This window comes from Caretta caretta, chromosome 18, assembly GCF_965140235.1.
Source record: "Caretta caretta isolate rCarCar2 chromosome 18, rCarCar1.hap1, whole genome shotgun sequence".
Lineage (NCBI taxonomy): Eukaryota > Metazoa > Chordata > Testudines > Cheloniidae > Caretta > Caretta caretta.
In genome coordinates, this window is record NC_134223.1 from 2069252 (window position 1) to 2140367 (window position 71116).

General features: G+C 53.3%; 1 protein-coding gene across 2 annotated transcripts; it reads right to left on the reverse strand.

Annotated features, from left to right (window-relative positions):
* Nucleotides 1–3826: 3826 nt before the first annotated feature.
* On the reverse strand, nt 3827–54238 carry TRIM62 (tripartite motif containing 62). 2 transcript variants are annotated; one of them, XM_048824967.2, is made up of 5 exons: nt 53734–54238; nt 34389–34484; nt 14177–14433; nt 13511–13626; nt 3827–10073 (listed from the first exon to the last, which is right to left on the reverse strand). In XM_048824967.2, the coding sequence occupies exons 1-5, from the start codon at nt 54139–54141 to the stop codon at nt 9523–9525; spliced, it is 1428 nt and encodes a 475-aa protein (XP_048680924.1). In that variant the 5' UTR covers nt 54142–54238; the 3' UTR covers nt 3827–9522. The 2 variants fall into 2 exon arrangements, with proteins under 2 accessions (XP_048680924.1, XP_048680925.1); XM_048824968.2 differs by lacking the exon at nt 53734–54238 and adding an exon at nt 51982–53727.
* Nucleotides 54239–71116: the final 16878 nt, after the last annotated feature.

Sequence of the window (71116 nt, forward strand, 5' to 3'; positions counted from 1 at the left end):
GCAGATATCATTTTTGTATTTAAAGTTATAAGTATTGACTCTATACTGTCTGTATATCAAACTTGTGCTATGCTTCTGGGTGACACCCCAGACATTGTGACATCAGCACTGCCTAGCCTGCTTGAGGGCCCATTAAGGACCATCAGCTACACAACTGACCCACTGAGGGAAGGCAGACATGCCTTAGGACTCAGCAAGGTGTGCAGGGACCTGCCTAGGGACAGAACTCTGAGGTGTTTCCAGGCCATGGGATGGACAGCGTGTCTTTGGGACAAAGAAAGACAGACCACATGGCAAGAGGCTATAAAAAGCTGCTGCAGCTCCTCCATCTGGTCTTCAACCCTGCTTCCTGCCTCTGGAGGGACTTTGCTACACTGAAGCTCTGAACAAAGGACTGAACGACCCATCCCAGCTGGGGATGTTCTCCAGAGACTTGATTTAAGCCAGCAGTTTGTTCCATCTCTGCTACAAGCCTGAACCAAGAACTGTGCCATCGCTGTATGTCATTGATTCCATCTAACCAGTTTTAGCTCTCATCTATATTTCTTTCCTTTTATGAATAAACCTTTAGATTTTAGATTCTAAAGGATTGGCAACAGCGTGATTTGTGGGTAAGATCTGACTTGACCTGGGTCTGGGGCTTGGTCCTTTGGGATCGAGAGAACCTTTTTTCTTGTACTGGGGTATTGTTTTTCATAGCCATTTATCCCCATAACGAGGGGCACTGGTGGTGATACAAGGGAGCTGGAGTGTCTGAGGGAATTGCTTGTGTGACTTCTGGTTAGCCAGTGGGGTAAAACCGAAGTCCTCTCTGTCTGGCTGCTTTGGTTGTGCCTTAGTAATAAAGGACACTCAACTTTGGGCTGTGACTGCCCTGGTCTCAGCAATTTGTCCTGAACTGATACTCTCAGTTGTGTCCCGCCAGAGGCCGCATCGTTTCAGGTGGGAGAGCAGCAACCTGCTGAATGCCTGGGGGTGACGGCAGAAAGGGCGGGTTCTGTTGCTTCAAGGGGAACAGAAATGTAGGGCCGCCTCTCCGACTGGTGCAAGCCCATTGACGTCACTGGAAGCAGGCCTGATTTTCACCAGATCGAGCCCACAGTTGGTGCATTAGTGCTGCTGCAAAGCTTTTGGGCTGCGGGCTCTCGGGACGACAGCTCTGCTCTGCCCAGCACTGGCAGCTGCCACAAAGCACCACCAGCACCGACTCCCGGTAAGGCCCAGAAAGGCAGCCAAGTGGCCCCCATGGCCCTTGGTCTTGCTTCAAGGTGGCTAATTAGAGGAGTAATTAGGAGAGTAATAAACTCTCTCCACAGGTGTATCTCAGACCAGTCCAGCTTGTACCGAGAGACTCTTTGGCAGTAGAGAAGCGCTGCAAATCCTCCTCGCGGAGACGCAGAGCGCTGTGCTGGTGGCTCTCGCAGCCGTTCCCCCCGCAAACTAAGCTGTCCCAGCAAAAGCCCTCCTCTGCCAGTGTACCTGTGTCGACGCAAGGCCTTTGCCAGATAGACGTGTTGCTAAAATTCGAATCACACCCCTAGGGAGAACTGGACGGGAATGTGTTGTTAAAAAATACTAATTAATTGCGGGTGTGTAAGCATGGGCTTCCCACATCCCCGCTGAATGCCCAGCCCACCAGCTGGACTCTTCCAGGCTAGAGTCACATGGAACACATGGAAAGACTCTGCTTCAGCCCAATGGGATGTCGGACCTTTTTTTTTTTTGAAACGCTCAAAGTTTTTGCTGGACAGGAAAGCAGTTCCCTGCCCATCGCTCCCTGTAGCCCACATTGCTAAACTGGCACCAGCTTCCAGTGCAGCACTGGCCTTCGTCTGGGCTCTCGGGGCCTGATTCTGCTCCACAGCAGCCGGCTGAGCCAGTCAAAGAGCCCCAATTATCTTTTGCAGGAAATTTCTTTTGTCTCTTTCTTTTAAATTTTTACGGGAAAACTTAATGACCCCCCCCCCCCCCCGGCGATTTTTTCAGTAACAATTTTTGGGTTTTCATTTTCAAAAAAATCTTGGCTTTTGTAAAGCAACAAATGTAAATTTTTAAACCCCCAAATGAAAACTTTAGCTGAAACTGTTTACTGTGGAGTCCCTTTGGCTTTGCCCCATTTGATAACTGAGGGCAGAATCTGCATTTGTGGCTCCACTTGGTCTGTGCAAATCCTTTGTTCCTTATTTTCCCAGAATCTATTTTCTCCCTCGCTTGTTTGCAAGTGCACAAGGAGGCTCTGCCCCCTCCCGAGCCGGCTTGAGAGTCAGCACTGACAGCAGCTTTGCAATTCAATTGGCGCCTCTGAATGCAGGCCCAGGCGTGGCCATGCTGAGCTGACAGATGACATCCTTAAGTGCAGATGGCACTGCCAAGGCTCCCTCTGGAGAAAGTCCTAGTCGTGGTACAGAATTGGCTCGCTGCAGCTCACCCATTAGGAAGAGGAGTTGGTAAGAGAGCTCATTTTGTCAGCAGAGATGGGGGTGGGGGGCGCTTAGCTAGTCCTGCATTTTCTGTAATCCTGGATGGCTGGAAGAGCCAGGCCAATGATGCATAATACCCAGGAGACTCCATCCAGCTCCTCTCCCCCAACCTTCATCTAACACAGATGGAATTGTCTTAGCGAAACAGCAGCAGAGAGGGAATCAAGGTCCCTGTCACTGACTAGCTCTGAGACCTTGGGCAAGTCACTATCTTGGCACAAATATGGCCATCATTGCAGTATCAGGGCATTCCCGGTGCCTCAGTTTACCTGTGCATCTTGAGTTGTCTGGCTGTGCCTTAGGGCTGGCTGGCTCTTTGTTGCTGTGATGGGGTGCTGGGCAATAAGGGGTTAAGGGATTATTTTGGGCTCAGCCAGCCCCACCCCGCCACACCTGCAGCAAATACTCCATCTACTGAGGGAATTAAAAGGCCAGGAATTAGCTCATTTGCGTGGCAGAGCTGGAGGTGAGCAGATCTGCAGCCAGCTCCAGCAGCGCAGAGGGAAGCCTAACGGCTCTGACACAGCTGCCCAAAGGGGCTCTACCTGAGGGAAAGGAGGACCCACCCCAGAGACAACCAGAGAGGGAAGGATCCAGTGGACATGGGTCTCCTTGTGGTTTGGATCTCCCCATGAGGGGAAAGCCTTGGACTGAGCTGACCCCAGGGGGGTGGATGAGAGGAAGAGGCCCAGGGTGGACAGCCTTGGTTGCCAGACTTCCAGTAGCCCAAAGGGCCCTGGATCAGAGCTCAGTGGAGTAGGAGCGCCCGGGCTCCCCTCCCACAATCCCCTTGAATGTCAGGAGTTGCAGCCATGACCACACGGCCGCGCTCCCCAAGAGAGGAGCATTATAGTTGCCAACAGCAGTATTTTGTAACTGAGAGGAGGATCAGGTCCCATGGCTACAATGGTGTAAAACCCAGTGTGGTGTGACTCCACTGAGTCAGGCCTGTGGTGTTGCGATCTCGTGGTAGGGCCTGATTCCTGTGGCACATAGGTAAAGGACCCAATCTGTTCTCATAGTTATCCATGAGTGGTCACTTGATTCAGGTTAATAGAATTGCACCAGTGAGAAGAGAATCGGGGCCAAGAACTGTGTATAATGCCTGCTACCTTGGTGGGGGTGTGTGTGTGTGTGCGGTAGGAATGTTATGAGCCAATGGAGATCCATTCGGCAGAACAATAGCATGCAAATGGCAGCCTTTCTGCAGGTCTGGCTGCCAGCTGCATTGTTGTCCTTTGTCTGTGTTTGCATGCAATCCGCGGGGCGTCTGCAAGGAGATGGGCCAGGAGGGGAAGGCAGGAGCTCCGGGGGCGGCTGCATTGCAGAAACAAGTTTCCATTCCTCTTTTTTAGAAAGTTGCCTTTATTGCAGCAGTCAGAGACTACGTGCTACGGAACTAGGAATAAATACAGAATCCATCAGCTTCTGCAAAAGGAAAAACCACAGCACTGGCGGAGCACGCAGGCAGGTGGTGGAGGTGGAAGTGCACCCAGCAGTCACTGGAGTCACTTGGATGGTGAAGCCAGGAAGGGCCGACTCATGCCAGGCACTGAGCTTGCCTTGCAGGATCACAGCCCGTGGGTGCATTATCCTGCAACACTCCATCCTGCCAGGCTACAGAGGGATGCTGTCCCCCCACCACACCAGCTCTCTCCCTGCAGCTCCTGTCCATACCACGGGATTTCTCAGTGATGTCAACAGAGCAGCCTCCTTGCCAAGAGGCTGAACCTGCTCAGACGAGTAAACTCATGGGGCTACACCCCATAGGACTCCCTACACACAGAAGGAGTTTTCAGGATTCATCCCCAAAGTGGGATGGGGCTGAGTTTCAGCACCTCCCTCCAAATAGCGTCCTCAGTCTGGTCTGCAAGCTGGACCTGTTTTCCCAGAAAGAACTGGGCCAGGATGGGGGAGACACCACATGTCACCAGTGATGTTGGGTTTTGCTCCCCTACATCCACCGGGCTGTGTGCAAGTACTCAGAGAGGGGAGTAGCTCTCCAGGTGGGGGAGTCTGCAGCCAGGCACTCAGCACAGAATAGCCAGCTGGTGCCTTGGAGGGCAGAAAACCCAACTCCTGGTAGGAGGAAGTGTTGCTCATCAGCTACCTCCAGTGGAAGCCGTAAAATGGGGGAGCATTATTCTTCCCCTCTCTGTCACCAAGTGAGCAGCCAGGCCAGGCTGCAGAGCAGCAATTAGCGTTGGCCATTCACTGAACAGAAAGTCTCCAGGGAGCCTGGTGGCTGACAAGACATGGACCCGAAGGGGCAAGAAGCAAACCACACTGCATGTGATCCAGCTCACAGGGGTAGGAGGACAGGAGGGCCTGAGTCCAGTCACAACATCTAGTGTCCTCTGGATCTTGAGTCCTTATGGTGGGCGGCTCATGTCTCAGCTGGATCTCTGGAAGGGGAGAACGGGCTCTTCGTACAACCAGAGCAATCCCTGTCCACGCCCTTCTCCCCTCAGTGCACGGAGCAGATGTGCCCAAGGCAGCGATGTACCAGGCTGCTGCGCACACTTGTACAGAGAGTGAGCACAGCTGGCTGCTCCCCCTTGCTCAGACCAGAGACCCTGACATGTCCCAAGTTCGTTCATTTACAAAGCAACATGATCAGCCTGGAGTCCCTGAGCCAAGAAATAGCAGTGGGGAACACCCCCTTTGCCTCTCCAAACACCTGCAGACAGCGGCTCCTTGGTGCTCACAAAACCTGGACTTAGCAAGTCTGTTGCCACGTGAAATTCACCACATGCCAGCTGCCATGGGCTGGGCTGGAGCCACACATGTGTGGGGCTGCCACCCTACACGGCTTGTTGCCACATTGTCTCTGCACCCATTGCCCGTGGGACCTCCTGGCTGCCATTCAGACACTCCTGCCATGGCGCTATTGCCCACAAAGGCACCGCAGCAAGCCCAAGGTCCCTGTGCTTCCACTGACCTCCTGGTGCAGTGAGGGGGAGGGTTTGGTGACATCCATCACCAGCAATGGACTTCTCCCCTTGGGGCACCTAGCCAAGCCCAGCCTGGGTCTGGGGGAGGTGACAGGGCCCAGAACCAGGAATCTGCTGTTGGTATCAGTCCCAGAGCTGCGTGGGACTCTGGCCAAGTGCCTTCCCCTCTCTGTGCCTCAGTTTCCCCAGCTGTAACTGCAAATCGTGATGCTCTTGCTCTGTTGTCTGATGCGTTGAGATCAGTGACCGTAGAGTGGAAAGTCTCATCAGCCTCCTGCCCTTCTCAAAGCCCTGGTGACTCCGTGGGGATCTATTTCCCTGCCTCAGGGTTCTCACCATTATGGAACTGATTCCCGGGGCCTGTCACAAACACACTCCTGCTGAAGGCACAGAGCCTTTGACCTGAGACGGGAGTAAGGGCATCAGGCCAGCACCAGATGGGCTCCAGGCAGCCTCAAGAGAACTACCTCAATGTTCAGCTTTGTGCCTGCTCCCCACCATTGTGCATAGCTCCCTGCTGCCCCTTGAGGATCTCCACAGACAGGGCCCGGCTTTGACGTCTCCTGTCCAGATCTGTCCTTCAACCGCTTGCCACAGCCCCAAGGCAAATCTGCAGGCTCCACGCCTCCCGGTGGCAGGACTTCCCCCAGCTAGCCTCCCTGCTGCTCTGGGTGCAGACCAGTGGCCCTGGCTCCTGGGCCAGCTATGGGCTTCGTGCCAATTGGGCTAGGTGCTACCACTAACTGGCTACAATGTGAGGCCTATGTCTTCAGTCATAGCAGCTGCTTTTGGGTGCCTGTTGTGAGCCCCTTTTGGCCTGTTCTTCCAGGCTCTAGCTGGTGTTGATGGGCACTGGTGTTGTTCACTCAGTGCCCCTGGATATCAGGCCCAAGGGGCCCCCCAAAACAGAAGCCCCTGTTAGGAAAGTCTAGGTCTCAGCCTCTCTATTGTTAGCTACTCGATCCAGATTCCTGGCCAAGGTCCCTACCTGTATGCACTGGAGCGCTTCCCGTCCCCCTTGGCTGCTGGGCCGGCTGGAGCTGATCACACTGACTACTCACTGTGTGTTGGCCACCCGGGTCACGTGCTCTAACTCCTGCCCCATGTGGAGGAGATGCTATGATGGGATAACATGGTTTTGGTAATCAAATATTCATGGTAAATAGGTCCAATGGCCTGTGATGGGATGTTAGATGGGGTGGGAGCTGAGTTACCCAGGAAAGAATTTTCTGTAGTTTCTGGCTGGTGAATCTTGCCCATATGCTCAGGGTTCAGCTGATCGCCATATTTGGGGTGGGGAAGGAATTTTCCTCCAGAGCAGATTGGAAGAGGCCCGGGAGGTTTTTCGCCTTCCTCTGTAGCATGGGGCACAGGTCACTTGCTGGAGGATTCTCTGCTCCTTGAAGTCTTTAAACCACGATTTGAAGACTTCAGTAGCACAAATATAGGTGTGAGGTCTTTTGCAGGAGCGGTGGGTGAGATTCTGTGGCCTGCGTTGTGCAGGAGGTCGGACTAGATGATCATGATGGTCCCTTCTGACCTAAATATCTACGAATCGTTAACAAGGAGCCCAGCCCGTCATGCTTCCTGGTATGGGCCTTTGGAGGACACAACGTCTGGAGCCTGTGAAAGTGCCAGTTGCTCCGGGGAGACCCAGTCGGGCTAGGCGATCCCAGCCCCTCCCATGGCAAGGGTACTTGCCAAGGCTGCCGCCTTCGGGCTGCCTCGGTACCACTAGCAGCGCCTGGCAAAATGCCATTGCCCAGGGAGTGTGTGAGCGCGTCCCTCCCGGGTGAGGCGTAGCGCCTGACAGGCCGCACTGGGCTGAGCACTGTCCCATCACCTGCCTGCCCCACCGTGCACGGGGAGAGGCCATGGCACAAAGAACCAGGAGCTGCTGGTTCCTGGGGCTCTGCTCAGGCTGCCCCAGCTGGAGAGAGGAAATTGGACTCCTTGCTTATTGGCTGTCACCCGCCTCACACGCTCCTATCCTATCCTGACACACCTTGCCTATCCCCACCCTTTACTCTGATATCCCCCTCTCGCATCCCTTGTTCCTCTCCTCCAGCCCCCTTGCCCACTGCACAGCTCAGGCGTTTGCCCGAGTCCAGGCAGCTGCAGGCATTCCCCCGAGAGGTGACCTCCACCCGGGAGAGGGTGCGGGGAAACCTGAAGCACACCTCGCTCGCTGACAAGAGCCAAGGCACTTGTTCCAGAGCGAGGTGGAGGGAGGAACATATGCCTCCGGAGCCGGGTACACGGTCACAGTCACAGATCTGTCCTGGCAACCCGCAGGTCAACACTCCACTCCGTAGGAAACAAGCTGCGCCAAGGGGCGCTGCCCACACTGCACGTGCACCGTGCTCAGTAACTGGCACTCACCTGATCCACCTGCAGCACCAGGGAGCTGTGCTCTGCTACCTATGTGTTGGGAGCAGTGCATTCTGGGAAAACCTGAGTTGCTATCCCACCACGCTTGAGCGGGGCAGAGCCCCGGGGGCATGCACACAGAGCAGCACCAGCAACGTGTTCCGCAGTGTCACGCTACCCGTGACGCCAGGAGGACCAGCCAGCCTGGTTACATAGGTGCAGTGACTGTTCTGTCCACACAGGGCTCTGGGCAGGGAAGACCACAGGCAGCTGCCACAGGACCAAGCCATGATCACGGCTGACCATTATTCCCTGGTGCCAAACTGGCTTCAACAAGGACTGTGGCATACAGTGCCGGAGCAGGCTCCACCGGTGCTGGGCTGAGGGTCATGCACCTCAGCTGGCCTCTACCCATGGCAGATCTGGGGCCAGGCACCAGCCATGTCTGCCCCTAAGGCAGCCATCAGGGTGCTGAGCCAGGCTGGCTCCCGGGGTACTCCAATCCAGGCTCCTCTTGGCAGATTTTGCCCAAGCCAACAAACCTGGTGAAGGGGACAGCTGGGGGAGAGGGCCTCACACAAGAGGGAACTGGCCTGGGGGAGGGTGGCCCTCGTTGGGGTCATGCGCACACCCCATCCCTGCTCAGACACCCATGCCCTGTGCTGGGATCAGCTGAGGGAGCAGTTCTGCTGCCTTCTGCAGTGTGTGCGTCACTTGCCAGGGTTACCTGGGTGTACCTCAGTCATTTCCGTGCCATCAGCCCCTCCTGTGCTCTGCCTGGGGCACTGCCAACCCAGGCTCCTGTGGACTGCGCACCTTTGGTCTCATTTCAGTTGCTGGATTCAGGCTCGGGTGCGGGATGGTGCTGGTGCTGGTGCCGGTGACATGCAGGCGGTCAGGCTTGATGACCTGGTGGCTCTATGACTTTACCTCTGGCAATCTGAGCCCTCTGCTCTCAGGGAGGCACAGGGCAAGGCTGCCTCAGCCTCCAGCTGCTGCTAAAAGGAACTGCAAGCCCAGCTGGCAAGCCCAGACTGCAGCCCACTATGCAAACATGCTCATCTAACCCTCCCCCTTGTCCTTCCCCACCCTCTCCCCCTTAGTTGCACCTTGTCATAAACCTAGACTGCAGCTCTCTGGGGAAGAGGCTGCCACCCACTTCTTTGCAGAGGGCCTAGCAGCACGGGATCCTGACCCCTTGGTGCCAGGGGCCCCTGAGTGCCAATGTAACACATACGAAGTGCAGATGCTGCCAGGTCACTAGCCCTGTGCAGGATGGTTCATGCTCTGTCCGTAGGAGCAAACCCAGCTAGGAGCTCACAGGTGAGCTGAGATACCAAGCAGTGGTTCAGCAGCAGCTCTGCATCCATCCTGGCAGAGTGCCCATGGCAATGCCAGGGTCATGCCAGGGATAGCTAGCTGGATGTCCACACTCAGCCCGAATCCTTGGGTTAGTCTGGAAACTGACGCAGACAGGGAGGCAGGAATGCTGCCTCCTCTCACACTGAAATACCAACAGTTCCATGGCCTCCCTCCATCCCCACAACCCCCCAGCCCCAGCCCTGCACCCGGATAATGCCAGGAGGTCAGAGCTAGGAATGGCACAGCCCTGGAGCCTGCAGAAAGGAGTAGGTGGGAACTGTCTTAGCAGGGACTCTGGACTCAGCCTGCCGGCCAGGAGGCTCTATACAGCTCCAGGCTCCCTTCTCTGCTCCCTCCTAGATCCGGACGGTGTTAATGCGGAGTGGCTGCACATTCTTGCCATTGGCATGGCTCTGGCCAGGACTAAAGTATGAGCAGAGCTTGCCGGGGAACTTCTCCCGGAAGGTGTACAGCCACGACATGTCATCAGCATTGTAGAAGATCAGGAGGCCTTTGTCATAGTCCAAGAAGACGCCGACTTTCTCTAGCTTGCTCTTAACATTGAGCCGGGTCCAGGGCTGGGTGCAGGCGCTGTACTGGTTGCCGTCGTGCATGACGATGCAGTAAAAGCCACGGCTGGGCTGGATCTGAATGCTCCCCTTGCGGGTGACAGCCTCGTGTGCCAGCCCGATCATCCACTGGGTCTTCTCTGAGACGATGACCTCCCAGTAGTGCACGCCGCTGCCGAAGGCCTCTGAGCCCAGCACCGACACTTCCACGTCAAAGCGCTTGGGTGAATCCTGCAGCGGCTGCGGGTGCAAGTTGCCGTAGGCCACGATGGTGCAGTCATCCGACAGGATGAGACGCTGGTGAGCTGTGACGGGGTCCAGCGTGAGGGCTTCTGGCACTGGGAAAGCAGAGGGACAGGAAGGGGCTCAGAACCTAGCCACACCCCACACGGCTAGTCAATTACAGGCAAAGCACTTGCTTATGCAACGGGAATGTAAATGCCCCCAAAATAGGGGCCTACAAGCACCCACCCAGCCACCCCTCACACAGACAGCACTTCACAAAGAGCCGCAGGGACACCAGAGGGGGCTGTGCTGAGGGACCTGTGATGGGGTCAGTCAGGTGGCTCGGCAGCCAGCCCCCTGTAACTCCCCATCTGCCCTTGTGCTCCGCGCAGGGACTGGCCCCACAGGCGGGGAAAGCTGTTGGAGGGACCTTCTTGCGGCCCTGTAGCACGGGAGAGGCAATATAGCTAGCTAGGCTCTACCAGTGCCTCGGCTGCATTTAAAATCGCACCCGTGACACTGCTTAGCAATCCCTTTGGCACTGAAGCTTCCTTTAGGAGGAGGAAGATGCGAAGAGGTAGGGAGTGCTCTTGCCAGAGTACAGACCATATGCACAGATGTGCCAGGGCCTCGGAGATGGGGGCTGATGCTTTGGGGCCTTTCTGGGGGACCCCACACCACGGCTACATCTCTGAGAGCTCACCCAGTGGTGGGAGTTAGACACACAGATCAACGCCCTGGGTGAGCTGATCTGGGGTGGGATAACAAACACTCCACCCAGGTGTGTCACAGGGCTTGGCTCTGCTGGGCTCCCAGCTCGAGATGTACCCAGGCTAGCTCTGAGTGAGCGAGCACACTAAAAATAGATAGGTAGCCACGGTGGCACCAGAGGCCAGCCGCCCCACATACAACCTCCCTGAGACCCTAGGTGCGGACGCAGGGCGGCTAACCCTCCCCCATCTGTGCAGCTGTGGCTGCAGCGTTATTTGCGGCGTTCTAGCTCGATCAGAGCTAGCGTGGGTACGTCGTGAAATTACACTCCAGGGCCAGTGCAGATGTAGCCTCAATGTGGGATGCTCCAGCACAAGCAGCAGCTTCCTTGGTGTCTGTGGTGGGATCCCCGCAGCGAGCTACAGAGGGTGACAGCCCCTGCCCCAACCCTGCCTCAAGAAATCTTTGATGAGGATGGGTCTATGGATATAGGGGGAAAAGGGGAGAGTGGAGCCAGGAGGCCCGAGAGGGCAGGAATCTTGCTGCAAGGGGGAGTAGGGCACTGGAGAAGGAGAAGGTGGGGTGGCTGGTGGGAAGCACCAGAGCTCCCTGCCTGCTCCATCTAACAGACCTCCTGGGGTTTGGCAAGAGGGGCCCCACGCTGCTCGGAGCCACAGGGCAGGAGTACAAGGTCAGCTCCAGGCTGGCAGGGGCAGTAGATTCCTGGGGCGCCTTGCTGGGGGCCCCAGGATCCATAGAGACTCTGGCTCCCTCACAAGCTTTGGACAAGCAGTTCTCTCTTCCCACCACTGCCCAGCCCCCTAGCAAGGGGCTCCCTGTGGGGAAAGGCCCACAGCCTCCTCTATGGAAGCTCAGGTCCCCAGCGCTCACAGATGCCCCGCGCTGGGCTTGAAAGAGCTGATGCTGCCCAGCGATATTAATTAACACCATTGGTAACTTCACATTCATCAGTGAAAGGCTGGTGCCAGGCACTCGAGCTCAGTGAGGGGAGCCAGGCATGGTGATTTCATCCCTCTCCTTTCTTTTGGTTTTGCTGCAGAGTGGTAAACTCCACCCCCCACAGGCGCTTTTGGAATGGTGTGGAATGCCTCCATATTAGACAGTCATAACTCAGGAAGCCCTTGTCCAAGTCACTTCAAAATTTGTAGACAAATTTGACCATGGCACCAGGTCTAACCTACCAATTCCGAGGCCAATCTGACTTATTTTGTGGATGGGGGAGGGGGCAGGGGAAGAAAACCTGGTCTAAAAGGGAAACCCAAAGGCACAATGGGCGGGCATCACTCGGAGCCTGGCTCTTTGCAACCCAGATCCCGCCAGCCCATCAAAGGAGCTTGTGCCCACTGGGGCCGCAGCAGCGTGACAGCTCAAGCGGGGCTGCTGCTGTGCTGAGTGCAAAGAACAATGGCAGAGGTGGCACAGAGCAGTTTTAGCCGCATCCAGGCAAGTGTAATTGTACTCGGCAGACCTTATGCCCAGGCAGGACAGAGGGTGGGGCCCGAATAAACAAGAGCAGAAAGGCCAGCAGGCCGGGAGCAAGCTCTCTTACAGGTCACTGTGTCTCAGCAGAACACTCCATGCCCCAGGGGATGGATCGGCTAATTAATAAACATGGGTTGCGAATGTCTGTATCAGACACTGAGCTCAGTGACGAGAAACCCAGCTAGAAATGGAATTAACCCCCACCTCCCTGGATTAACCCCCCACTCCCCAGCCTGTCTCCAGGCCAGCTCCATCTGGGGCCGTATCCTTGCACTGCAGACCCCCAAGCTCCCGTTACCATAGCAGTGGGAGCAGCCCTGCGGAAAGGGCCTTTGTCAGCCTCTGATGCATTCTCCCTTCTCCCAGGAACAGGAGCTGGTGTCTGGGCTGCACACTGGGGCATGCATGGCCCTGGCTGGGGGAACAGCAGCAGCGGTTGGGCGGGGAGGGGGGAGGGAAGGGCAGGGTGGTGCATAGGCTCTGGGCCCCGTCCCTGCAGGATCTCAGGACCCCCAGACACAGGGTGTTCTCCCCAAGGCACTCTCACCCCCACTGCAGTCAATGGGTGCTTTGCTGCCTCGGTGCTCAGCCTTCTGCCCATTCGGATTTTGCCTGGGTCACGGAGCAGCCACATGCAACTACTGGAGGGGGCGGCATTTGAACCAGTGACCTGGAGGCAAAGGATTCTGTCCCCTCACCAGTCTGCCACTTGCACTCCCGCAGAGCCTTAGAACAGGAGAAACATCAAACCACACAGCTGGGGCCCCTTTGACAGAGGTCCATCATGGACATGCCAGGTGCTGGATCCCAGGCACTGCTGCCCAGCAGGCACTGGCATGTCACATACAGTCTGCTGCTGCTCGTCCCCAGCTGACGTGCTGAGTCCTGCAGCCCTGAATGCATCCGATGAAGTGAGCTGTAGCTCACGAAAGCTCATGCTCAAATAAATTGGTTAGTCTCTAAGGTGCCACAAGTCCTCCTTTTCTTTCTGCAGCCCTGTGACTTCCAGTTCAGAATCTGGCCCTACGTGCAGGGTTTTCCTGCCGGCGTCAGACCACAATGCCCTGAGGAGGCCACCGCGGCCATCTGTCTGCAGTTTAATCCCTCCTATCACAAAGGCTGGCCCAGCAGCCTGTATTTACCTAGCTAAGGCGACTCTCCCCACACGGCAGGATTTGCAGGGAGGCTGAGCGTCACCGCCCCCAGACCAGTAGACTTGTGGGTGCTCAGCACTTCTGATAATCACGCCAGAGGCCCTGGCTGCCACATTATGCCAGGAAAGGCCTGTAGTATGTTAGAGGGGGCAGGCTGCTCTCCCTGGGCTGGGGAACCATACCTGGATGGATGTCCTGGAAGAGCGATTTCCAGATCGTGTACTGCAGGGGGCCCATGTATTTGGAGGTAGGAAAGTCTTCATACGTGAGGTTTGTTTCATGGATCTTTCCCTTGAGCCTGGTTGGAGAGTCAAGCTGGTTAGCACGGAGCCCCTGCAGTTCCCCTACTGCAATGTGGGGTTTGCTGGTGAGGAAGGGGAGAGGTTACAGGGGTAGGGGGTCAATTGAGTGAGGGCCTGGCCTAGAGGCAGGAGCTCTGGAAGGAGCATAGGGCACTGCCTCTTGGGTCACAGCCACGTGGGCCCTGGGGTGCATACACCATGGGAGCGCTGAGTGAGGCCAGTCGGTATGCACACCCTGGCAGTGTCCCGTTGGTGCCAGGGCGGGTTTGGGGAGCTGCTCTGGACTAGAAAGGTCCTGTCCTCACCTACTAAACCCTTCCGTGGGCGTGGGGCTAAGCAGGCCTTCAGGATGATCAGGGACTAGGAATGGATGGGAGGGAGCCATAACAGGAAGGGCTTTGTCCTGGGCTGGGCTGGGCCAGTCTGGGCTGGGTGCTGACGAGAGGGAAAAGCTGTTGTCCAGGGAGATGCACTGAGACAGTGCTGGGCTGCAAAGGCCATATGCACCCCTCTGAGAGCCAGGTGATGCCCCCCTCCCCCCAGTACCTCTCCGAGAGCGAGGCGATGCCGGCCAGGAAGGCATGCCTGTCCATCTCAGCCAGCCGCTCCTGCAGGATCTGGCTGCCCTCCTGCACTTTGCGCAGCTGCTGGCTGTAGCGCTGGATCTTCTGCTCGATGTCGGTCAGAGTCCTGGCGGTGTCGGCCTCCAGCTCCTCCAGCATGGCCTTCTGGCGCTCACGCAGGAGCCGGTGCAGCCGCTCAAAGGCCTCCCCAATGGTGGCTCGCAGGCTCTTGGCAGACGACTGCACAGGACAGACAAGCAGAGAAGAGTCACAACAGAGCCACACACCACCCTCATTCCTTCCCGACAGCACCACCCAGCTCTGCCAGAGCCCCCCACGCCTGACCCACAGCCCGCCCGGCCCGGAGCTCCCCACACCCAGCTCTGCCATTGCCCCCCACTCCTCCCCCACAGCCCGCCCGGCCCTGAGCTCCCCACACCCAGCTCTGCCAGAGCCCCCCACTTCTCCCCCACAGCCCGCCCGGCCCTGAGCTCCCCACACCCAGCTCTGCCAGAGCCCCCCACGCCTGACCCACAGCCCGCCCGGCCCCGAGCTCCCCACACCCAGCTCTGCGATTGCCCCCCACTCCTCCCCCACAGCCCGCCCGGCCCTGAGCTCCCCACACCCAGCTCTGCCATTGCCCCCCACTCCTCCCCCACAGCCCGCCCGGCCCTGAGCTCCCCACACCCAGCTCTGCCAGAGCCCCCCACGCCTCCCCCACAGCCCGCCCGGCCCTGAGCTCCCCACACCCAGCTCTGCCAGAGCCCCCCACTCCTCCCCCACAGCCCGCCCGGCCCTGAGCTCCCCACACCCAGCTCTGCCAGAGCCCCCCACGCCTCCCCCACAGCCCGCCCGGCCCTGAGCTCCCCACACCCAGCTCTGCCAGAGCCCCCCACGCCTCCCCCACAGCCCGCCCGGCCCTGAGCTCCCCACACCCAGCTCTGCCAGAGCCCCCCACGCCTCCCCCACAGCCCGCCCGGCCCTGAGCTCCCCACACCCAGCTCTGCCAGAGCCCCCCACGCCTGACCCACAGCCCGCCCGGCCCTGAGCTCCCCACACCCAGCTCTGCCAGAGCCCCCCACGCCTCCCCCACAGCCCGCCCGGCCCAGAGCTCCCCACACCCAGCTCTGCCAGAGCCCCCCACGCCTCCCCCACAGCCCGCCCGGCCCTGAGCTCCCCACACCCAGCTCTGCCAGAGCCCCCCACGCCTCCCCCACAGCCCGCCCGGCCCCGAGCTCCCCACACCCAGCTCTGCCAGAGCCCCCCACGCCTCCCCCACAGCCCGCCCGGCCCCGAGCTCCCCACACCCAGCTCTGCCATTGCCCCCCACGCCTCACCCACAGCCCGCCCGGCCCTGAGCTCCCCACACCCAGCTCTGCCAGAGCCCCCCACTCCTCACCCACAGCCCGCCCGGCCCTGAGCTCCCCACACCCAGCTCTGCCAGAGCCCCCCACGCCTCCCCCACAGCCCGCCCGGCCCTGAGCTCCCCACACCCAGCTCTGCCAGAGCCCCCCACGCCTGACCCACAGCCCGCCCGGCCCTGAGCTCCCCACACCCAGCTCTGCCAGAGCCCCCCACTCCTCCCCCACAGCCCGCCCGGCCCTGAGCTCCCCACACCCAGCTCTGCCAGAGCCCCCCACGCCTGACCCACAGCCCGCCCGGCCCTGAGCTCCCCACACCCAGCTCTGCCAGAGCCCCCCACTCCTCCCCCACAGCCCGCCCGGCCCTGAGCTCCCCACACCCAGCTCTGCCAGAGTCCCCCACGCCTCCCCCACAGCCCACCCGGCCCTGAGCTCCCCACACCCAGCTCTGCCAGAGCCCCCCACGCCTGACCCACAGCCCGCCCGGCCCTGAGCTCCCCACACCCAGCTCTGCCAGAGCCCCCCACGCCTGACCCACAGCCCGCCCGGCCCTGAGCTCCCCACACCCAGCTCTGCCAGAGCCCCCCACGCCTCCCCCACAGCCCGCCCGGCCCTGAGCTCCCCACACCCAGCTCTGCCAGAGCCCCCCACGCCTGACCCACAGCCCGCCCGGCCCTGAGCTCCCCACACCCAGCTCTGCCAGAGCCCCCCACTCCTCCCGCACAGCCCGCCCGGCCCTGAGCTCCCCACACCCAGCTCTGCCAGAGTCCCCCACGCCTCCCCCACAGCCCACCCGGCCCTGAGCTCCCCACACCCAGCTCTGCCAGAGCCCCCCACGCCTGACCCACAGCCCGCCCGGCCCTGAGCTCCCCACACCCAGCTCTGCCAGAGCCCCCCACGCCTGACCCACAGCCCGCCCGGCCCTGAGCTCCCCACACCCAGCTCTGCCAGAGCCCCCCACGCCTCCCCCACAGCCCGCCCGGCCCTGAGCTCCCCACACCCAGCTCTGCCAGAGCCCCCCACGCCTCCCCCACAGCCCGCCCGGCCCTGAGCTCCCCACACCCAGCTCTGCCAGAGCCCCCCACGCCTGACCCACAGCCCGCCCGGCCCTGAGCTCCCCACACCCAGCTCTGCCAGAGCCCCCCACGCCTCCCCCACAGCCCGCCCGGCCCTGAGCTCCCCACACCCAGCTCTGCCATTGCCCCCCACTCCTCACCCACAGCCCGCCCGGCCCTGAGCTCCTCACACCCAGCTCTGCCAGAGCCCCCCACGCCTCACCCACAGCCCGCCCGGCCCTGAGCTCCCCACACCCAGCTCTGCCAGAGCCCCCCACGCCTCCCCCACAGCCCGCCCGGCCCTGAGCTCCCCACACCCAGCTCTGCCAGAGCCCCCCACGCTTCACCCACAGCCTGCCTGGCCCTGAGCTCCCCACACCCAGCTCTGCCAGAGCCCCCCACTCCTCACCCACAGCCCGCCCGGCCCTGAGCTCCCCACACCCAGCTCTGCCAGAGCCCCCCACGCCTCCCCCACAGCCCGCCCGGCCCTGAGCTCCCCACACCCAGCTCTGCCAGAGCCCCCCACTCTTCCCCCACAGCCCGCCCGGCCCTGAGCTCCCCACACCCAGCTCTGCCAGGGCCCCTGGCTCCAGACGTGCAGCTCTTCCACTCTATTTTCAGGGCTCATCTCTCTCATTCCGAATTCGAGACGTGCTCTGCAGACTGGCTGGGTTCTGAAAGTTCGGCTCCAGGAACTGCCCAGTAGCTCAGACTCAACAATTACCGAGCTCTCCTGGAGTGGAATCTATGAATCATCTCTACAGGTTTGCTGAGACCCCTTCTCCAGACCTGTATCCCCAGAAGTATTCCAGCCCTGGGCTCCCCACACACCTCCCTGCTCTGGCCATTACGCCCTCACTATAGCACCCAGCCTTGCTCTCTGGCAGTGCCAGGCACTGATGCTGCGCCCTGCGTCTTCATGGCACTACGCCTAGTCACTCTGCAAGGCTGGTCAGTGTTACAGCTGGGGAGCCCCTGGCACCTCACCCCACAGTTGACTCAGTCTCTCCTCCCTACAGCACCCAGCACCGCTGACCTTCCCCCTCCCTCCCAGTTGCTCGCCTGTGGAAAGAACGTTAAGGATATTTAACAGCACCTTCGCTGCCCTTAACTCCCAGCTTACTTCCCTTCACCACACACCACTCCACTCCTCCCTCCTGTGGAATCATGCTGTCCTCGCCCCTGAGAGCAACCTCAGCCTGCCTCCAACACCCATGTGACACTTTGCTCCAGAATCCACTATTTCAGAATCGCACTGCTACTGCAAACTCTGTTAATGAGATTTTTTTCCCAAGGGACACAGTCAGCTTGAAATCTAGTCGGTTTAAAATGGGAGGGTCAGGTGTGTTTGCCTCCCTCCCCTTGTGCAATCACATTTCCCCATTGTTTTAAAAAAAATGTTCTCTCCCCTATCACTGTCAAATGATCCTTGCAGACTGGGGGGGGGGATGGGTGGAGTGACTTACTGAGGACACCCAGGAGAAGCAGTGAAACTGACTATAAAAGAGAAAGAGGGGAACTGACTATACACCCACACATTTTCCAAAGAGCTGTTTCCACTTAGGATGCTCAGGGACTCGGCATGCTGGGTGCAGGGCACTTTTGCCAGCCCAGCCATAAGTGTCAGAACGGGGGCTGCTGGAAGCAAAGTGCTTGTGCAAACTCGGACCTCATCCAATGGGAGCTGAGGTCTTTGGAACATCTGGCCCCAGCTGTAAGGGCTGAGCCCTTGGAAATCTTGCTTGGGGCTCTTTGGAAAATCTGGCCCAGCGTGCTATCAGATGTAGGAATTCTGGTGATTTATTACTGGTATTGTGAGAGCACCTGGCCAGGACCCCATGGCTCTAGTGCTGCACAAACACAGAACAAAGAGATGGCCCCTGCTCCCCGGAGCTCACAGTCCAAGTCCAAGTCCGAGACAAGAGACAGCAGATGGATGAGACAATACTGGCCAGCACATTGGGCTGTGGACCTAGTTGCCTAACTACTGCCAAGCTCTTGTAAGCATCTCAGCAAAGGAGTTTTGAGACGGGATGGGCCGACCACGTGACTTGTAAGCACAGGGCACAACGTTTTCAGGTACAGCATGGTTTTCAAGTGAGGCTGTTCCTGTTAATTCAGGCCCAACATTTTGATGTAATAGAAAAGGGCTCTTAGGAGACATAATTCTGACTAGGAATCGGGCTATGTTTTATTTTTAATTTCAATGAAAACAAACGGCTTTTTCAGCATGGCCAACTCTTGTAATTTTATTGCAAGTCCAGTGATACTTGCAGGTTTTCTTAAAGCTCCTGCAATCATGTGACTAAGTGAGATTCTACAAGGTGGGTAGAAAGCTGGCTAGATTGTCGGGCTCAACAGGTAGTGATCAATGGCTCCATATCTAGTTGGCAGCCGGTATCAAGTGGAGTACCCCAAGGGTCGGTCCTGGGGCCGGTTTTGTTCAATATCTTCATAAATGATCTGGAGGATGGTGTGGATTGCACTCTCAGCAAATTTGCGGATGATACTAAACTGGGAGGAGTGGTAGATACGCTGGAGGGGAGGGATAGGATACAGAAAGACCTAGACAAATTGGAGGATTGGGCCAAAAGAAATCTGATGAGGTTCAATAAGGATAAGTGCAGGGTCCTGCACTTAGGACGGAAGAACCCAATGCACAGCTACAGACTAGGGACCGAATGGCTAGGCAGCAGTTCTGCGGAAAAGGACCTAGGGGTGACAGTGGACGAGAAGCTGGATATGAGTCAGCAGTGTGCCCTTGTTGCCAAGAAGGCCAATGGCATTTTGGGATGTATAAGTAGGGGCATAGCGAGCAGATCGAGGGACGTGATCGTTCCCCTCTATTCGACATTGGTGAGGCCTCATCTGGAGTACTGTGTCCAGTTTTGGGCCCCACACTTCAAGAAGGATGTGGATAAATTGGAGAGAGTCCAGCAAAGGGCAACAAAAATGATTAGGGGTCTGGAACACATGACTTATGAGGAGAGGCTGAGGGAGCTGGGATTGTTTAGCCTGCAGAAGAGAAGAATGAGGGGGGATTTGATAGCTGCTTTCAACTACCTGAAAGGGGGTTCCAAAGAGGATGGCTCTAGACTGTTCTCAATGGTAGCAGATGACAGAATGAGGAGTAATGGTCTCAAGTTGCAGTGGGGGAGGTTTAGATTGGATATTAGGAAAAACTTTTTCACTAAGAGGGTGGTGAAACACTGGAATGCGTTACCTAGGGAGGTGGTAGAATCTCCTTCCTTAGAGGTTTTTAAGGTCAGGCTTGACAAAGCCCTGGCTGGGATGATTTAACTGGGAATTGGTCCTGCTTTGAGCAGGGGGTTGGACTAGATGACCTTCTGGGGTCCCTTCCAACCCTGATATTCTATGATTCTATGATTCTATGATTCTCAGCTTTCATTTAAAGGAAGTAAGGAAGGCTGGATCCACAAAGGTCTTGGGCACTGTGATGCCAAACATCATGGCGCCAAAGTTTTAAAGGTGCCTAGAAAATCTCAGGAACAATACTGGGATCCATAACGCTGAATCTGCTGCTTAGGCTCCCTATACAGTGAACGGAGAGAGCCAGGTGTCCTAGACTGTGATCCACAAACTGGAGCAACACAGTCATTCCTCTACCTAACTTGCACGCCGGGCTCAGGCTGGTAGGCGTTTCAGAGGCTGCCTAGCTCACACAAAACAGATGGAGGAGGAGGAGGAAAAAAGAGAGGCCCACCCTATAGGCTTTAGCCCAGGGGTTCAGGTACTCGCTCAGGCTGTGGGAGATGCTTGGGTCATGTCCCCTCTCGGGGAGAAGGAATCTGAACAGGGATCTGCCACCTTTCAATGAGGGCTAGGGGCTATTCTGAGTGGGGTCTCCCTCAACTTCTCCTGTTGAAGTAGTTCCAGTTTAATTGAATAATTTAGTATTATTTGGGCCAGAAGAAGAGTGAGAATCATAGAAATGTCGGGCTAGAAGGGACCTTGAGAATCATCTAGTCCAGCAACCTACGCTGAGGCAGGACCAAGTAAACCTAGACCATCCTTGAGAGGGGTTTATCCAACCTGCTCTTAAAAACCTCCAATGACGGGGATTCCATAACCTCTCTGGGAAGCCTGTTCCAGCATTTAACTACCAATATACTTAGAAAGGTTTCAGAGTAACAGCCGTGTTAGTCTGTACTCGCAAAAAGAAAAGGAGGACTTGTGGCACCTTAGAGACTAACCAATTTATTTGAGCATGAGCTTTCGTGAGCTACAGCTCACTTCTTCAGATGCAACCGATGCAGTGAGCTGTAGCTCACGAAAGCTCATGCTCAAATAAATGGGTTAGTCTCTAAGGTGCCACAGGTCCTCCTTTTCTTTATACTCAGAAAGTTTTTCCTAATATCTAACCTGACTCTCCCTTGCTGGAGATTAAGATCATCACTTTTTGTCCTACTTTCAGTGGACATGGAGAACAATTGAACCCCATCCTCTTTATAACAGCCCTTAACATATTTGGTGACTGTTATCAGGTCCCCCCCCCCGTCATCTTTCCTCAAGACTAAACAATCCCAGTTCTTTTTTTAACTTTTCCTCATAGGTCAGGTTTTCTAAACCATTTCTCATTTTTGTTGCTCTCCTCTGGACTCCCTTCAATGTCTTCACATCTGTAAATACAGCCCACAATGATATCAGCCTTTTCACAACAGCATCACACTGTTGACTCATATTCAATTTGTGATCCACTCTAACCCCCAAATCCTTTCCAGCAGTACAACCACCGTGCCAGTTATTCCCCATTTTGTAGTTGTACATTTGATTTTTCTTTCCTAAATGCAGTACTTTGCACTTATCTTTATTAAATTTCATCTTGTTGATTTCAGACCAACTCATCACTTTGTCAGGGTCATTTTGAATTCTAATCCTGTTCTCCAAAGTGCTTGCAATCGCTCCCAGCTTGGTGTCATCTCCAAATTTTATAAGCATACTCTCTGCTCCATTAACCAGGTCATTAATGAAACTATTGCATAGTACCAGACTAAGGACTGACCCTTGCGGGAGCCCGCTATATGTGCCTCTCTCCACAGTTTAATAGCAAACCATTGATAACAGCTCTTTGAGTACGTTCTTTCAACCAGCTGTGCACCCACCTTATAGTGGCCTAATCTCATCTCGGACACAATTCCCTAGTTTCCTTAAGAGAGCGTCCTGTGGGACTGTGTCAAAAATCACTTTAAGAACATAAGAATGGCCATACTGGGTCAGACCAAAGGTCCATCTAGCCCAGTACCCTGTCTGCCAACAGTGGCCAATGCCAGGTGCTCCAGAAGGAACAGGTAACCATCAAGTGATCCATCCCATTGCCAATTCCCAGCTTCTGGCAAACAGAGGCTAGGGACACCCTCCCTGCCCATCCTGGCTAACAGTCATTGATGGACCTATCCTCCATGAACTTATCTAGTTTTTTTTTTTAACCCTGTTATGCCTTAGCCTTCACAACATCCTCTGGCAAGGAGTTCCACAGGTTGATGGTGCATTGTGTGAAAAAATACTTCCTTTTGTTTGTTTTAAACCTACCGCATATTAATTTCATTTGGTGACCCCTAGTTCTTGTGTTATGAGAAGGAGTAAATAACATTTCCCTATGTTGCCAAGAAGGCCAATGGCATTTTGGGATGTATGGGGCATTGCCAGCAGATCGAGGGACGTGATCGTTCCCCTCTATTCGACCTTGGTGAGGCCTCATCTGGAGTAGTGTGTCCAGTTTTGGGCCCCACACTACAAGAAGGATGATTTTCTTTCTCTACACCAGTTATGATTTTATAGACCTCTATCATATCCCCCAGTCATCTCTTTTCCAAGATGAAAAGTCCCAGTCTTATTAATCTCTCCTCATATTGCAGCCGTTCCATACCCCTAATAATTTTTGTTGCCCTTTTCTGAACCTTTTCCAATTGCAATGTATCATTTTTAAGATGGGACGACCACATCTGCACACAGTATTCAAGATGTGGGCATACCATGGATTTATATAGAGGCAATATGGTATTTTCTGTCTTACTATTTATCCCTTTCTTAATGATTCCCAATGTTCTGTTTGCTTTTTTGACTGCTGCTGCACATTGAGTGGATGTTTTCAGAGAACTCTCCACAATGACTCCAAGATCTCTTTCTGAGTGGTAACAGCTAACTTAGACCCCATCATTTTATACGTATAGTTGGGATTATGTTTTCCAATGTGCATTACTTTGCATTTATCAACATTGAATTTAATCTGCCATTTTGTTGCCCAGTCACCCAGTTTTGAGGAATCCTTTTGCAGCTCTTCGCAGTCTGCCTGGGACTTAACTATCTTGAGAAGTTTTGTATCATCTGAAAATTTTGCCACCTCACTGTTTTCTCCTTTTTCCAGATCATTTATGAATATGTTGAATAGGACTGGGCCCAGTATAGACCCCTGGGGACACCACTATTTACCTCTCTACATTCTGAAAACTGACCATTTATTCATACCCTTTGTTTCCTATCTTTTCACCAGCTACCGATCCATGAGAGGACTTTCCCTCTTATCCCATGACAGCTTCTTTTGCCTAAGAGCCCTTGGTGAGGGACCTTGTCAAAGGCTTTCTGAAAGACCAAGTATACTATATCCACTGGATCACTCTTGACAACATGCTTGTTGACCCCCTCAAAGAATTCTAGTAGATTGGTGAGGCATCATTGCCCTTTCCAAAACCATACTGACTCTTCACCAACAAATTACGTTCATCTATGTGTCTGACAATTTTGTTCTTTACTATAGTTTCAACCAGTTTGCCCGGCACTGAAGTCAGGTTTACCAGCCTGTAATTGCCAGCATCACCTCTGGAGCCCTTTTTAAAAATTGGCGTCACATTAGCTACCCTCCAGTCATCAGGTACAGAAGCTGATTTAAATGATAGGTTACAGACTCAGTTTGCAGTTCTGCAATTTCACATTTGAATTCCTTCAGAACTCTTGGGTGAATGCCATCTGGTCCTGGTGACTTATTACAGTTTAGTTTATCAATTTGTTCCAAAACCTCCTCTAATGACACCTCAGTCTGGGACAGTTCCTCAGATTTGTCATCTAAAAAGAATGGCTTGGGTTTGGGAATCTCCCTCACATCTTCAGCTGTGAAGGCCGATGCAAAGAATTCGTTTAGTTTCTCCAAAATGGCGTTATCGTCCTTGAGCGTCCTGCTAAAACATCTCGATCGTCCAGTGGCCCCACTAACTGTTTAGCAGGCTTCCTGCTTCTGATGTACTTCGAAAAAATTTGCTATTACTTTCTGAGTCTTTGGCTAGCTGTCCTTCAAATTCTTTTTTGACCTTCCTAATTGTATTTTTACACTTCATTTGCCAGTGTTTATGCTCCTTTCTATTTTCCTCACTAGGATTTAACTTCCACTTTTAAAGGATGCCTTTTTGCCTCTCACTGCTTCTTTTACTTTGTTGTTTAGCCAAGGTGGCACTTTTTTGGTTCTCTTACTATGTTTTTTTAATTTGGGGTATACACTTAAGTTGAGCCTCTATCATGGTGTGTTTAAAAATTTTCCATGCAGCTTTCAGGGATTTCACTTTTGGTGCCATACCTTTTAATTTCTGTTTAACTAGCTTCCTCATTTTTGTGTAGCTCCCCTTTTTGAAATTAAATGCTACAGTGCTGTGCTGCTCTGGTGTTTTTACCGCCACAAGCATTTTAAATTTAATTATGTTACGGTCACTATTACCAAGCTGTCCAGCTATATTCACCTCTTGAACCAGATCTTGTTCTCCACTTAGGCCTAAATCATAGAATATCAGGGTTGGAAGGGACCTCAGGAGGTCATCTAGTCCAACCCCCTGCTCAAAGCAGGACCAAGCCTCAACTAAATCATCCCAGCCAGGGCTTTGTCAAGCCTGACCTTAAAAACCTCAAAGTAAGGAGATTCCACCACCTCCCTAGGTAACGCATTCCAGTGCTTCACCACCCTCCTAGTGAAAAAGTTTTTCCTAATATCCAACCTAAACCTCCCCCACTGCAACTTGAGACCATTACTCCTCGTTCTGTCTTCTGCTACCACTGAGAACAGTCTAGAGCCATCCTCTTTGGAACCCCCTTTCAGGTAGCTGAAAGCAGCGATCAAATCCCCCCTCATTCTTCTCTTCCACAGACTAAACAATCCCAGTTCCCTCAGCCTCTCCTCATAAGTCATGTGTTCCAGTCCCCTAATAATTTTTGTTGCCCTCTGCTGGACTCTCTCCAATTTGTCCACATCCTTCTTGAAGTGTGGGGCCCAAAACTGGACACAGTACTCCAGATGAGGCATCACCAATGCCAGATAGAGGGAAATGATCACATCCCTCGATCTGCTGGCAATGCTCCTACTTATACAGCTCAAAATGCTGTTAGCCTTCTTGGTAACAAGGGCACACTGTTGACTCATATCCAGCTTCTCGTCCATTGTAACCCCTAGGTCCTTTTCTGCAGAACTGCTGCCGAGCCACTCGGTCCCTAGTCTGTAGCAGGGCATGGGATTCTTCCATCCTAAGTGCAGGACTCTGCACTTGTCCTTGTTGAACCTCAGCAGATTTCTTTTGGCCCAATCCTCTAATTTGTCTAGGTTCCTCTGTATCCTATCCCTACCCTCCAGCGTATCTACCTCTCCTCCCAGTTTAGTGTCATCTGCAAACTTGCTGAGGGTGCAATCCACACCATCCTCCAGATTATTAATGAAGATATTGAACAAAATCAAGAATTGCCTCTCCTCTTGTGGGTTCCAGGACTAGCTGCTCCAAGAAGCAGTCATTTAAGATGTCAAGAAACTTTATCTCTTCATCCCATCCTGAGGTGACATGTACCCAGTCAATATGGGATAGTTGAAATCCCCCATTATTATTGAGGTTTTTTATTTTAATAGCCTCTCTAATCTCCCTGAGCATTTCACAATCATTATCACCATCCTGGTCAGGTGGTCAGTAACATATCTCTACTGCTATATTCTTATTATTAAAGCATGGAATTACTATCTATAGAGATTCTGTGGAACATGTGGATTCATTTAAGATTTTTATTTCATTTGATTCTACATTTTCTTTCACATATAGTGCCACTCCCCCCCCCCCCACACGATCTGTTCTGTCCTTCCGATATATTTTGTACCCTGGAATAATTGTCCCGTTGATTGTCCTCACTCCACCAGGTTTCTGTGATACCTATTATGTCAATATCCTCCTTTAACACAACGCACTCTAGTTCACCCATCTTATTATTTAGACTTCTAGCATTTGTGTACAAGCACTTTAAAAAATGGAAACTTTTAGCTGTCTGCCATTACATGATGTAATTGAATGAGACTCTTTTTCATCTATGATTCTATGATTTGACTGTTTCTCATCAGATCCTACCTGTATTTTATCATCTTTCATCCTCTCCTCCTTACTAGAATCTCCATTAATCGATCCTCCCCTAAGAGGTGTTTCTGTCCAAACCACATGCTCTTCCGCATCTGTCACCTTTCCCCCAGCCCTTAGTTTAAAAACTGTTCTACGACCTTTTTAATGTGAAGTGCCAGCAATCTGGTTCCATTTCGGTTTAGGTGGAGCCCATCCTTCCTGTATAGGTTCCCCCTTTCCCAAAAGTCTACCCAGTTCCTAATAAATCTAAACCCCTCCTCCCTACACCATCATCTCATTCACGCATTGAGACCCTGCAGTTCCACCTGGCCCTGCACGTGGAACTGGAAGCATTTCAGAGAATGCTACCACGGAGGTCCTGGACTTCAATCTCTTACCTACACCAGCCTAAATTCGGTCCCCAGGACCTCTCTGCTATCCTTCCCTATGTCATTGGTACCTACAAGTACAACAACCACCGGCTCCTCCCGAGCATTACACGGAAGTCTATCTAGATGTCTTGAGAGATCTGCAACCTTCACACCAGGCAGGCGAGTCACCTTGCGGTTCTCCTGCTCATCGCAAACCCAGCTATCTGTGTTTCTAATGATCGAATCCCCCATAACTATTACCTGTCTCTTCCTAACTATACCTATCTCTTCCTTTATAGTCCAATAGTTTGCACACGCACGTGAAAGGGATCAGATCTCTGTTTAAATCCCTTCTCCTCATTAGACATAGGGGGGACTTGAACTGAGGGTCTCCCACATCCCAGGTAAGTGCCCCAACCACTGGGTTAAAGGGACATCTTCCACCACCTTATCAGAAGTTAGGCGGCCTCTGAGCATGCCTACGAGAGGAGGCCCCTCAGATGTGTTGGGTGGCCGAATGCCTATCTTCCCCCAGTTCATGAAGTTCTCTGGAGCTCGGATGGAAGATCAGCCCCTAGATGTCCAGCAGTGTGCATGGTTGGAGGCAGAAACATTGGCACCTAAGGAACTTTTGCTGCAGAAACGTAAGTGAGTTTACCCTACAGAGTTAGGTGGTAGCCAAGGGGAGTTCTGTGATCCCAGAGTGGCACCTAGAAACTGGACTTAGGTGGCTAAGTACGTTTGGGGATCAAGCCCTAAGTTTCTAGTCCTCCTGGTTTATTAGAAAAGCTTAAAAAGGGGACCCCTAAAGGTTCAAGAAACAGAAAGTAAAAGAAAAAGTACCTCAGTGTTATTTATTATTGTTTACAATTTTATAATAAGTATTTATTAATAGTTTATTTCATTTCAGGAATTGTAAGTCTATCATGCATTTTTAGGGCCTGGCTCATGATTTTAGGAAGCAGGGGTCTGGCAATACCAAACTGTCCTGGAATGTAGGGAAGGAAACAAGATCAGAAACAAGAAATGAAACTGACTAGAAACAAAATGAAATTGACAAGTCTCCTTGCAGTACAAAATGTGAAGGCTAGATTGTACAAGCAGTGAAAAGTAAATCCAAGGTTTACGGTTCTTTCCGCTTCCACAATCTGAGGCATTTTAGGGCAGCCCTGCAAAAATCATCTTTTTAAATATGATTTTTTTTTATCTTGATAGGGTAATTTTAAGCAAAGGAATCTGAATATCTGAAATGGAATATTGGATGGCATAATTCTCTGAATTCAGAATATCTCCAAATGATCTGATTTAAACCACACATTCCATTTTAATTTCCTCTCTGGTGCAGGCCTTTGTATAAAAAAAATATCATGGCACATTACGCTGTCCTGTCTCAGCAACAATCCCAGTTCTGGTGACCTCCCATCATCTAACGGTAATTTACAGTTCATAGAATCATAGAATATCAGGGTTGGAAGGGACCTCAGGAGGTCATCTAGTCCAACCCCCTGCTCAAAGCAGGACCAATCCCCAACTAAACCATTCCAGCCAGGGCTTTGTCAAGCCTGACCTTAAAAACTTCTAAGAAAGGAGATTCTACCACCTCCCTAGGTAGCGCATTCCAGTGTTTCACCACGCTCCTAGTGAAAAAGTTTTTCCTAATATCCAACCTAAACCTCCCACCACTGCAACTTGAGACCATTACTCCTTGTCCTGTCCTCTTCTACCACTGAGAATAGTCTAGAACCATCCTCTCTGGAACCACCTCTCAGGTAGTTGAAAGCAGCTATCAAATCCCCCCTCATTCTTCTCTTCTGCAGACTAAACAATCCCAGCTCCCTCAGCCTCTCCTCATAAGTCATGTGTTCCAGACCCCTAATAATTTTTGTTGCCCTTCACTGGACTCTCTCCAATTTATCCACATCCTTCTTGTACTGTGGGGCCCAAAACTGGACACAGTACTCCAGATGAGGCCTCACCAATGTCGAATAGAGGGGGACGATCACGTCCCTCGATCTGCTGGCTATGCCCCTACTTATACAACCCAAAATGCCATTAGCCTTCTTGGCAACAAGGGCACACTGCTGACTCATATCCAGCTTCTCGTCCACTGTCACCCCTAGGTCCTTTTCCGCAGAACTGCTGCCTAGCCATTAGGTCCCTAGTCTGTAGCTGTGCATTGGGTTCTTCCATCCTAAGTGCAGGACCCTGCACTTATCCTTATTGAACCTCATCAAATTTCTTTTGGCCCAATCCTCCAATTTGTCTAGGTCCCTCTGTATCCTATCCCTGCCCTCCAGCATATCTACCACTCCTCCCAGTTTAGTATCATCCGCAAATTTGCTGAGAGTGCAATCCACACCATCCTCCAGATCATTTATGAAGATATTGAACAAAACCAGCCCCAGGACCGACCCCTGGGGCACTCCACTTGACACCAGCTGCCAACTAGACATGGAGCCATTGATCACTACCCGTTGAGCCCGACAATCTAGCCAATTTTCTACCCACCTTATAGTGCAGTTGTTACGTTTTATTTGTTTTAAAAAACAAATGTCCTGGGAAGTGAACATGGCACCTCGCTCCAGGCGAGTTACAAGGAGCCTGGCTGGTGAAACATAATTCAGAGAGTTTAGGTAGCACTTTATCCCAATGCACCAGGACTGTAATTGTGGGGAGTTGAGTTCAATCCTTTTAAGTTCATGTGTGAGGAGAGTTCTGGAGATTCCCCTTAGGCTCTAGGGAATCCACATCCCCAAACCCCCCCACAATTCTTGCCAGTCCCTGCAGAGGAGAGGTCCAGAACTAGACTAAGGGGGGCATGGGAGTAGAAGCGAAGGGCATCAGCAGAGCTGGGTGAGCGGAGACCTCAGGGCTGGAATAGCAGGGGGTTGTAGGTAGGGACTGAGGAGCTGTGGGAAAGCAGTGGAGCCCCAGGACTGGAACTGTAGGGCAGAGTGGGGTGCGGGTGAGGAGGAAATTGTACCAACAGAGCTTTGTGTGAGAAGCCCAGGACTGAAATAGCAGCAGGATGTGCAGGTCAGGATCAAGGTGCCCTGGCAGAGTTGGGTGTGGGAAGGCTGCGTGGACAATGGCATAGGATGCCGGGGTTCAGCTGCCAATCCCTCACTTTCATAAGCCCTAAATTCATTCACAAACTGCAAGAAAAAGCAGCCTGTTAAACATGGCATCTGAAAGAGGCAAGACCCAACCGTGCTGCAGTGGCTGATACAGCCTGAGAAGTGGTTTCACCACCAATGACGGAGGGTGAGATCATCACCCCCACTCCAGCCCCTTTACACCAGGTAAAAGGGCTGGAGCAAAGTAAAGCGGCTGTAAAGGCCCCAGATCCAGCTGGGGGAAGATGCGCCTACAGCAGGCACTGCGGAAGATAGCAGCGAGGCCGCCCTCTGGGGACCCCCACAGAAGCCCTGCTGCAGGGGCTGGGGGCAGGAGTGTGGCATGGCAAGGCTGCAGCACAGAGGAGATTCTGTCCCACTTTGCAGTGCACAGGCAGCCCGGGCCAGGATCATGGATCAGCCAAGAACTGGGATGGCATAAAGGTGACAAAGCTACCTTAGCCTCCCTGCCCTGGGCTATGAGTTCTGATCTGTGCTTCTAAGGGTATGTCTGCACTACAGTCAGAGGTGTGACTGCAGCATGACCCCAGCTAACTCTGACCTAGCCAGCATGGACAGGAACAGCGGCAACATGGACTGCATAAGGCTGCCCAGGACCCTGGGTGTGTATTCGAGTGTCTGCTGATGCAGCGTCACTGCTATTATTATTGCAGCTACTGGGATCAAAGCTAGCTGGGGTTTGTCTACATATGCTGCAGTCACACCTTTGACTGCAGGGTAAACATACCCTTAGCCTCTCAGCCTAGTATTCCACTAGCTAAAGGCCTGGGATCAGCCACACCCAGGGTGACTGAGAACAGGCAAACAATTTGGACAGCAAGTTCCAAATTCGGAAAAGGGAACCCACATCTGTTCCAAGAACACAACGCTCCTGGTATGAGCCAAGGTCAGACTTCCCCCGGTTGGGATTGTTCCCTGGTGGTGCCAACTTGTAAGATTTTACTCCAAGTCTCTCAATATCTGTATGCTGTCTTGTATAGCCTCGTCAGTTCCAAGGTATTAGAGACAAGGTGGGTGAGGTAATATCTTTCACTGGATGAAAGCTTGTCTCTCTCACCAGTAGAAGCTGGTCCAATAAAAGATAGCATCTCACTCACCTTGTGCCTCTCACAATATTTGGTATTTTGGTTAAAGCCCCAGCTTCTGGAGTCACATTATTATATGAGAATCTTGGCTTTCATTAAAAATAAAGGTGTCAGAGTAGCAGCCATGTTAGTCTGTATCCGCAAAAAGAAAAGGAGGACTTGTGGCACCTTAGAGACTAACCAATTTATTTGAGCATAAGCTTTCGTGAGCTACAGCTCACTTCATCGGATGCATTCCGTGGAAAATACAGTGGGGCGATTTATATACATAGAGAACATGAAACAATGGGTGTTACCATACACACTGTAACCAGAGTGATCACTTAAGGTGAGCTATTACCAGCAGGAGAGCGGGGGGGTGAGGGTGGGGGCATTTTGTAGTGATAATCAAGGTGGGCCATTTCCAGCAGTTGACAAGAACGCCTGAGGAACAGTGGGGGTGGGGTGGGAATAAACATGGGGAAATAGTTTTACTTTGTGTAATGACCCATCCACTCCCAGTCTCTATTCAAGCCTAAGTTAATTGTATCCAGTTTGCAAATTAATTCCAATTCAGCAGTCTCTCGTTGCAGTCTGTTTTTGAAGTTTTTTTTGTTGAAGAATTGCCACTTTTAGGTCTGTAATCAAGTGACCAAAGAGACTGAAGTGTTCTCCGATTGGTTTAAGAATGTTATAATTTTTGATGTCTGATTTGTGTCCATTTCATAGAATCATAGAATCATAGAATATAAGGGTTGGAAGGGACCCCAGAAGGTCATCTAGTCCAACCCCCTGCTCGAAGCAGGACCATTTATTCTTTTATCATGAATAGGCTGGAATATGAACAAGAGGCTGCTAGGCTGCTCTCCAACACCACTTTCTACAAGCCATTACTCTCTGATCCCATTGAGGGTTACCAAAAGAAACTACACCTTTGCTCAAGAAACTCCCTGAAAAAGCACAAGAACAAATCCGCACAGACACACTCCTGGAACCCCGACCTGGGGTATTCTATCTGATACCCAAGATCCATAAACCTGGAAATCCTGGACAACTCTCCTCCCAGTTTAGTGTCATCTGCAAACTTGCTGAGGGTACAATCCACACCATCCTCCAGATCATTCATGAAGATATCGAACAAAACCGGCCCCAGGACCGACCCTTGGGGCACTCCACTTGATACCGGCTGCCAACTAGACATGGAGCCATTGACCACTACCCGTTGAGCCCGACAATCTAAGTCAGCTTTCTATCCACCTTATAGTCCATTCATCCATCCCATACTTCTTTAATTTGCTGGCAAGAATACTGTGGGAGACTGTGTCAAAAACTTTGCTAAAGTCAAGGAACAACACGTCCACTGCTTTCCCCTCATCCACAGAGCCAGTTATCTCGTCATAGAAGGCAATTAGATTAGTCAGGAAGGACTTGCCCTTGGTGAATCCATGCTGACTGTTCCTGATCACTTTCCTCTCCTCTAAGTGCTTCAGAATTGATTCCTTGAGGACCTGCTCCATGATTTTTCCAGGCACTGAGGTGAGGCTGACTGGCCTGTAGTTCCCAGGATCCTCCTCCTTCCCTTTTTTAAAGATGGGCACTACATTAGCCTTTTTCCAGTGTTCTGGGACCTCCCCCGATTGCCATGAGTTTTCAAAGATAATGGCCAATGGCTCTGCAATCACATCCGCCAACTCCTTTAACAGTCTCGGATGCAGCGCATCCGGCCCCATGGACTTGTGCTCGTCCAGCTTTTCTAAATAGTCCCGAACCACTTCTTTCTCCAGAGAGGGCTGGTCACCTCCTCCCCATGCTGTGCTGCCCAGTGCAGTAGTCTGGGAGCTGACCTTGTTCGTGAAATCAGAGGTGAAAAAAGCATTGAGTACATTAGCTTTTTCCACATCCTCTGTCACTAGGTTGCCTCCCTCATTCAGTAAGGGGCCCACACTTTTCTTGACTTTCTTCTTGTTGCTAACATACCTGAAGAAACCCTTCTTGTTACTCTTAACATCTCTTGCTAGCTGCAACTCCAGGTGTGATTTGGCCTTCCTGATTTCACTCCTGCATGCCCGAGCAATATTTTTATAATCTTCCCTGGTCATTTGTCCAAACTTCCACTTCTTGTAAGCTTCTTTTTTGTGTTTAAGATCAGCAAGGATTTCACTGTGAAGCCAAGCTGGTCGCCTGCCATATTTACTATTCTTTCTGCACATTGGGATGGTTTGTCCCTGTACCCTCAATAAGGATTCTTTAAAATACAGCCAGCTCTCCTGGACTCCTTTCCCCCTCATGTTACTCTCCCAGGGGACCCTGCCCATCAGTTTCCTGAGGGAGTCAAAGTCTGCTTTTCTGAAGTCCAGGGTCCGTATTCTGCTGCTCTCCTTTCTTCCTTGTGTCAGGATCCTGAACTCTACCATCTCATGGTCACTGCCTCCCAGGTTCCCATCCACTTTTGCTTCCCCTACTAATTCTTCCCGGTTTGTGAGCAGCAGGTTAAGAAGAGCTCTGCCCCTAGTTGGTTCCTCCAGCACTTGCACCAGGAAATTGTCCCCTACATTTTCCAAAAACTTCCTAGATTGTCTGTGCACCGCTGTATTGCTCTCCCAGCAGATATCAGGGTGATTGAAGTCTCCCATGAGAACCAGGGCCTGTGATCTAGTAACTTCTGTGCCACAAGTACTCCTTAACTTCTGTGAGTTGCCGTAAGAAAGCCTCGTCCACCTCATCCCCCTGGTCCGGTGGTCTCTAGCAGACTCCCACCACGACATCACCCTGAGAAGAAGAGGAGCTGCTGGGTGGGGGCACATGATCCTCTGCCATTAATCTTTCCGGGCCTTGACTCCCCATATGTACATGGGGTCATAGCACCCCCCTTCTCCCACCCGCTGTCTGCCTCAATTGCTTACACAGCAAGGTCAGAGCCACACCAGCATTTAGGCTCCTCACCTCTACTGATTTCAGATAGAGGTAGGACCCAAACTAGAATTGTGGAACTGGCCTAAGCTTTTGGGGGCAGCCCCTAGCACCATGGGGCCCTGATCTCAGCCAGGGCCTCGAGGGTCTCCTGTAACACACAAAAGGGATCCATGAGAGGTGCTCAATGGGGAGGTAACAAGGGCGCTTTCCTCTGGACTGCGAGGCACAGACGGCACCAGGAGCCCAAGGGCCGCAGGCCAGGGAAGAGCAAACCTCTGCTGCGTCCGCACTTGATGCAAAGCCTCTGGCTGCCCTCCCGAGCTGCCCCCGGCCCGGGCACACCTCAGGCCACGGCAGCCTGGGGCAGTGATGCCCGACCACAGCAGGTGGCTGTCTAGATTTGTCATGGCCCGCTGGGCTGTGGCGTCACCGGCCCAAGGGAAGGTCCTACCGATGGGAGACCAGGAACAAGGCAACTGCAGCATGAGAAAATGGTCCGATAGGAACAGGCCTGAGTCGGGCAGCCGATGGGACCTAACAGGTCTGCTCGGTCTCTAGGGACCAGGTAAAGGTATTTAGGCACCACCATCCCATTGACTTCAGTAGGAGTTTGGCATCTGAATACCTTTGATGATCTGGCCCTAGAACCTCTAGTCTGCAGTTCCTGGGAGTACACACCACAGCCACCGCTACACAAGCCTCCTGGTTTGGAGGGAGCTGGGCTTTTTTCTGGAGGCCAATGGGGACTGGATACGGCGGGGGTTGGGGAGAATGAGGCTGTGAAAGGTCTGTCGCCCCATCCATGGACTGCAGCTCCTCCCAGTCTGAGACACCCAAGCTCACTGAGACCTTCATCTCCACAGGCCACAGCTGGGCGGTCATGATCCACCCCCAACCAGTGGGGGCTCTGCACCTGAGTCAGTTACCTTGGTCTCGGCTAGCTGGCGTTTGAGCAGGTGCAGGGCCTCAGTGTGGCCGCACTCGCTGTCCTGCAGTGCCTGGAGCTGCTCCTTCAGTTCTCTCTGAAACACAAGGCAAGGAGACAGACAAAGAGCAGTCAGGCAGGGCCAGAGCAGTCCAGCCTCATTGCTCCGAGCAGGGTGGGTTCTCTGAGCTATGATGCAGCACCTAAGCAGAGGACCCAGGGCGCCTCAGGAGAGAGGTGACCTCGGGTGCCATTGCCCAGAGCACCTTTCACGGCAGTAAGGGACACAGAGACTGTTCAGGTGCTGATCTGGATCCAGAGCATTTTAATAAATCAGAGGGACTTTTACCCAGACAGATCTCAGCACAGGCTTGCCAGCCTTCTGCCCAACCACCCCTGGGGCTGAGTAGGGATCACGAGCCCTGTCCTACAGAGAGGAAGCAGTTTGTCCAAGGCCACGTCAGAGCCAAGGCTAGAACCCACGAGCTCTGGGCAGCCAGGCCAGTGCTCACACCACTAGATCACACTGCCTTGCTGTGCTTACAGCTGTCCTCTCTCCTAGCCCATCCCCTCACTCCCCACAAGCTCAGACTTCCAGGCTCACAGGTGATCAACTTGATGTGATGGACCCTCACCCCATCCGAGTGACCCACTGTCTGGGCAAAGGTTTATGGATGGGAGATTTAGAGCCAGAGAGAATGCATGGGGGAGCGAGGAAGAGCCTCCATTGCTGGGGTGTGCGATGCTGGCACCCACAATCCAGTCCGTCACGACCCACCCTGTGCACACTCGGCTCACTAGTGCTGGACAGGCTGTGATCTTCAAAGCAGCCCGCGGGCCCTGGGAATGTTGTGTCCAGTCCAGATCCCCATGGCAGCGATGGAAATCTCAGCCAGAGCGTGATGGAGGAGTAGCCACCCATCCTGCACTCAGGGAGAAGCAGCCATGACAAGCACCCCTCTCTGGCTGCCACATAGCTGACCCCCTCACTAGGCATCAGTGCAGGACATGCCAAGCCCAGATGCCAGAGCACCTCCCGCTTCTCCCCAGCAGACAGCGCCATGCACTGGAGAGACCACTCCTGGGGGCAGTGAGGATGCAGTAAGCTGCAGTGAGGATGGAGGGGCACCCCCCGGGCTGGATCTGGCCCATTTCAGCCACTACAGCTTTTGATTTTGGAGGAGCCAACAGATGTGCTCGGTGCCAAAGGGGAGAAGCCAAAGGGCTAGCGAGGATATTAAGGCATTAGCCCCTCTCCCCACAGCACCATCCGAGCCAGGAGAGGGCTGCTCCACCCTGGGCTGGCCCCGCCTGCTGCAATGTGATGCTCAGGCACTTGTCACAGAAGGGACCGTATTGCCTGCAACAGGCCTCCAGCCTGGCAGTCAGTACTGGGCTGCGTGTGGTCCCCATTCAGTGCAGGAGGGAATTCAGCTCGGTGCGCTCTGCCACCATCACTCACGCCCGCTCTGTAACATCTAATGGGGAGACTTGGCCGGGGCCTGGGGAAACGGAGTGTGATGGCACAGTCGGGACAGAGTTCAGAACAGAGACAAGTGCAGGGGCCAGGAGCTGCCACCCCAATACTCCCTATATCCTCCCATACAGACCCCCCCCAAACACACCCCTAAGTTCCCCCTTAACACACACACTTCCCCACCCCCACAAATACACAACCCCTCAACATCCCCCCCCACCCCCCACACCCAGCACACACACTCCCATCAGAAAGTTTACAGTTAATACAAACAACTCTATGTCCTGTAAAAGGAGCCTGCTAAATACTTCCCGGGTTACTCCAGCCCTGATGCTCAGACGACCCCAGAACTGAAGTGTGCTTATGTCTGGCCATGGCAGACCATGGCAAGGTGCCGCCAGCCAGCCAGCACAGGACACCACACCCAGGATGCCCAAAGCCCTCCTAGTGCTGGTAAGTCTGCAGAGCCAGGCAGTGATCCCTAGAATCAGGCCCGCTCTACCAAACGTACAGGCCTCTGATTTCCCAGCTTTTGCACATCTCCCTGTAGCTGCAGGGGGGAATGAAGGTTGTATCAAAAAGATCTCATAACACTTTGCCCTTTCCCAATGCCCTTCCTCTGGGGAGCTCAAAGTGCTTGCCAAGCATCGATGCATTTAGCCTCCCTGCTCCCCTGAGACATGGGGCAGTATCACCTGGGTTAAAGCAGAGGTATACATCGACCTGGCCTTAACCTCTCAGCTGTCCTGAAGGGACCCCTGTTCTGCACAGTCAGTTCCAGTCAATGACACACTTCCCACAGCCAGGTCAGGTGACACTTTGGGGTTCCAGGACAGCAGCCAATCCCATCCCCATACATTAGCTAAAGGGCAGCTGGGCCATTAGCAAAACTCCCACAGGAAAGGGGTGTGACGGGTTCGGTCAAAGAGACCCCCTTGGGACTGTCACCTGACATGCGAACCAGCTGAGTGGCGAACAGCAGAGAGGCTAACAGAAGGAGTTTGCCTGGGATCTGCCTGAGAGGAGGTACGGTAAGGGCTGCATTAGGGAGGCTGTATTGGTGAGTATCTGAGTGTCTGTTCTGGGGATAGTTTGACCATGTGCTTGATTGGTTGTTTGTTTGAAAAGTGTAAATTGGGTGTGCTTTGTTCCAGGTGAGCCTTGAGTGGGCCTGACTGTTATAAAAAGCCAGTCAGCTGCGAACCAGCGACCAGCAGAGCAGCTAACAGAGGGAGTTTGCCTGGGAGTTCGTCCGGGGAGAGCCCACTGAGGCTTACATCTTGCCGGCTTCTCTGAGTAGTTACTACAACTCCTGAGGAAGCTCGTAGAAGGAAGGTAACATGGATGGGGAGTGTTCAGCTGTTGTGACCTGCATTGGATGTGCCATGTTTGTCTTTCTTCCACAGGACAGAAGCGACTTTGTCTGTACAAAGTGCAAGCTGGCCTCCATATTGGAAGAGAAGGTTCAAGGTCTGGAGCAACAGGTACTGACCCTGTGTTGCATAAGAGAAACGGAAGATTTCCTGGACAGACGTCAGGAAATGCTTCTAAGGGCACAAGGTTCTGAAGATTCAGAGCAGGCTGCGCAGTGGGGACAGGAGGATGGGGAAGAAATTTGGCAGCACGTGACCTCCAGAAGAAGAAAGGGGAGCGTCCATGTACCAGCAACGCAGATACAGGTAAGCAACCGTTTTCATGTTCTCTCCACAGGTACTAATGCGGAGAGTGGACCAGATGACACATCTGAGGGAAGGGAGCAGAAGGAGACTCCGCCGATTGGAAGGCATGAGATGCACTGTCCCAGGGATGGGGGTTCCACGACCATCACTCCCAAGAGGAGGCAGTGGGTGGTGGTGGTCGGGGACTCTCTCCTCAGGGGGACTGAGTCATAGAATCATAGAATATCAGGGTTGGAAGGGACCTCAGGAGGTCATCTAGTCCAACCCCCTGCTCAAAGCAGGACCAATCCCCAACTAAATCATCCCAGCCATGGCTTTGTCAAGCCTGTCATCTATCTGCCCCCCTGACCGGGAAAACCGAGAAGTCTGCTGCTTGCCAGGAGCTAGGATTCACGATGTGACAGAGAGACTGCCGAGACTCATCAAGCCCTCGGATCGCTACCCCTTCCTGCTTCTCCATGTGGCCACCAATGATACTGCCAAGAATGACCTTGAGCGGATCACTGCAGACTATGTGGCTCTGGGAAGAAGGATAAAGGAGTTTGAGGCGCAAGTGATGTTCTCGTCCATCCTCCCCGTGGAAGGAAAAGGCCTGGATAGAGACCGTTGAATCATGGAAGTCAACGAATGGCTACGCAGGTGGTGTCGGAGAGAAGGCTTTGGATTCTTTGACCATGGGATGGTGTTCCAAGAAGGAGGAGTGTTAGGAAGAGACGGGCTCCACCTAATGAAGACAGGGAAGAGCATCTTCGCAAGCAGGCTGGCTAACCTAGTGAGGAGGGCTTCAAACTAGGTTCACCGGGGGAAGGAGACCAAAGCCCTGAGGTAAGTGGGGATGTGGGATACCGGGAGGAAGCACGAGCAGGAGAACGCGAAAGGGGAGGGCTCCTGCCTCATACTAAGAAAGCAGGACAAACAGCAAGTTATCTCAAGTGCCTATACGCAAATGCAAGAAGCCTGGGAAACAAGCAGGGAGAACTGGAAGTCCTGGCACAGTCAAGGAATTATGATGTGATTGGAATAACAGAGACCTGGTGGGATAACTCACATGACTGGAGACTGTCATGGATGGATATAAACTGTTCAGGAAGGACAGGCAGGGCAGAAAAGGTGGGGGAGTAGCACTGTATGTAAGGGAGCAGTATGACTGCTCAGAGCTCCGGTATGAAACTGCAGAAAAACCTGAGTGTCTCTGGATTAAGTTTAGAAGTGTGAGCAACAAGGGTGATGTCGTGGTTGGAGTCTGCTATAGACCACCGGACCAGGGGGATGAGGTGGACGAGGCTTTCTTCCGGCAACTCACGGAAGTTATTAGATTGCAGGCCCTGGTTCTCATGGGCGACTTCAATCACCCTGATATCTGCTGGGAGAGCAATACAACGGTGCACAGACAATCTAGGAAGTTTTTGGAAAGTGGAGGGGACACTTTCCTGGTGCAAGTGCTGGAGGAACCAACTAGGGGCAGAGCTCTTCTTGACCTGCTGCTCACAAACCGGGAAGAATTAGTAGGGGAAGCAAAAGTGGATGGGAATCTGGGAGGCAGTGACCATGAGATGGTCGAGTTCAGGATCCTGACACAGGGAAGAAAGGAGAGCAGCAGAATACAGACCCTGGACTTCAGAAAAGCAGACTTTGACTCCCTCAGGGAACTGATGGGCAGGATCCCCTGGGAGAGTAACATGAGGGGGAAAGGAGTCCAGGAGAGCATGGGGAGGAGGTGACCAGCACTCTGTGGAGAAAGAAATGGTTCAGGACTATTTAGAAAAGCTGGATGAGCACAAGTCCATGGGGCCAGATGCGCTGCATCCGAGAGTGCTAAAGGAGTTGGCAGATGTGACTGCAGAGCCATTGGCCATTATCTTTGAAAACTCATGGCGATCGGGGGATATCCCGGACGACTGGAAAAAGGCTAATGTAGGGCCCATCTTTAAAAAAGGGAAGAAGGAGGATCCTGGGAACTACAGGCCAGTCAGCCTCACCTCAGTGCCTGGAAAAATCATGGAGCAGGTCCTCAAGGAATCCATTCTGAAGCACTTAGAGGAGAGGAAAGTGATCAGGAACAGTAAGCATGGATTCACCAAGGGCAAGTCCTGCCTGACTGGAACACATGACTTATGAGGATGGGCTGAGGGAACTGGGATTGTTTAGTCTGCAGAAGAGAAGAATGAGAGGGGATTTGATAGCTGCTTTCAACTACCTGAAAGGGGGTTCCAAAGAGGATGGCTCTAGACTGTTCTCAGTGGTAGCAGATGACAGAACAAGGAGCAATGGTCTCAAGTTGCAGTGCGGGAGGTTTAGGTTGGATATTAGGAAAAACTTTTTCACTAGGAGGGTGGTGAAACACTGGAATGCGTTACTAGGGAGGTGGTAGAATCTCCTTCGTTAGATATTTTTAAGGTCAGGCTTGACAAAGCCCTGGCTGGGATGATTTAGTTGGGGATTGGTCCTGCTTTGAGCAGGGGGTTGGACTAGATGACCTCCTGAGGTCCCTTCCAACCCTGATATTCTATGATTCTATGACATGCTGAAATTACCTGCTGAACAATTTTTAGTTGAAGTCTGCAGCTTTGGGGGCGTGGACCAGATCTGGGTCTGTGTTGCATCAGGCTAGCATGTCTGGCTCAACAAGGCAGGGTTCTGGAGTCCCAAGCTGGCAGGGAAAAGAAGCTCATGGCCCCAGAGGGCAGCCAGCGTGTGTTGGGAATTTCCCGTGTCAGGCTACGAACGGACCTGCTGCTGAGTGGTTTGCATGCCGGAACAGGTGCCAGGAGAGCTGAGGATGGGACTTGGGCTCAAGTGAACACAGTGAGGGTTTGAGGCTGCAGGAATCTCTACGCCTTCATCGCAAGCACCATCCTGTCTTAATCCCTGCAGCTAACACTCTCTGGCATAGCACTGTTGTGATACTGAGAGGTGTGGCAGTGAGAGCAGGGAGACAAACGCCAGAGCCAGGAACAGGGTTTCCACATGCTCAACCTTGTGGATTCGGGGGTCTCGGGAGAAATGCTGAAAGGAAACTATAACGTATCACACCATGGCCCTACGTGCAGGCACCTCGGTCGCCAGAGGGCTCTGCACGCTGCATCGTCATCTGCTTGGGCAATAATGCACCACCCTGACTTAGCTGTTAGAGCATGTCTCCCGCTAGGGCTGCCCTCTCTGACTGACAGCCTGCTACTGGCAGCAGCGGACCGAGTTGCTTGTTAGCTCCAGGAACAGGGGCTTGAGGTCACCGATTTGGTCCCTGCCAAGGACCGTAGCCCCTGCATGTGCACAGCCATGGTTTGTGAAAACAAGAGAGGAGACGAGGGAAGCATTGTCATCACGTAAAGAGAGATCAGAGAGGGAAGGTGCAGTGAAGGGAAGGGAGGAAGCCTTCAAAGCAAGATGTGCAGCAGAAGGAGGGAAATAAACTAGCAAAGAAAGGGGGAGATGGTGAAAGTTAATTATTTAAACAATACAGCTATAATGCAACAGAACTATTTAGAAGCAGTGAGGCCTAATGGCCAGGGCACTGACCTGGCACCCATGAGAGCTGGGTTCTACTCCCAGATCTGCCACTGGCCTGCTGGATGACCTTGGGCAAGTCACTTTGCTGCTGTGTGCCACCGTTTCTCCATCTGTACGATGAAGATAATGACCCTCACCTCCTCTGTACAGTGCTCTGAAAGCGAGAGTGAAAAGTGCAATTACTGTAACGCTGCCCTTGAAGCAGTATTAGACTTGTACAGCTACTACTTAGCAACAGGTTCAGTGCGATCCTGCAGGACTTGTGTCAGAGGAAGAGACAAAAGCTCTTTGCCTCCCCATAGGACCACCCCATCTCTGCCCGGGACCAGCCAGATATACTGCGACAGGCTCACAGCCTTTCCTGGGCACCCCTACCCTGGTACATAGCAAAGAAGACCATTCTTTATTCTGCCAAGAGATTTGCCAGTCCTGGAACAGCCCCTAAAAGCCAAGGGAGCCAAGAGGGAATTGCAGACAGAGGCAGGAGGCCATGTTCACGTAGTGACCAGAGAAGGTGACTTCAGCCAGAAGGAAAAGCAGCGTAGATGGCTTGTAGCCTCAGCCTGTGCACTAGCTTCATCAGCCAGGTAAGGTCACAGCCTTCATCGGCGCTCGGGTGGGAGACCTCCAGAACAACCCAAGGTGCTGCATTCAGGAGCTATCGCTCTTCCTCTGGCTTGACAGTGAGCCAATGCAATGGCAGGTAGGGAGATGCAGGCTTTAGGATGGGACATAAAACTGAGGCCCTGAGTATCTGTCCTCAGAACAGATCCTACGGAACTTCCTGCCCCGCAATAGCTGGCCCAATAACCCAGGATTATTATTACTTGCCTCCCTGACGTCCGCTATAAAGACTTCCAGTATTTGCAAGTCTGGAACTGCTGGGCAGTGCTGTTGTGTACGGCTGCAGCGCCCCACCCCAGAAGTAGTTGCTGTTAAGCAGTACATGAGGCAATTCCTCTATGGAGGATTTATACAGGAATTCAGGGTGGAAGAGACAAGGTGTGCATGAAGTGTTATGCTTGGCCTGGTTTCTGGAGAAGGCAGGGGACTGAGGGGTGCAATGGAAAAGCCAGGAGCTGGGATCCTGGCCAGCGAGGGAGGCCTCTCCTCTCTCTAATCGCTCTGCCCGCCTGCACCAGGCGCCACGTGGACAGCTTCCATCAGCTGTACACGCCAAGGTGGCCATGACCAAAGCTGGTGCTGGAAGCAGTGTGGTCACTCGCCATGGGGCTGAATCTGGCTGAGCAAGCAACCGGCTCCTAGGGCCACCTCCCCCGTGCGTGTTCGCGCCGCTTGCTCTCATGTTCCCACCAAGGCGTACAGGAGCAACAAGCCCTTTTGTTCCCGCGCCGTGCTCCACCTCCCTGCCTCAAGCGCCCCTGACATATGCCAGCATCCCCGTTCACACCGCCTGCGGAGCGAGGCCCATCAACGTCTCATCCTCCTGGCAGCTCAGGGAGGGCTGTGCAGAGAGTGCTCTGCCTCCACGGCAGTGTGGGAAGCAATCAGCGAGAGGCAGCTGATTCGCAAGCCCCTCCCCCTGACACGGGAAATTCCCAAGCAGAGGGAAGGAAGCTGAAGCCGGCCTAGCAGAAGTGGGTTTGCGGGGTGGGCAACCAGGACCCCCCAGTCGCCTGCTAACGACACATCATCCTGTCTCCCTGGAGGTCCCAGGTCAGCTGAGAGCCAGCAAGCAGGGAGATCTTGCAGAAAGCCCCCGTACCTGAAGGATGCTCATTCTCACCAGCAGCACCCAGGGAATCAGTGGCGGTGGGACGGGCACTTCAGGGGATGGGATCACTCCTGCTGCTGTGAGACAAGGGTCCCTATGGAGGTGGAGGTAGCGGCAGGCCCCAGCTGCTGGAGGGACGCTTCTCACTGGCCGCTTTCAAGATTCCCACTCACCCTGGTTAATTCAGTCAGGCCAGAGCCTCACCCAGCCGATGCTGGCCCCTTCCCATCTCCCCCACCCGGCACCACAGTGCGGCTAGGCCCCATCATGAGTCACTGCATTTGACTGAAGACTGTAAGCCCAAGATTTCCTGAGGGCTGGTCTCTATGACTCCATCAGTCTAGGCACTCACACAGATAATGAGTTTGCTAGGCCTCTGGCTTAGATACCCTTCACAGAGATTAAACTCTCCAGGCAAAGTGCTTTCACGTCTCATGCTCCCAGCCAGCCTGCAGCTCAGAGCCAAGCTAACCACAGGCGTGGCCTGCACTGGATGCCTGTGCTGGTCTCCAAGGCTGGCCTGCACTGCGGGGACAAGCCAGGTTTAAAGAGTGCTAGGTAGGGATCTGCTTCCCCGGCAGGCAATGGCAGCCTGGATTTCGGTGGGACCAGGGTGGGTCTCACCGCCAGTCTAGGAGGTTAGGTAGAGGGGGCTGCAGGGCGGGGCTGGCCTGTGGTGTACGTCAGAGCAGCCCCAAGCCTTGCTCTAATTCATAGCAGCTTCCACAGCCACCAATGGACTGCTCTGTAACTCAGGACCCCTGCGAGCAACTGCATGATGGGGGTTGCCGAAGAGCCAGGTATGCCAGCTCAATGCCTCCCCCGGCCTGGGGCTATGCCCTGGAGGCGGGTTAAGCCGACTCTGGGGGCCCCTGACAGCGGCTGAGCGGCTACAAAGGAGCCACAGCAGAGCCAGCAATGGGGGGCTCAGTTTCTAAGCCAAGGCAGATGAGGCCCTACCCTGCTTGTTCTCCTTAACACGGGAGCGCTTGCTGTGCGCCGGCTCTGGGGTGTCTGTCACCCAGGGCTCCAGGACAGCCCCCAGGAGGGCACTATTAGGCCGATTCTGCACTGTGCCAGGCTAAAGCACAGACTCCCTCAAGGGCCAGGGGGCTATTCCAGGTGCACTGGCCCCCCCAACAAAGGAAGCACGCCTCCGTTGACGTGTCCCATTGGTAGAACAGCACAGGCCTGGCTGGTAGCCACCTCCCTTTAGCACTGGCCTCTGCGGGATTCTGCTAATTGTCAGGAAGATTATCACGCAACAGCAAGGCTGGGGAGCTGGCCGCTGGCGCTCAACAGAGGTGCTAAGACATCCCTAATCCCCACTCCTGTGTTCCAACAGCCAGTGCCAACCCACTCCGGCTCCTCCCCACTTCCAGGTGCGGCCAGGCAGTCTGGGCAACCTGCTTGCAGGGTCACGCTCTGCAGCTGGCGTTCCCCATCCTGGGCTACTGATCACACTTTGCTTGCAAACGCATTTCCCTTTGGGTTATCCTCTAGCACCCTACTGCAATGGATAAGATGCAAGTGCTGCAGGGGTTGGGTAAACCTGGGACCGAGGGGCGGAGCTGCAGCTCCCCAAGGTGAACTCTGCTCAGCAGCCTAAGAGGGGGCTTCAGGAAGACAGCTGGGCAGAGATAGAGGCCACCTGCCCTTCTAAGCACCTGCCTAATCTCATTAGATGCCTAAATCGCCCAGGTCGCCTGCAGATGGGCAACGGCCAGCATGGCTGTCAGGCCCAAAGTTCAGTGGGTGCCAGCATGCGACAATCCACCTTGACCCAAGCAGCCAAGCCACACTGCAGGCTGGGAGGCCTCTGGGACTACACCACCATCCCAAGGGAGAGCGGCTGCACTCTGTGGCACCATGCATGTCTCCGAGGAAGTTACCAGTGCGGCCCCAGATTGGACCCTCCTGTCCTCTAGCCAACCTTATTCCAGCAGCCCAACCCCACTCCCAGCCCTCCACATACTGCAGCCTACAGGTCCCATGGGTTGAGATGCACCGGTTTATACAGTCCTATAGAGACACAGGAAGGGCCTTTATTGAGGAGGAACAAGGGCCTTTCAGCTCAAGTCCACAGCAATCAAAGGAGCAGCTGAGAAGCTGCTTCTGGGGCCAGGCAGAGAACATCCTCCCACCCCCAGGTGATGGCGCTGCACGCTCTACTGCACAAGGAGAGTTAAACGCTTTCCCCTGACTGTACCTGGACCACCTGGGTGAAACAAGGGGAAAATTTCTGATGGAAATGACCATTTTCTCCTGCAAACACCATACAGATCCCTTAGCAGCCTCCCTCTCCCCAATTAAATCTCTCATTAGATCCCACTGCTAGAGCTCTGATCTCACTGTTGCCACCCTTCACTGTCTATATTACATCAGCAAGCTCTTTGGGGCAGGGCCCTGGCATGACTGCGTTCACAACGTGCCATGCACAATTACCATGCGATGCAAGTAACGAAGACTAACTCTGCTACCTGGCCTTGCAGCATGTATGCTAGATGTGAGCTACCGCACCAAGGGGGTCGCTAGCCAATGGCAGTGCTGCATCTCGCACTGGGTGGACAGCGTGGGTGGAGCAGAAGCAGTACACACTGGGGGGCTACAGACACTGCTGATTCCTTCGGGACAGTCAGCGATCCCTGCTGGAACAGAATACAGCTGCACCCCTTCTTCACAGCTCAGGCTGCCAGGAGCACATCAGGCCATGGGACAGCCCCTCCACGGCTCCCAGTTGCTTTCAGTGCCAATTTAATGCCTTGGTCCTAATTTTAAAAGCAATTTATAGCCCAACCCGCAGCTACATCAGCGATTGAATTCTGATCCATGAACTACTGTAACAGCTGCGCTTTTCGGGGACAATGTGGAGCGCTAAGCCCAGGACAAAGCACGCAGGAGTAGGGGACAAAGCAATCTTCCAAGCCAAATGGGGGAATCCTGAATCGGACCATCTTTAGGAAACGCTGCAAAACTTTCCTTTCTGAGAAGCCCTTTCCACCACAAGAATGAAACGCACAGCACGACATCCCCTCTGCCTCAAGCCCCTACCAGCAAAAAAGAAAAAAACCTACCCCAGCCAGAGTTTGGGTCCTGAATATGGAGAAATGCCAGAGACCTCTACTAGGGACTCCACTATTGCTAAGGATTTTACACTGAAGGTAAAATCATGATGAGTGGCAGGATAAAATCCTAAGATACAATATGAGTTCTGAGCAGCCAAGTCCCCCAGCCATTTCACAGCCAATGCGACGAGTGCCAACACACCACTATGGGAAGAGGAGAAATGTCCGGAGCCTCATCCGGATTCTCCAAGCAGGAGAGGTCGCTGTTCCTGGCCATGCAAAGCAACCACTCAATCTAGCATAGGCAGTGGAGGAAGCTGCTCAACCAGGCACAGCTACCATCATGTGCTGGGATGGCACAGGATTCCTGACCTAGCAGAGAGCAAGGCAACCAGATTCAGAGAGGATCAGCAAGCCTGGCAAACCCCTCCCAGCTCCAATTAGCCCACAATCAATCTCAGGGTATGTCTACACTACGAAATTAGGTCGAATTTATAGAAGTCGATTTTTAGAAAGCGATTTTATACCGTTGATTGTGTGTCCCCCCACACTAATGCACTAAACGCATTAAGTCGGCGGAGTGCATCCACTGGGCCGAGGCTAGCATCGACTTTCAGAGCATTGCACTGTGGGTAGCTGTCCCACAGTTCCCGCAGCCCATTGGAATCCTGGGTTAAGCTCCCAGTGCCTGATGGGGCAAAAACATTGTCGCGGGTGGTTTTCGGTACATGTCGTCAGTCACCACCTCCCTCTGTGAAAGCAATGGCAGACAATCATTTTGCACCTTTTTTCCGTGCGGGCGCCATACTGCTTTCAGCAGACGGTGCAGTAGGACTGCTCATCGTCATCATCGTCATCCACTTCGCTCTCCTGATGCTATGAATTCGCCTCGCAGGTCCTCTATGACCGTCGTCATCCACCGCTTCCGCTGGCTCTCTGCTCTCCTGGTGGTCTCGCAGGGCGGCTTCCGCTGCAACTCTGCTCAGCTGCTCTTGTCTCGCCATACCACGGCAAGCGTGCAGGCCGCTCAGCTGTTGTGTCCTGGCAGCAGACGGTGCAGTAAGTCTGCAAAACTGGTCATCCAACCACCGCTTCCCCTGCAACCCTGCTCTCCTGCAGACGCCATACCACAGCAAGCATGAAGCCTGCTCAGATCACCACAGCAGTTATGAGCACTGTAAACACCTCACACATTATTATACAGTATCTGCAAAAGCAGGCGAGGAGGCGATGGCAGCGCGGTGACGAGAGTGATGAGGACATGGACACAGACTTCTCTCAAACCACGGGCCCTGGCAACTTGGACATCCTGGCGGTAAAGGGGCAGACTCATGCTCTGGAATGCCGATTCTGGGCCCGGGAAACAAGCACAGACTGGTGGGACCGCATAGTGTTGCGGGTCTGGGACGGTTCCCAGTGGCTGCAAAACTTTCGCATGCATACGGGCACTTTCATGGAACTTTGTGACTTGCTTTCCCCTGCCCTGAAGCGCCAGAATACCAAGATGAGAGCGGCCCTCACAGTTCACAAGTGAGCAGCAATAGCCCTTTGGAAGCTTGCAACTCCAGACAGCTACTGGTCAGTCGAGAATCAATTTGAAGTGGGCAAATCTACTGTGGGGGCTGCTGTGATCCAAGTAGCCAATGCAGTCACTGAGCTGCTGCTATCAAGGGTAGTGACTCTGGGAAATATGCAGGTCATAATGGATGGCTTTGCTGCAATGGGATTCCCTAACTGCGGTGGGGTGATAGACGGAACACATATCCCTATCTTGGGACCGGACCACCAAGGCAACCAGTACATAAACCGCAAGGGGTACTTTTCAATGGTGCTGCAAGCACTGGTGGATCACAAGGGACCAACATCAACGTGGGATGGCCGGGAAAGGTTCATGACGCTCGCATCTTCAGGAACTCTGGTCTGTTTCAAAAGCTGCAGGAAGGGACTTACTTCCCAGACCAGAAAATAACCGTTGGGGATGTTGAAATGCCTATAGTTATCCTTGGGGACCCAGCCTACCTCTTAATGCCATGGCTCATGAAGCCATACACAGGCAGCCTGGACAGTAGTCAGGAGCTGTTCAACTATAGGCTGAGCAAGTGCAGAATGGTGATAGAATGTGCATTTGGATGTTTAAAAGTGCGCTGGCGCAGTTTACTGACTCGTTCAGACCTCAGCGAAACCAATGTTCCCATTGTTATTACTGCTTGCTGTGTGCTCCATGATATCTGTGAGACTAAGGGGGAAGACATTTACGGCAGGGTGGGAAATTGAGGCAAATTTCCTGTCCGCTGATTACACACAGCCAGACAGCAGGGCGCGGTGCGCATCAGAGAAGCTTTGAAAACCAGTTTCATGGCTGACCAGGCTACAGTGTGACATTTCTGTTTGTTTCTCCTTGATGAAAACCCGCCCCCTTGGTTCACTCTACTTCCCTGTTAGCCAACCGCCCTCCCCTCCCCTCCCCCCTTCAATCACCGCTTGCAGAGGCAATAAAGTCATTGTCGTTTCAAATTCATGCATTCTTTATTAATTCGTCACACAAATAGGGGGATAACTGCCAAGGTACCCGGGGGGGTGGGGAAGGAGGGAAGCACAGGGTGGGGTGGTGGATGAGGGGAGGAGGGAAGGACAAGGCCACACTGCACTTCAAAACTTATTGAATGCCAGCCTTCTGTTGCTTGGGCAGTCCTCTGGGGTGGAGTAGTTGGGTGCCCGGAGGGCCCCCCCAACCCACCGCGTTCTTTGGCGTCTGGGTGAGGAGGCTAGGGAACTTGGGGAGGAGGGCGGTTGGTTACACAGGGGCTGCAGTGGCAGTCTGTGCTCCTGCTGCCTTTCCTGCAGCTAAACCATACGCTGGAGCATATCAGTTTGATCCTCCAGTGGCCTCAGCATTGCATCCTGCCTCTGTCATCATGCTGCTGCCACCTCGCCTGTTGCTCCAGCCATCTGTCCTCACATTCATTTTGTGCTTTCCTGGACTCTGCCATTGTCTGCCTCCACGCATTCTGCTGGGCTCTGTCAGTTTGGGTGGACTGCATGAGCTCAGAGAACATTTCATTGCGAGTGCGTTTTTTTCACCTTCTTATCTGCACTAGCCTCTGGGACGGAGATGCTAATCGCAGTGTTGAAACACTTGCAGCTGTGGGAGGAAAAAAAGGGAGGTTAAAACTGAAAAAGACACATTGGCCATTTGAAAGGAGGGGCTGATGTTTTCGGGTTAACGTGCAGCACAAACCCAACTAACCCCCCCCCCCCACACACACACCCCAATTATCTGGGATGATTGCTTCACCCCTCCCCCAACCACATGGCTAACAGCGGGGATGGTTTCTTTTCAGATACAGGCAAACAGCCTAGCAGGAATGGCCACCTCTGATGTCCCCTTAATAAAATTCCTCTATTTCAACCAGGTGACCATGAATGATATTACTCTCCTGAGGATAACACAGAGAAGTAAAGTCTCTGAATGCCAGCAAACACCGGGACCACACGCTGCCATGCTTTCTTATGCAATGGATTCCAGACTATGTGCTACTGGCCTGCCGTGGTAAAGTGTCCTACCATGGAGGACACAATAAGGCTGCCCTCCCCAGAAACCTTTTGCAAAGGCTTTGGGAGTACTCCAAGACAGCTTCACTAAGATGTCCCTGGAGGATTTCTGCCCCATCCCCGGACACATTAACAGATTTTTCCAGTAGCTGTACTGGCCACGAATGCATCCGAAGTCTTCAGGGCAAATTAATCATTAAACACGCTTGCTTTTAAACTGTGTATTATATTTACAAAGGTACACTCACCAGAGGTGCCTTCTCCGCCTTCAAGGTCCGGGAGCCCGGGTTGGGAGGGTATTGGCTCCAGGGTGATAAACAGTCCCTGGCTGTCAGGGAGAACGGTTTCTCCACTGGCCTGGTGTGCGCTATCATCTTCCTCATCCCCAAAATCCTCATCCCTGTTGCGTGAGACTCCCCCCTTGCAGGAGTCCACGGACAGGGTGGGGCAGTGGTAGGGGCACCTCCTAGAATGGCACGCAGCTCATCATAGAAGCGGCATGTTTGGGGCTCTGACCCTGAGTGGGCATTTGCCTCTCTGTTTTTTTGGTAGGCTTGCCTGAGCTCCTTAATTTTCACACGGCACTGCTGTGGGTCCCTGTTATAGCCTCTGTCCTTCGTGCCCTTGGAGATTTTTTCAAATATTTTGGCATTTCGTCTTTTGGAACGGAGTTCTGATACAACGGATTCGTCTCCCCATACAGCGATCAGAACGAGTACCTCCCATTCGGTACTGTCGAATTGCGTCCACACTAACCCAAATTCGACTCGGCAATGTTGATTTCAGCGCTAATCCCCTCATCATGGAGGAGTACAGAAATCGATTTTAAGAGCCCATTAAGTTGACAAAAATGGCTTCGTTGTGTGGACAAGTGCAGGGTTAAATCGATCTAACGCTGTTAAATTCAATCTAAACTCGTAGCATAGACCAGGGCTCAGATTCCCATAGTCTCCCAGAGCACCTGCCTTCCCAACCAAAAGCCCTAACCCCAGTCCTGATACTAAATACCAACAGCTTTCAAATGCAGCAAGATAGAGCCTGAGGTAAGGTCATAGTCACCAGTCATGGAGTTGTTCCCATGATGACCAGCCCGTTAGAGATTCACTGAGTGACAGAAGCTACTTATGTTTGCAAAATACGTATCTTCTGAAATCAGGCCAATTTGCCTGTCACAGGCTGAGCAGAGTGCGCCTAGCAAAGCAGCATACACCAACGCCAGCGTGAACACCTTGTGATCCTCTCGCATTCAATTCCCTGGAAAGAGGAGCTCCGGTCACCCTTCCTAAGAACAGGGAGGCAGCTCAAAGTTGAAAGCCAGAAAAACCTAAAACGGACCCTAACAAATATTTCTCTACACAGCACAGTATTGACCTCTGGAACCACAAGATATCACATAGTTCAAGAACTTATTAGGAGACCTAAACAAAAAGAATGAGAGGTTTATATGGATGAGGGCTATAAATCCTCCTGCTCCATGCATCAGCCAACCACTGAGTAACAGGGGTTAGGTAAAAACATCCCTTGTGGGCAGGTTATTCCATAACTGAAGGCTCTTTGCACCTTTCCCTGAAGCAACTAGTACTGGCCATGTCAGAGTCAGGATACCAGGCTAGACAGGTCCCTGTTCTGATTTGGCCAGGCAATGCCGGTGTTCCTAAGAGACTTTTCAGTCTGGGGTCCCTCAGTGCAAAGCAGAACCAGCACTAAGGGAATTTTCAAATTTGATCTCTGAAATGATTTCAAAATCCATGGCAGTTGCTCGTTAGCTGCATAAGTCACCCAAGCAGGAACAATACTATGTGACTTCTATTGCTAACCAATAAAGAACCTGATTTCACAAACTCAGTGGGCAAACAACCCATAGGGAGAGAATAATTCGGAGGAGGAATTTGGGAACAATTTTGAAACATGAATGAGCCCAGGAACTTCATGCTAGGGGTACTTTGGCCACACCCAAATAATCAGCATTCCCCACTGGAGAACCCCACACACTAGTCTCCCTCCTGAACCACCCCTTGCCTCATAGCCCAACTAGATATATCTCCCACCCCGCAGGCATCCTAGGACAATCCAAAGCACACACAAACTCTGAGGCCCTGTGATTTTTTGGGCAATTTACAGGCTACCCCTTTTATTTTCACCAACACCCCACCATCCCTATCCCCTTCCCCACCAATAGTTCTGGGACCCAAAGATCCTAAAGCCAGCTCCGATACCACTCTGGAGTGGAAGGGTAATAACTGTACCCTATCGCTGAGATCTCAGGCTGCGTGCCACCCTGATACCAGCCAGATGTATCCTTAATAAGGCAATAAATGCTGTTATCAACTGGGAAGCAATTAGTTGGTGGGTCTGAGGCCAGTGTCTGGCTCCTACCCAGTGCAGAGATCTTAGCCAGTTTCACTTCATAGCCATAAAAATCCCCAGCTCCCCTGGTTAAAGTCCAATTCACAGAGAAAGAGGAAATTTGCTTTAAAAATCCTAAAGGGTACTAAGCAGCAGGAGACTGAGACCAGGCCCCCAGCCTCCCTCTTGCTAGATTATTAATCCAAAAATTAAAACAGACACGTGGTTACCAGCTTCCTGCCCAACACGATGCCTCCAATGATACCGGCAGAGCATGCGCTGTAAATCATCCACTGCGCTGTGCCCAGCTACGTGACCCACTGGAAATGCAGGAGACAGGCTCATGGAGGTCTCAAGTTTGGGAATCTCAGCTCAATCTCTTGCCCTGGAGGCAAGCAAGCTTTGTCACTGAGAGCAGAGAGAGATGTAGACACCCACCACTCACATCCACCCAAATAAACCTCCGCAGCAAAGCGTCCCACAGAGGAGGTCCATCATGTCCTGTATCCTGGCACCTGAGGCTCCAAGAGGAAGGCGAAAGAAAAGCCCCATGTCGTCCCAGGCCAATTGTGCACTGCTGCACAGGAGGGACACAGTTCCTTCCTGACCCTGCAAAGCATGGCATTCAATCATCCCTATCTTAAATCTCAACCTCTGCTGCTCACCCCCAAAGCATGGTACGCTGCAGACTGGAGAGAAAGCTGTTTACCTTGCTATCCCTTTCAGCAGCACTCAGGATAGAAGGAACACCATATTACTCCCCAGCAGAAGGAAGTGGATTCATTCCACAGGTCTATCGGTCTTTCTGCACCATTTGGTCTTTGGCATCTTCCTTGTGGGTATTTCTAGCTCCGTGGACCGCAGGATCCTGGGAGGTAGTATACAGCCAGCCCATGTCACTTACAATGTTACTCAAGTCAAGCACCATTTGAATCACTGGAGGGTACCGGGGAGCTGAGATGCCGAGGCGCATGCTCAGACAGATGCACAGAGCAGCAAAGCAGGCAGGATGGGGGTGAGAAGAGAACTGCGGGTAGGGGATGGAATCAAGAGGAGGCGCAGTTCGCTGAGGGTTGTTGTGGGGGCATGATCCCTGCTAAACGGCTCAGAAAGGGGCTGGCTGCTCCTTTTATTAAAGGAGGGGTTCACCATCCCTCCTTGTGAAGCAGATGGAGCACAGCACGCCCTGCCTGGGGAACAGGCCCTCCTGGGGGGCTGGCTCCAGTCAGAAACCCCAAAACAAGAACGGTGGTTAAGGAAACAAGGGGAGGGTAGAGGATGAGATGAGGCTACCGCCTCTGGGGAAGGGACAGAAGGGGGGTGTGTGGCACCGTCTGTACCCTCAGCAGAAGCTCTCTCCAGGAGCTCGGCATAGGGCTGATGTGCTAAGGCCGGACTGCCACACAGCGCTCCCTCCCTCCCTCCCCCGGCACAGGCTCTGGGCTCTTGTCCGCTGCCCCAGGAGAGCGCTACTGCCTGAGCCAGGCAGGTTCAGGGCTCCGGAGCGACCCAGCGCCGGGCTGGGGGCAGGCACGGCCGGCCGGAGGAATGAGAGCCTAGCTCTGGGCGGAGCAGCAGCTGGCCAGCCAGGCTGAGCGCAGGGCTTTAGCCCGTGGGCACCTCCTCGGCAGAGCTCAGCGTGTCATGAAAGGGGTGCCAGGGCTTTTTACAGTCACAACTGAGTGCCGGGGGTCGCCGTGTCCGTCCGTAGCCACAGAAACTACGAGGAGTCCGGTGGCACCTTAAAGGCGAACAGATTTGTACCCACTTCCTCAGATGCCTGGCGGGAAGAAAGGGCTTTTTACCCACCACAGCTTCTGCCCAAATCAATCTGTTCCTCTTTGCCCTGCCACCGGACTCCCCGCTCTTTTGATTCACCACTGAGGCAGCGAGCGCGGGGCGCGGGGGCTCCCCAGCACCGGCCCCTCCCGGGAGGCTCGGCCGGGGGCAGGGCCCATCCCGCCTGCAGCCGGGGCGCCCACCTGCAGCTCCTCGAAGGCGTCGTCCACGTTGGTGACCTGGTGCTGCTCGTGCACGGCGGGCTCGTCGCAGAAGAAGCAGACCACGGCGCGGTCCGTGAGGCAGAAGAGTTTCACCTTCTCGTGGTCCTTGCAGGGCGCGGAGCGGCGCCGCGCGCTCAGGATGGCGTCCAGCGGGAAGGCCGCGTAGCGCTCCACGATGTTGGCGAGCTTGAGGCTCGGCGCCAGCGCGGGCTCGGCGAAGGTGCGGCGGCACTCGGGGCAGTCGCGGGCGCCCTGGTGCTCCTGCCGGACCCAGTGCTCCGTGATGCATCTCCGGCAGAAGTGGTGCTCGCAGCCGAAGCTCACCGGGTCCTGGTAGATGCTCAGGCAGATGGAGCAGAGCAGCTCGTCTTTCAGGCTGCAGGCCATGGCGGGCGCCGCCTCCCCCAGCGGCGATGGCCCGCGGGGCCCGAAAGCGGCTCTGCCCCCGCCGCTGGCTCCCGGCGGCTTCAGCCGCCCGCCCCCCGGGCAGCCCGGCCCCGGCCCCGGCCCCGGCTCCGGGCGAGGCGCCTCCCTGCGCAGCGCGCACACGCCCGGCCTTTGTGCCCCTGCCTCCGCGGAGCCGCCGGCCGCCGGCACTGCGCGTCCACACCCCCTCGGCGAGCTGCCCCGCGGCCGGCCCGGGCTGGGGACGCTGCCGGGGGGGCTCGGGCCCGCCTTGTCCCGCGGCTCCCGCTCCGGAAGCGGCGGCAGAGCGGCGCCGGCAGCCGCGAGCACGGAACGAGCCGCGCCCGGCTCGCTGGGCGCTCGGGTCGCGTCTGGCCTCCCGGCGCAGCTGCCAGGACAAAGGGAGCCCGCGGGGCCCCGCGCCTGCTCCCCGCGCCGCGTCAGGGGCGGCCGGGGAATTTCCTCCCGGTTCTGCGCACTGGCGGGGCGGGGGCTAGAGGCGCAGGGATCCCGGCAGCCGGGGCGGGCTGGGGGCGCTCCGCCCGCCGGCGTGGAGCCCCGCGCGGCGCGCTCCTGCCCGCGGTCCGCGGAGCCCGCAGCAGCCCGCACGCCCCGCTGCGGGGTTGCATGGGACCCGGCCGCAGCCCACGGCTGGCTGGCTCTGGGCGGGGGGCTCGGGCGGGAGGAGCAGGTTGCGCCCAGCCGGGCTCAGTGTCCCCTACATGGGCCGCGCCCTCCCCCCATCTCGGCCCAACCCGCACGCGTCCGGGCTCACTACGAGAGCTGGCGGGGGAAATTCCAGGAGGAAAATGTTTGGTTGGAATTTGCTGATTTGGCGAAGTCGTGGGACTGGCTCCATTTCGCCCAAACTCCCGCAGAAATCAGGCGGGTTTCCCTGCAGCCGGGGCTCTGTCCCCCCGGAGACTTTAGAACTTCGGGGCTTGGCTTCAAATCGGACCCAAACCATATTCTGACACTGGAACCCCCTGAAAGGGAAGGACGGGGTCCAGCTCTAGTCAGGGGCTTCCCCTGGCCTGAGACCCTGCCACCATCTGTGGCTTAGCGGGCGCATCCGCCCTGCTGCCAACCCTAAAAGGTCAAAAATCATGACTCAGATCCCCCAAAATCATCAGATGGTTTTAATAAGATGATTCTGTTTTTTTCCCCACACTCCCCAACCCCCCATTGCATAGGGTGGAGGCAGTTACGGCTCTGCCAGCCCCCCCTCCCTCCCCCCGCACAGTGCTGGGGCAGTTACGGCTCTGCCAGCCCCCCCTCCCTCCCCCCGCACAGTGCTGGGGCAGTTACGGCTCTGCCAGCCCCCTTTCCCCCATCCGAAGTGAGGGCAGTTGGGTCCCAGTTACACCATACTCCCAGTTCCATTCCCAGCTCTGCCCCACCTGCAGCTGTGGGGCCCTTGAGCCCTCCTCAAGGTCTAGGACACCACAATGGCTTCCTCGTCTCCCCTGTCCCATGCCTGGGTGGGGGCAGCTCCAGGGCTCTTTACCAGCCTCTCCAGGGAAGGAAGGGCTGCTCCTCTCCCTCCTCCCCTACCCAAAACTCCTCTGGCTCCTGAGGGAAGGGAGGAGAGTGCTGCATGCCTCCTGCAGTAGCTCTGATGGGTTGCTTTTCCAGGGAGGATGAGGAACAGAGGGGGTTTCTCCAGGGCGGGGCTGGAAATCCCTTAGGGCTGAAGCTTCTGCTGTGATTGATTTACTACAGCAAAGGTCAAAATCCCTGCAACTAGAAAGTAGGCATTTGTACCTTCTGTCCCTGCCATATCGCTGGGCCTGAGGTCCCAATGAACAGGGGGAAAGCAGCAAACTGCCTTGGCTCAAATGCAGGTGGGATCCTGAAAGCTCTAGGGCCTAGATCTGTAAAGGTATTTAGGCTCCTAACCTCCCATTGCAATCAACAGCGCATGTCCCATTGACAACTGGGCTTGTGCTCCTAAATCAATCAGTTGCTTTGGAAAAGACCACTCTGCTCTCTGGCTGTTCTAGTCACCTTACATGTTACTTGTAACAGCAAATACATTTTCAGACCAAGGAGTGATTTTAAAATTGTCCTTCTAAGCTTTAAAGCCTCCCCCAGCCTCCCACGGTAATTATAATTGTCCCAATTTCATCAGCGGGGCTACTCAGCTACTGAGATGACTTGCCCAATAGCAGTGGTGGAACCAGGGCATGAACCCAGATCACAGTCCTTCCCACAACTGGGAGCAGAACCCTGGAGTCCTGGCTTCTGCTTCTCAGCTCTAATGACTAGAGCCCACTCTGTACACCACACAAGGCTACTACAGAGCATGAGACCACAGCCTGAGCTGGATTTAGAGCCTTAACGGAGGGACATTTCAGTGGGTAGGAGGGGACAGTATTTAATGTTATACTTCATTTTAAAAACCAGTGTTCTTCTTTGTTTTATCCCTATCCCTTCAACCCATTTCCCACACTGTATCTTTGCTTCTCTCTACCATATGCTTTATTTCAAGCCCCTCATATCTATCTATCTGTCCCAAAACAGCTCCTCTCTCTATCCATTTATCTATCCCTATACAGCCCACTATCTATCTAATCTAATCTCAGGTGACCTCACGTCTTTGTCCTGACCTATCTATTATTTTTTACAGTATGTGTACAGTGCCATTGTTGTGAATCTAATTAGCTGTCTATCTTCCTCCCGCACATCTGTCTCGCCCCTCTTCCAGACCCCTCACCTATCCCCTCGCTTGACAGTTTGAAATCTCACAACAATTTGCATCCTCAAAGGTCCCTAAAAAGACTCTTGTTCCTTACTTTACAGATGCCACGTTCTTATTATGACAACAAACGCTGAGCAATTTAAAGTTGGAAATCCAAATCCAAAAAGCGTATTACTGATATCCATGCCTAATGACAAAAAGAAAAGGAGTACTTGTGGCACCTTAGAGACTAACCAATTTATTTGAGCATGAGCTTTCGTGAGCTAGCTCACGAAAGCTCATGCTCAAATAAATTGGTTAGTCTCTAAGGTGCCACAAGTACTCCTTTTCTTTTTGCGAATACAGACTAACACGGCTGTTACTCTGAAACATGCCTAATGACAGTGTAATCAGACCAGAATCACCTAACATGCACCGGATGCGTCTCTGACTCCAGATGGAGATGCTCAGCACGTAGTCTGCATGCAAATAATGGGAAATGAAGTATGTAGCGCATCGTAAGACATTGTTTCCCCACTGATGGCACCAGGAATACAAAGTTTGAAAGGGAGCTGTGACTTCTGAGCCAGAGACACAAGAGAAGAGCTGCTGGGGGTGCAGCTGTGTGAATGAGAGAGGCTGGTCCTCTGGGAGGAAAGCCACTGAGTTCACAGCTGGGAAGGCTGTGCCCTTTCTGAATGCTGGCAGGATCTGCAGCAGGCCCGGTCTCCTTCAGCAGCTCCCTAGAGAGATGTAGCCCAGCTGGTCTCCATTTCAGGGGAAACATCAATCACAGGCCTTTCAAGCTCCAGTGAATGCATCCGATGAATGCATCCAGAATGCATCTGAAGAAGTGCGCTGTAGCTCACAAAGCTCATGCTCAAACAAATTTTAGTCTCTAAGGTGCCACAAGTCCTCCTTTTGTTTTAGTGAGGATAACTACATCCTCCCACTTCCTGCCCCTTGACTGCCCCATCCAACCCCCCCACTCCTTGTCCCTAACTGCCCTCCCCGGGACCCCACCCCCTATCCAACCCCCCCTGACCCCCGACTGCCCCGACCCCTATCCACACCCTTCCCCCAACAGGCCCCCAACCCATCCAACCTCCCACCCCTCCACTCCTTGTCCCCTGACCGCCACCTCCCGGGATCCCCGTACCTAACTGCCTCCCCCCACAGAACCCCACCCCGAACTTCCGCCTCATCCAACCACCCCCTCTTCCCTGACTGCCCCCCAGGACCTCCTGCCCCTTATCCAACCCCTCCTCCTCCCCCTGCCCCCTTACCATGCTGCTCAGAGTGGCAGGACAGGCTTATTGGAAAGCCTGGGAAGTGGGCGGGTGCAAACCATGCTGCCCATGTGGCGGTGTGGCTGCGGGGGAGGGGGGACAGCGGAGGAGGGGCCTGGGCTAGCCTCCCCAGCGTGGGCCACAGTTTGCCCACCTCTGTTCTCCTGGCAGCAATGCCCCTGTGCTGATTGGGCCCTGTCATAACCATACAGCCTAGGGTAGCCTAAAATTCCTCCTTACCTGTAAGGGGTTAAGAAGCTCAAATAACCTGGTTGGCACCTGACCAAAAGGACCAATGGGGAAAGAAGATACTTTCAGATCTGGGGGGCGGGGGAGACTTTTTGTGCTCTGTGTTGTGTGACTTTCAGATCTGGGGGGCGGGGGAGACTTTTTGTGCTCTGTGTTGTGTGTTTTCTTGGGAAGCTGAGAAGCATCAGGTCAGAAAACTCCTTCTCATATAAACCATCCTAAAAGTCTCTCATATTACAAAAATTGAAAGTAAAAGCCAGGCAAGGCATGTTAGGTTATCTTTTGTTCTGCTTGTGAATTTTTCCTTTGCTGTGGGGAGGTTTATTCCTGTTTTTTATAACTTTGAAACTAAGCCTAGAGGAAGTCCTGGTGTGCTTTTGCAAAAAGAAAAGGAGTACTTGTGGCACCTTAGAGACTAACCAATTTATTTGAGCATGAGCTTTCATGAGCTATAGCATCCGATATATACATCCGATGAAGTGAGCTGTAGCTCACGAAAGCTCATGCTCAAATAAATTGGTTAGTCTCTAAGGTGCCACAAGTACTCCTTTTCTTTTTGCAAATACAGACTAACACGGCTGTTACTCTGAAACCTGTCGGTGTGCTTTTGTTACCCTGTAAAAATATTTTCCATCCTGATTTTACAGAGGTGATTTTTACCTATTTTTAAAAAAAATAAAATCCTTCCTTTTAGAACCTGACTGATTTTTCTATTGTCCTAAGACCCAGAGGTTTGGTTCTGTGATCACTTTGTAACCAATTGGTTAGGATATTATTCTCAAGCCTCCCCAGGAAAGGGGGTATAAGGGCTTGATGGGATATTTTGGGGGAATAGGAACTCCAAGTGGTCCTTTCCCTGATTCTTTGTTAAATCACTTGGTTGTGGCAGCGTACCCTCCAAGGGCAAGGAATTTGTGCCTTGGGGAAGTTTTAACCTAAGCTGGTAGAAATAAGCGTAGGGGGTCTTTCATGCGGGTCCCCACATCTGTACCCCAGAGTTCAGAGTGGGGAGGGAAGCCTGACAGGCACGCTCTCTGCTGCCACCACACCCGCAGCACTTCCACAGTGCGGCTCTTCGATGAGTCTGCTGCTGCCTGCAGGGGGCCTTGCCCTTCAGCTCAGGCACTAGAGACTCTGGGTTTGAGGTCCCCAGGTCATAGGTTCAGTCCCTGTAGGTGATGACTTACCAGCAATTTTATTACCCAGGCTAGATGAGCAGCACTGAGTTGAGGGGAATGCTGCAGGGGCAAAGCCATTTCAGAGCTGATCCCAGGGGAGGGGAAGGAAACAAGCTCATTGCTCCAGGCCCACGATATGCTTCTCTCTCACATACACCCATTTCTTGATTGCTCCTCCAAGACCAACTGGTCCCTACAATTACCTGCTGCTGCTCAGAGTCCAGTGATGGTATCTGAGGTCAACAGCACTAAAATACTGCTCTGGTGTCAATAGTTCTTGAGACTGCACATTGGGAGGTGTGGCAAATTCCCCACAGCTGTTCTAGCCCAGGGTGATGACCACTGCTCACAGGCAGTCAGAGTTTTGTCCTCACCCATACCTATTTCACATTTGGGGACAATGCATACCTTCAAATCAGTGGCACTGCTATGGGTACCCGCATGGCCCCACAGTATGCCAACATTTTTATGGCTGACGTAGAACAACGCTTCCTCAGCTCTCGTCCCCTAACACCCCTACTCTACTTGCGCTATATTGATGACATCTTCATCATCTTGTTTCTTGACTTTAGCAAAGCTTTTGACATGGTCTCCCACAGTATTCTTGTCAGCAAGTTAAGGAAGTATGGGCTGGATGAATGCACTACAAGGTGGGTAGAAAACTGGCTAGATTGTCGGGCTCAACGGGTAGTTATCAATGGCTCTATGTCTAGTTGGCAGCCGGTATCAAGTGGAGTGCCCCAAGGGTCGGTCCTGGGGCCGGTTTTGTTCAATATCTTCATAAATGATCTGGAGGATGGTGTGGATTGCACTCTCAGCAAATTTGCGGATGATACTAAACTGGGAGGAGTGGTAGATACACTGGAGGGGAGGGATAGGATACAGAAGGACCTAGACAAATTGGAGGATTGGGCCAAAAGAAATCTGATGAGGTTCAATAAGGATAAGTGCAGGGTCCTGCACTTAGGACGGAAGAACCCAATGCACAGCTACAGACTAGGGACCGAATGGCTAGGCAGCAGTTCTGCGGAAAAGGACCTAGGGGTGACAGTGGACGAGAAGCTGGATATGAGTCAGCAGTGTGCCCTTGTTGCCAAGAAGGCCAATGGCATTTTGGGATGTATAAGTAGGGGCATAGCGAGCAGATCGAGGGACGTGATCGTTCCCCTCTATTCGACATTGGTGAGGCCTCATCTGGAGTACTGTGTCCAGTTTTGGGCCCCACACTTCAAGAAGGATGTGGATAAATTGGAGAGAGTCCAGCAAAGGGCAACAAAAATGATTAGGGGTCTGGAACACATGAGTTATGAGGAGAGGCTGAGGGAGCTGGGATTGTTTAGCCTGCAGAAGAGAAGAATGAGGGGGGATTTGATAGCTGCTTTCAACTACCTGAAAGGGGGTTCCAAAGAGGATGGCTCTAGACTGTTCTCAATGGTAGCAGATGACAGAACGAGGAGTAATGGTCTCAAGCTGCAGTGGGAGAGGTTTAGATTGGATATTAGGAAAAACTTTTTCACTAAGAGGGTGGTGAAACACTGGAATGCGTTACCTAGGGAGGTGGTAGAATCTCCTTCCTTAGAGGTTTTTAAGGTCAGGCTTGACAAAGCCCTGGCTGGGATGATTTAACTGGGAATTGGTCCTGCTTCGAGCAGGGGGTTGGACTACATGACCTTCTGGGGTCCCTTCCAACCCTTATATTCTATGATTCTATGATTCTATGATCTGGACCCATGGAAAAGAAGCCCTTGAGGAATTCCACCAGGATTTCATCAGTTTCCATCCCATCATCAACCTCAGCCTAAACCAATCCACACAAGAGATCCACTTCCTGGACACTACTCTGCTAATAAGCGATGGTCACATAAACACCACTCTATATGGGAAACCTACTGACCGCTATTCCTACCTACATGCCTCCCGCTTTCACCCTGACCACACCACACGATCCATTGTCTACAGCCAAGCTCTACGATACAACTGCATTTGCTCCAACCCCTCAGACAGAGACAAACACCTACAAGATCTCTATCAAGCATTCTTACAACTACAATACCCACCTGCGGAAGTGAAGAAACAGATTGACAGAGCCAGAAGAGTACCCAGAAGTTACCTACTACACGACAGGCCCAACAAAGAGAATAACAGAACGCCACTAGCCGTCACCTTCAGCCCCCAACTAAAACCTCTCCAACGCATCATCAAGGATCTACAACCTATCCTGAAGGATGACCCATCACTCTCACAGATCTTGGGAGACAGGCCAGTCCTTGCTTCTAGACAGTCCCCCAGCCTGAAGCAAATACTCACCAGCAACCACACACAACACAACAAAACCACTAACCCAGGAACCTATCCTTGCAACAAAGCCTGTTGCCAACTGTGTCCACATATCTATTCAGGGGACATTCAAAAACCAGTGGGAGAACACTTCAATCTCTCTGGTCACTCAATTACAGATCTAAAAGTCGCAATATTACAACAAAAAAACTTCAGAAACAGACTCCAATGAGAGACTGCTGAATTGGAATTAATTTGCAAACTGGATACAATTACCTTAGGCTTGAATAAAGATTGGGAGTGGATGTGTCATTACACAAAGTAAAACTATTTCCCCATGTTTATTTCCCCCCCTCCCCCACTGTTCCTCACACGTTCTTGTGAACTGCTGGAAATGGCCCACCTTAATTATCACTACACCAGTTCCCCCTCCCCCCCCGCCGCTCTCCTGCTGGTAATAGCTCACCTTACCTGATCACTCTTGTTACAGTGTGTATGGTAACACCCATTGTTTCAGGTTCTCTGTGTATAGAAAACTCCCCACTGTATTTTCCACTGCATGCATCTGATGAAGTGAGCTGTAGCTCACGAAAGCTTATGCTCAAATAAATTGATTAGTCTCTAAGGTGCCGCAAGTCCTCCTTTTCTTTTTGCAGATACAGACTAACACGGCTGCTACTCTGAGAGCTGATTGGGATTCCTGTGATTCCTGTTCTAGCCCCAGGGTGATGACCACTGCTCAGAAGCGGTCAGAGCTGATCGTGATTGTCAATATTTGTTGAGCACTAGCATCATGCTCAGCCTGGCATCAAACATCCGTGAGAGCACAGTCCCTGCCCCAAGCTACATAAGCAACTGGATAGGTTGGCTGCCTCCTTTCTTCATCCTCCGGGTGCATATCCACCTTCCTCATCTTTGTCTTCTCTATTGCTTTCCACCATCCGCTGCGTAGGATCAATGGGATCTGGGTCCTATGATCAGAGGGAGCCTCGTTGCAGCCTTGGTGCAGACCAGCAACTGGCAGTGCAGGGCCCAGAAGGTCACTGCTGGCTGGACAGACTCCTTCTGGGCTGGGCTGGGCTGGGCTGGACCACTTGGGAGGGAGATGAAGAGATCTGTGTGAGTAATGGATGGTTCAGTTCACTGGCCATTCCAAAACAACAACAAAATAGTTTTGTGACAAACTGGAAACAATTGTTTTTGAAATTTTTGGTGAATTGAAAAATTGGGGAAAAATTAATTTCGGGTCAGACAAAATGTTTTGTTTCCTTTCAGTGTTGAGCTTTTTTTCATTTTTACATTAAAAACGTTAAATTCCAAGGGCTAATTTCTAAACAAAAAGCCATTTTGAATTGAAAAGTCAAAGCATTTCATCGAAAACTTGTCAGAACCAAGTGTTTTGATTTTTTCAGAATTTTTTTTTAGTTTTTTTCCCCGACCAAAACAATTAGCCAAAACTGACCTAAAATCACACAATATTTCTGTTTACTTGAATCTGCATTTTTGTCTGAAAAAAGTTTTAGTCAAAATTCCACACACACACCCCTCCCCACCCCCGGCTCTAAAGAGGAAGGGCTCAGATCTGGGAGGAAGACAAGAGCCCACAGAGCGAAAGCCTCTTTGGGGAGCCTGACTCCCCAAATGACCCTACCTTTGCTCTGCCCTTCCTTTACCTAGTCACAGGGGAGTGGGCTCTTTGGAAGACTCCCCTCTACTTGCATTGCCCCCTGGCTTCTTGCCTCTGCACAGCCTACTGTGCTTGGAGTGCAGGTATTGCGTTCCTCTTCACCCACTCATGTGATGCTGTTGCTCCATACAGGGCATGCTATCAACTGGCGTAACATCCTGGAATATAACTAACACCAGGTGGTGCTGTTACATAGAGTTCTCCAAGACCTTTTTCTAGTGTGCGAGCAAATGTGCAGTCTTGGGAAGAAATGCTATATGATGTTAGTTTTGTTATGCAAGGTTCTGGCTAGCAGGAGCTGTGTGAGCAGCAGGAGCATTTGCTCTCTGCCATGAGGTCTGATTAGAGTCACTGTTTGAGGCAGAATTGCTCTCTGAGAACTGGATATTAGTATTGGGCTGAGATTCCTGGGGATTTCCCTGCCTGCTGTTTGTGAACACCACTGCTCCAGGACTGGAGTATATGTGTAAATAACACAAGTTACACTTAGAACTTGTCTGCACAAAGACACTCAGGAAAAATAACCTGAATTAACTAAAGGTGTGAATTTAAAATGGATTAGTTAAACTGCATTATATGCCTGTGTGGACACTCTCAGAATTAAAGTGGCCTTAATTCAGTTTAGTTTAATTCACAAACTGAATTAAGACCACTTTAATTATGAATGAGAATGTCCACACAGGGGTTTAATGCAGTTCAACTAATTCACTTTTAATTCATCCCTGTACAGACAAACACTTAGAATACACCTAGACTCCATGTCAGTAATTTCTCCTCCATTGGGTAGCCAACTTGCAAGGTCCTTCCCATCAGCTGCTGGATAGAGGAGCAATGATAATAATAATAGAGACCTTTGGAGCCTGGGTATTCACAGGCCTTATCTTCACTAGGAGAAGGGGTTGAATTTAGTTTGGGACAGCAAACGTGACCTAGCTAACTTTGATCTAAACTCAGGCACTTTTCCTTCCTAGTGTAGATGCAGGGTAGTCAAATTTTAGCAGGCTGAGTTGTCACCTAGGCTGAGCTTAGTGAGCTAGCTTGTGTTAGCGAAGCGAAACCTAAACTCAACCACTTTTCCCAGTTCAGACAAAGCCACGCTGCTTATGCCCCAGCCCCCAGAAGCAGTCACTCTGTGGATTAAGAACATCAACTCTTTCCCATTTTGAAATCCAAACTATCTGATGTAGCTTTCAACTGTGTCAGATTGAAAAGCACATATGAGCAGGGCTCTCCCCAATACAGTCACTACTGGTGCAAGAGCCTTCTTCTTGGAACAGCCTTTCTGCAGCTCTTCCTCTTAACCATCCCTCATCCCCTTTCAAATCTGTTTTCTCCTTTGTCTCTTAATCTCTTTCCTTCAGCAACTCTGTAATTTGTATATGGTATATAACCCTGTTATAGAATGGTTCGTAAACCCAGTCATGTGGATGCTGTGGCAAATTCTGCCAAATTGTTAGTCTACACCTTCAAGGCAAGTTCCAGTGCAGTTCATTACATTCAGCATCCTTAAATTCCCCTATATTTCATGAAGATACGACAGTCTCTTTCACTTGTCCTAAACTGCTTTGTAACATTGCTCTATACTGTTAAACAGCTGCAGCATCCTAGAGGTGGCTGCATTCCAGTGGTGGGTGAAGCCATCCTGACAGATATAGGCCAACATTTTCAAAAGTGGCTGCTGCGGTTTGGATGTCTCACTATTGGGGTGTCTTAGTGTGATCCCTCCAAAATTGAGGCACCTGTAATTTCAGGGCTGCATCTGAAAATGTTGGGCAAATAGTTTGTAAAATGTTTTCAGACCCTTTGCACAGCGACTGTCAGAAATGGAAACTTGATACTGGGATGCCAAAAGAGTGGGAGAGAGAATAACACAGCAAACGTTCGAATGCCATTCTATACATCCGCTAGGAATAGTGTGTGCAGACCCCTTCTCAGCAAGATATAGCAGATCCAGAGGGGTTCAGAGATGGACACTGAAAATGGTTAGAGGCCTAGCGAGACTTCTACAGAAAAGGTGACTGCGAAGATTGGGACTGTTTAGTTTAGAGAGAAGATGAATAAGCGGGGATATGACACTGAATGGCCCAGATTCTCCCGTTGACCATTTCTCATAATCCAAAACCAACACACTGGCAATGAAAGGCAGCCAATTGAACACAGAAAAAGGAAACATTGTTTTACAAACTATGTACTTAACCTGTGGAACTCACTGCCAGAAGATATCTCTGAGAGAGGGAGGACGATCAGGGCAGTGGCTTAGCCACTTGGGACACCTGGCTTCAATTCCCTGCTCCCCATAGACTTCCTGTGTGACCTTAGACAAGTCATTTCAGTTTCTCTGTGCCTCATTTTCCCATGGGGAGAATAGCCCCTCCATAACAGTGGTAAGGATTAAAACATTAAAGATTTGGAGGTTATCAGAGGCCAGGCAAATACCTATGATAGATAGGTGAGGAGCTCGGCAGGGTTAAAATAGGGAGTGGACATTTAAATGGCTAGTGAGAACCCCCGTAAATGGGAAATATAGATTCTTAGAAGGGCTAAAATCGCTCTCAGCTGGCAGTGATTCACCCTCACTGGATTAGGCTGAAACCTACGGGTAGGTTATTCCTTAGTGCTTCACCAGGGGGTTTCTTGCACCTTGGTCTGAAAGGTGCTGGTTGCTCTCAGGCAGGATGCTGGATGAGATGGACTCCGGTTTGGATTCTCCTTGGGATTCAGTCAGAGGGTTTCGTAGCTGGGTGTCTGCTGCTGCTGCCCCAGGGCATTCGGGGCAGGGAGAAAGGGGTGCACTCCTCTGGGCTTCGGCCACCCTGCAGAGCCTGCAGCGCCATACAGCTTGGTCTGCAAGCCTGGTGCTGGAGCTGCCCGAGCAAGCTGTGAGGCAGCATTGTGAGGCCAGGGAGCAGCCCATTCCTGGCAGAGCAATAACAGCACTGCACAGACACTCCCCCGGGCTCTTTGCGGGGCCCTCACAGCCCTGGCCAGCAGCCAACCTCCCTGCGTGTTTAGATTGGCAATGAGCGAGCCATCCTCGCAGAAAGATGGAATTTGCTCCGATTTAAGGTGGGGTGTCAGAATTCTGTGCTGCACAGGCTGTCGGCTGGGTGAGCAGTAGCCCCGGGAGCATGTGTCACTTCTCACTAGTCTTGTGGATGCTGGAAGAGTGCGGGAGGTGGGGTGGGAGAGGGGATTCGATCAAACTCCCGCGCCCCCTCCCCCCAGCTGTCTGATCCAAAATTCGTAAGTTTCAGGCTGTTCTTCATCTTGTGATTTTTTTCTTAAAGCAAACATTTCTGTGCCGTTTTTTTCTGCTTTAAAAACACATCAGTCAGCAGCCCTTTTGTCACTGTCTGCAACCCTACAATAACAAACCTGTGTGTTCAGCCCAGCGCTCCTCAGCAACCCCACAATAACAAACCTGTGTGCTCAGCCCAGCGCTCCTCAGCAACCCGACAATAACAAACCTGTGTGCGCAGCCCAGCGCTCCTCAGCGACCCGACAATAACAAACCTGTGTGCTCAGCCCAGCGCTCCTCATCAACCCGACACTAACAAACCTGTGTGCGCAGCCCAGCGCTCCTCAGCGACCCGACAATAACAAACCTGTGTGCGCAGCCCAGCGCTCCTCAGCAACCCGACAATAACAAACCTGTGTGTGCAGCCCAGCGCTCCTCAGCGACCCGACAATAACAAACCTGTGTGCTCAGCCCAGCGCTCCTCATCAACCCAACACTAACAAACCTGTGTGCGCAGCCCAGCGCTCCTCAGCGACCCGACAATAACAAACCTGTGTGCGCAGCCCAGCGCTCCTCAGCAACCCGACAATAACAAACCTGTGTGTGCAGCCCAGCGCTCCTCAGCGACCCGACAATAACAAACCTGTGTGCGCAGCCCAGCGCTCCTCAGCGACCCCACAATAACAAACCTGTGTGCTCAGCCCAGCGCTCCTCAGCGACCCGACAATAACACACCTGTGGGCGCAGCCCAGCGCTCCTCAGCAACCCGACAATAACACACCTGTGTGAGCAGCCCAGCGCTCCTCAGCGACCCGACAATAACAAACCTGTGTGCTCAGCCCAGCGCTCCTCAGCAACCCGACAATAACAAACCTGTGTGCGCAGCCCAGCGCTCCTCAGCGACCCCACAATAACAAACCTGTGTGCTCAGCCCAGCGCTCCTCAGCGACCCGACAATAACAAACCTGTGTGCTCAGCCCAGCGCTCCTCAGCGACCCGACAATAACACACCTGTGGGTGCAGCCCAGCGCTCCTCAGCAACCCGACAATAACAAACCTGTGTGCTCAGCCCAGCACTCCTCAGCAACCCGACAATAACAAACCTGTGTGCTCAGCCCAGCGCTCCTCAGCAACCCGACAATAACACACCTGTGTGCTCAGCCCAGCACTCCTCAGCAACCCGACAATAACAAACCTGTGTGCTCAGCCCAGCGCTCCTCATCAACCCGACAATAACACACCTGTGTGCTCAGCCCAGCGCTCCTCAGCGACCCGACAATAACACACCTGTGGGCGCAGCCCAGCGCTCCTCAGCAACCCGACAATAACACACCTGTGTGCTCAGCCCAGCACTCCTCAGCAACCCGACAATAACACACCTGTGGGCGCAGCCCAGCGCTCCTCAGCAACCCGACAATAACACACCTGTGTGCTCAGCCCAGCACTCCTCAGCAACCCGACAATAACACACCTGTGGGCGCAGCCCAGCGCTCCTCAGCAACCCGACAATAACACACCTGTGTGCTCAGCCCAGCACTCCTCAGCAACCCGACAATAACACACCTGTGTGCTCAGCCCAGCACTCCTCAGCAACCCGACAATAAAACACCTGTGGGCGCAGCCCAGCGCTCCTCAGCAACCCGACAATAACACACCTGTGTGCTCAGCCCAGCACTCCTCAGCAACCCGACAATAACACACCTGTGGGCGCAGCCCAGCGCTCCTCAGCAACCCGACAATAACACACCTGTGTGCTCAGCCCAGCACTCCTCAGCAACCCGACAATAACACACCTGTGGGCGCAGCCCAGCGCTCCTCAGCAACCCGACAATAAGAAACCTGTGTGCTCAGCCCAGCGCTCCTCATCAACCCGACAATAACAAACCTGTGTGCTCAGCCCAGCGCTCCTCAGCGACCCGACAATAAGAAACCTGTGTGCTCAGCCCAGCGCTCCTCAGCGACCCGACAATAACAAACCTGTGTGCTCAGCCCAGCGCTCCTCATCAACCCCACAATAACAAACCTGTGTGCGCAGCCCAGCGCTCCTCAGCAACCCGACAATAAGAAACCTGTGTGCTCAGCCCAGCGCTCCTCATCAACCCGACAATAACAAACCTGTGTGCTCAGCCCAGCGCTCCTCAGCGACCCGACAATAAGAAACCTGTGTGCTCAGCCCAGCGCTCCTCAGCGACCCGACAATAACAAACCTGTGTGCTCAGCCCAGCGCTCCTCAGCGACCCGACAATAACACACCTGTGGGCGCAGCCCAGCGCTCCTCAGCAACCCGACAATAACACACCTGTGTGAGCAGCCCAGCGCTCCTCAGCGACCCGACAATAACAAACCTGTGTGCTCAGCCCAGCGCTCCTCAGCAACCCGACAATAACAAACCTGTGTGCGCAGCCCAGCGCTCCTCAGCGACCCCACAATAACAAACCTGTGTGCTCAGCCCAGCGCTCCTCAGCGACCCGACAATAACACACCTGTGGGTGCAGCCCAGCGCTCCTCAGCAACCCGACAATAACAAACCTGTGTGCTCAGCCCAGCACTCCTCAGCAACCCGACAATAACAAACCTGTGTGCTCAGCCCAGCGCTCCTCAGCAACCCGACAATAACACACCTGTGTGCTCAGCCCAGCGCTCCTCAGCAACCCGACAATAACAAACCTGTGTGCTCAGCCCAGCGCCCCTCATCAACCCGACAATAACACACCTGTGTGCTCAGCCCAGCGCTCCTCAGCGACCCGACAATAACACACCTGTGTGCTCAGCCCAGCGCTCCTCAGCGACCCGACAATAACACACCTGTGTGCTCAGCCCAGCGCTCCTCAGCGACCCGACAATAACACACCTGTGGGCGCAGCCCAGCGCTCCTCAGCAACCCGACAATAACACACCTGTGTGCTCAGCCCAGCACTCCTCAGCAACCCGACAATAACACACCTGTGGGCGCAGCCCAGCGCTCCTCAGCAACCCGACAATAACACACCTGTGTGCTCAGCCCAGCACTCCTCAGCAACCCGACAATAACACACCTGTGGGCGCAGCCCAGCGCTCCTCAGCAACCCGACAATAACACACCTGTGTGCTCAGCCCAGCGCTCCTCAGCAACCCGACAATAACACACCTGTGTGCTCAGCCCAGCACTCCTCAGCAACCCGACAATAACAAACCTGTGTGCTCAGCCCAGCGCTCCTCATCAACCCGACAATAACACACCTGTGTGCTCAGCCCAGCGCTCCTCAGCGACCCGACAATAACACACCTGTGGGCGCAGCCCAGCGCTCCTCAGCAACCCGACAATAACACACCTGTGTGCTCAGCCCAGCACTCCTCAGCAACCCGACAATAACACACCTGTGGGCGCAGCCCAGCGCTCCTCAGCAACCCGACAATAACACACCTGTGTGCTCAGCCCAGCACTCCTCAGCAACCCGACAATAACACACCTGTGGGCGCAGCCCAGCGCTCCTCAGCAACCCGACAATAACACACCTGTGTGCTCAGCCCAGCACTCCTCAGCAACCCGACAATAACACACCTGTGTGCTCAGCCCAGCACTCCTCAGCAACCCGACAATAACACACCTGTGGGCGCAGCCCAGCGCTCCTCAGCAACCCGACAATAACACACCTGTGTGCTCAGCCCAGCACTCCTCAGCAACCCGACAATAACACACCTGTGGGCGCAGCCCAGCGCTCCTCAGCAACCCGACAATAACACACCTGTGTGCTCAGCCCAGCACTCCTCAGCAACCCGACAATAACACACCTGTGGGCGCAGCCCAGCGCTCCTCAGCAACCCGACAATAAGAAACCTGTGTGCTCAGCCCAGCGCTCCTCATCAACCCGACAATAACAAACCTGTGTGCTCAGCCCAGCGCTCCTCAGCAACCCGACAATAAGAAACCTGTGTGCTCAGCCCAGCGCTCCTCAGCGACCCGACAATAACAAACCTGTGTGCTCAGCCCAGCGCTCCTCATCAACCCCACAATAACAAACCTGTGTGCGCAGCCCAGCGCTCCTCAGCAACCCGACAATAAGAAACCTGTGTGCTCAGCCCAGCGCTCCTCATCAACCCGACAATAACAAACCTGTGTGCTCAGCCCAGCGCTCCTCAGCGACCCGACAATAAGAAACCTGTGTGCTCAGCCCAGCGCTCCTCAGCGACCCGACAATAACAAACCTGTGTGCTCAGCCCAGCGCTCCTCAGCGACCCGACAATAACACACCTGTGGGCGCAGCCCAGCGCTCCTCAGCAACCCGACAATAACACACCTGTGTGAGCAGCCCAGCGCTCCTCAGCGACCCGACAATAACAAACCTGTGTGCTCAGCCCAGCGCTCCTCAGCAACCCGAC

Coding starts and splice junctions, on each gene's coding strand:
- TRIM62 (XM_048824967.2), bottom strand. CDS start 54,141: ATGGCCTGCAGCCTGAAAGACGAGCTGCTCTGCTCCATCTGCCTGAGC. Junction 13,627..14,176: donor ATCGCCTCGCTCTCGGAGAG/GTACTGGGGGGA, acceptor CTCTCCAACCAG/GCTCAAGGGAAAGATCCATG. Junction 10,074..13,510: donor CTTCCAGGACATCCATCCAG/GTATGGTTCCCC, acceptor CTGCTTTCCCAG/TGCCAGAAGCCCTCACGCTG.